The sequence below is a fragment of the Meriones unguiculatus genome, chromosome 9 (genome assembly GCF_030254825.1).
Source record: "Meriones unguiculatus strain TT.TT164.6M chromosome 9, Bangor_MerUng_6.1, whole genome shotgun sequence".
Lineage (NCBI taxonomy): Eukaryota > Metazoa > Chordata > Mammalia > Rodentia > Muridae > Meriones > Meriones unguiculatus.
Genome location: NC_083357.1, coordinates 53,287,636 through 53,359,724, shown reverse-complemented (window position 1 = coordinate 53,359,724; position 72,089 = coordinate 53,287,636). Strand labels below are relative to the sequence as shown.

At 39.9% G+C, this 72,089-nt stretch overlaps 1 pseudogene and 6 gene segments (V, D, J or C); all 7 read left to right on the top strand.

The window, feature by feature from the left end:
* Positions 1-23,627: 23,627 nt before the first annotated feature.
* On the top strand, positions 23,628-24,161 carry LOC110541965 (T-cell receptor alpha chain V region CTL-F3-like). The segment is given in 2 exon segments: positions 23,628-23,679; positions 23,794-24,161. Coding segments are annotated over 2 exon segments (420 nt in total).
* Positions 24,162-29,624: 5,463 nt separating this feature from the next.
* On the top strand, positions 29,625-30,219 carry LOC110541964 (T cell receptor alpha variable 23/delta variable 6-like). The segment is given in 2 exon segments: positions 29,625-29,676; positions 29,831-30,219. Coding segments are annotated over 2 exon segments (441 nt in total).
* Positions 30,220-36,115: 5,896 nt separating this feature from the next.
* On the top strand, positions 36,116-36,702 carry LOC110541963 (T cell receptor delta variable 1-like). The segment is given in 2 exon segments: positions 36,116-36,164; positions 36,368-36,702. Coding segments are annotated over 2 exon segments (384 nt in total).
* Positions 36,703-39,680: 2,978 nt separating this feature from the next.
* Positions 39,681-46,330, top strand: LOC110541960 (T cell receptor alpha variable 9-2-like; annotated as a pseudogene).
* Positions 46,331-49,057: 2,727 nt separating this feature from the next.
* On the top strand, positions 49,058-49,730 carry LOC132656226 (T-cell receptor alpha chain V region 2B4-like). The segment is given in 2 exon segments: positions 49,058-49,106; positions 49,297-49,730. Coding segments are annotated over 2 exon segments (483 nt in total).
* Positions 49,731-61,631: 11,901 nt separating this feature from the next.
* On the top strand, positions 61,632-62,243 carry LOC110541961 (T cell receptor alpha variable 8-3-like). The segment is given in 2 exon segments: positions 61,632-61,759; positions 61,882-62,243. Coding segments are annotated over 2 exon segments (408 nt in total).
* Positions 62,244-66,242: 3,999 nt separating this feature from the next.
* On the top strand, positions 66,243-66,752 carry LOC110541962 (T cell receptor alpha variable 9-1-like). The segment is given in 2 exon segments: positions 66,243-66,288; positions 66,418-66,752. Coding segments are annotated over 2 exon segments (381 nt in total).
* Positions 66,753-72,089: the final 5,337 nt, after the last annotated feature.

Genomic DNA, 72,089 nt, shown 5'->3' with positions numbered 1-72,089 from the left:
TCAGCATCTGCTTCGATCCCCTGCTGGGTGGAGTCTTTTAGAGGACATCTATGGTAGGCTTCTCTCCTGTATGTTATCATTCATATTCATCACAAGCAAAAGATTATTGCTAAAAACTAAGTTAGTATCACCCACCTTGCTTAAGTTAAATTAGAGATCAAATACAGTTATTGTTCTCTTTATCTTTTTTGAGTTGTTTGACCATAGCTATAGTCATTCTTTTGGGTCCATTGCCCAGAGGTTATTTCATGTCATTTTTATTAAATGTTATTACTATGGAATATGTTGGTTTGGGAGGAGATATGTTATATTGGGTTCACTCATTCTTTTCATTTCTGCACTTTATTCCTGTTACTTAAGCATCTGCAGTTAATTTGTTGGTTGGAATTTTCTTTTCTTTTTACTCACTTCATCTTTGTTGTTTCAGCAGAGTTCTTTACAGTGTTCAGGAGAAGCTAATTCATAGTGGGATTGAGTTGTTTGATTTCTTCAGTTTGGTTTTTGAGGGTGTAAGACCTGGGGTCTCACAGCTCAGGAGTTTAAGATCACACCCTTCCCAGAAACTCCCCAGACCAAGACTCGTTGCAAAAGCAAGAGGTTTATTAACCATTGCACAATGGGGTCACCCCTGCTGGTCAGCAAAGAGTGGCACCCGGAGACAAAGGCCTTTAGGTTTTTAAAAGAAAAATTGCGGGAGATTTGAAGTTCTAGTTTTGGCAATTTAGGATTGGATGAGGAAGCTATAAAGTAATATAATTGGTTAGTCTTAGGTGCTCAAGCTTGGCCAATCCTGCCAAGTGTGGATGCAGATGCAATTTAAGGTGGGGGTGGTTAGCTCATCATTGAAGATTAGGGGCTGCAGACTTTTGGCTGCAGGTCAAAAGCTACTCAGAAGAAGTCTGTGTTCGTTGCTAAGAAATGCTATCTCAAAGACAAGGGTCTGGTCCTTTTTTTGCTGAGTGAAGGTCATTGCTTGCTTGCCTTTTTTTATATCTGTCCTCACAGATATGGTCACATTCCTCCATTCTCTGGAAAGGTACTAAGAGGCTTTAGCTTAACCTGAACTGAAAATTCAAAGCTATAGGCTTTAGAAGACATACAGTTTACAAAGTTAATCTAACCCTTTCAAGGGCTACAGACATCTTTTAATTGTCAGCTACATTCTCCTAAGAGTTTGGGGCAAGTTCCTTCTGGCAGGATGAACTCCTCCTGTGTCTCAAAGCTTTATAAGGCAACTAGAAGATCTCAGTATGGCAGGTGACAGGGATTAGGGCCTCTGGGTCATGGGTTTTGGCTTGAGTCCCTAGAGACTGGGCTGGAATTTGACAAGTCTCAAAGGGAAAAGGAGGGGTTGGAAAGAGGTGGAAAAGCAGCCAAAGAACCTGAACTCATTGATCAGACTAGACTGGCAAACCAGTGAGTCTCCAAGCCTTCAGTATCTGCTCCTGAGTGCTTGGATTACAGATGCACCTCACAATGCTTAAGCCCAAATATAAGACCTCATGTTGTACAGCAAACAATTTACACACTGAAACAAAATCTCTACTGCTCCTAACAGCCAACATTTATTCCTCTTATAATTTCACAAGACATAAATCAATGAACAACTGCCAAAATTCTGATGGGTGGACTTTAATCCTGAGGTTTAGAAGCAGCTTTGTTAGTTGCAGAATTTAAATAAGTCCTAATTACCCTGTAAGGAAGAAAAAGGTGTTAACATTGTTTTCAATAACAGCATTTTCACAGAAAACACAAAACTGTGAGGTTTTATAACATCAAATTATATTAGATTCTGAATGGAGAAAATTAAATACATGTTAACACTTAGTAAGTATTTCTGCTCAACATCACTGCTCAGCAGGGACAGATATTCTCAAGCTTCCTTTTAAGTGCTGTCTCTTCTAATTACCAGAAAAGACAAGCCAGCAAGTAAAAGTCTGTGGTGAGCTGCATTTTTTTTTCTCTTTGTACTTAGAACTTGTGATCATACAAAACCCCGTTTCCTGGTTGGGGTGCAGTGTAAGAACACAGGCGAGAACACACATACAATTGCCAGGCACTCAGACATTGGATGCTGAGCAGAACAGAGCAGCCAGACACACTGATGCAGAGGGACCTGTGTCACATGCCTCTCCGAATCCTTGTCTCCTGTTGGTGGCCTTGGCCTTCTCTGGTATAGATGTTTACATATAGCTAAGGATCCTAAGCAGGATGCTCTAGGCATATGTTTTTTTTTTTTTTTTTTTTAAGGCCAACTGCATAGGGATTGGGGAAAACAAGCAGAAGTTATCTCTTGGTCTTAGGTTAATCGAATTCCTATAAGTTTTTATTCTCAAATTTACAGGCTCATCTCTGTTCTCTAATTGTTCCCACAGACTTCTCTATAGCCCAAAAAGTGACTCAAGTACAACCAGCTATAAACAAGCAGGAAGGGGAACAGGTCATCATGGACTGTTCCTATGAGACAAGTATGAGATTTTACCAACTTTATTGGTACAAACAACGTCCTAGTGGAGACATGATTTTCCTTATTCATCAAGTTTCATCTTATCATCACAATGAAAGCAGTGGCCGCTATTCTGTCATCTTCCAGAAGTCAGCCAAGTCCATCAGCCTCATCATTTCAGCCTCACGGGTGGGAGATTCAATGAAATATTTCTGTGCCCACGTGGAACCAGTTCAGTGTCTGAAGTAACAGCACAAGCTGAACAAAAACTGGAGCTCCTTAAGCACAGCGCATCGCAGGAGCCCAATTGAGAAGAACACCTGCACATGATGAACAGGAAGGTTCCAACCTGCAGTATGCATAAGAAGTGTCTAACTAAAACACACTCCTATGAAATTTGGAAACAGTCATTGTTTTCTCCTAATATTTCTTAAAACTTTTAAGCAAAAAAATGGTCATAAAATCTATGAAAAATATTTCTATAATCAAAAATCTTACACTGGAATGACTTTAACTGTTGTTTTCTCTTAAAGATACATGATAACAACATACACCTAGGTCTGTGTATCTGGGCTAAAAAGAAAAGAACATAATTTCTTCATGAAAGTTAAACTCAGAGAGGCAGAGCCATCACAAATGAAGCAGTCAAAGACACTTGAAGTTGCAAATCTTTGTCTTTGTGTCTGGTGCTGAGTCTGAATCACCACAGTCAGCTAGACCAGCAGTGGGGAAGGATGGCTATATGAGGGTAGCACATGGATGCACCATGACTTGTGAAGATACAGTGAGTCCATAAGACTACTTGGAACCTAGGAGAACAAGCCTGTCTGTTTTACAGCAGTTTCTTTGAAATGTAAACCTTCAAAAATGGAGGTAGTCTTAATTAGGATAATAGACTATTTTAAGGCAGGGTGTTGGAGGGGAGGTGAAACAACTGGATGTCTTGAACAGAAGTGAAACATCCTATCCCAAAAGACACGTTTTGTGCTCAGAAAAGCGAGCAACTCAGAAGTTTGAGGAAGTCCCCAAAACTGACTATACTCAGTAGGCTTCTCCCTCCATAGGCTTGTATAAGTAAAGCAGTAACAAGTGTAAGGAGACACTCTTAGATACGCTGAGCTGTCTAGACAAAGGAGACATCACCTGAGTGGTTTGGAAAGAGGTTTAGACCAATGGAACTAAGTGGAAATGGCACTCTCTCACCTGATGAATTGGCTGCAGGTTCTATAGTGCACTTCAGGCTTCCAGCTTTTATGAGCTGCCACCCTTACTTAAATAGGTTTTTACGATGCAGCTGCCATTGAGACATTTCTGCTCCTGCAAGTAAGCACTCTGATATTCTTGTAGGTTAGCCCCCAAAACACTCTCTGTCTCATCAAGTTGGCCTTCGGTGGTATCCATTATGTACACTGTTGTTAGTTCCCTATCTGGAGTGAATATACATTTGTCTACATCTCACCAGAAATAATGTCACACAATATTCCCTCCTAAATCTCACTTCTTAGAAGAACTTCAGAAGAAACAGTGTCATTTGCTAACATACTACACTGATACTTAACACAAGACCAAAATAAAAATTTAAAAAAAGGAAATAAGAAAGAAGGAATCAGCAAGAAGTGTAGCTGGCAGATCATGAACAGATATGAGCCATCCCAATGTCTAGGGCATGAATGTGTACAACACTATCAAAAGTAAATATCACATCAGTTCTCCAATCCATACAGTTTCTTTTTCAATGACAGACTTTGAAACAGAGTAAGACTGGGAAGGAAATTCTGTTTCCTTTTCCCAGATCAAGCTACTACAGGAATTATAGATAAAATATAATATTAAAAACTGTGTTTATGTGATCAGATGAAAACTCAGGAATGAGCTAATGAAAATGGAAGTTAGCTAAGTTGTGAATTAAAAATGGCTAATCAGAGCATTTTTGGGGGAGCCAAAATGGCAGCGACGGGAGAGCACCGCTTTTGAGAAGCAGGACAGTACTCTCTGTGCAGAGACCAGGAGACTGAACTCTGGGCCCTGAAACTACATCTATTGTGTTTCCCAGGTGAGGGGAGGCTCAACACGGTGTGGGAATCGGTCGGGTCCACTCACAGATACACAGCCAGAACCCAGAAGAAATCCCGGGTAACGCGGGCTTTGTGTCTCCAGGCTGGAGCCGCAAGCATGCGTGTCCCAATCACTTTCCCAGGCTGATCCCTGGGCACAAGGGTACCTGAGACTGGGAGTCCCAGTCGCAAGAAAACCCCACGGGGAAGCAAAGTTGCCAGTCTGATCACGGGTCACCCAGACTTTCCCCAGAAGGTCTCTAGGATGGTGCGTACCCACCACCAACACAACTGAGCTCATGCCGCGCTCAGCTCAGCAGTACAGACAAGCTGCGTGCCCCAGTACAACAGGGACTGGGAACCCCTGTCCAGAGAGGACCCCACAGGGAAGGAAGAAACTGTGCTGCTGGGGTCACCTAGGGAAAGTCTAGCAGCCTGCAGACCGCAAACAGGTGAGTACGCGCAGCCATCACAGATCTGGGCCCAAACAGGGAGCACAGAGTGATTGGAAACTCAGCTCCCACAGACTGGCAGGTGGGCGCACACTCCACCAGCCCAGAGGCCTGCTTTGTACCAACTACACCTTAAAGGCAGAACTGTGCGCCCCAAGACACCACAGCAGTACTCACCTGCCACAGACTACCTCTTGGGTTCTGGGGCACAGAGCCCCAACCTCAGACCTACAAAAGACCGAGAACCCTGAGATCAACCCCCAGATACTGCTCTAAGGGGCAACTAGTTATCCCTAACAAAACCGACCAAACCACGAGACACACAGGTTACAGAAGTTGATAACTAAATTGACAGCAAGAAACCCAGAAGGAGGGCAGCTGTCTCCATGACTTCTCCCAGTGAGAAGAGAGCCCTCTTGACTAATCAGGACCACAGTTACTACCCAGGTCTCTATGCCTGAGGTGAGCGGTAGCAACTCCTGAAAAACACCGGACATCCAGTGACTATACCCAAAAAGCTGGGAAGGCTTCCTTCAAGAAAAACCATCTTCCTGCCCAAGGGATTCTCTCCACTACAAGAGTCCAGGAACAACCAGAAACTAAATTCAAACAACTAAGATAGCCCAATGGGTAGAGGACAGCGTAAAAGTTCATCCAACAAAAGCCAGAGCAATATGGCACTTTCAGAACCCAGTTATCCAGGGGCAAATAGCCCTAGAAACCCCAGCATAAATGAAATTCAAGGAGATGACCTAACATCTATGCTCATGAAGAAGATAACAGAGGAAACAAATAAAATACGAAAAGAATTAGAGGAAGATAAAAACAAACAGATTATGGCTATCCATAAAAAAATTGGAGGAAATTAAAGACAAGTAGATTATGACCATTCGTGAAGAAATACGGGAAGCTGCAGCCAAACAGTGTGTGGCCTTTAGAGAGGAAATGCTTAAATCACTGAATGAAATAAAAGAAACAGTGGATTGTTCAAACAAACAGCTGAAGGAATTGATGGAAAAACATGAAAAATACAGTCAGAGAGGGGAAGGAAACAAACAAAATAACTCAAGACCTGAAGATAGAATTGGAAAAATTAAAAAAAACACAAATGGAAGAAATTGTGGAGAGAAAGAACTTAGGGAAGAAAGCATGAACTACAGAGGTTAGCATAACCAATAGACTACAAGAAATGGAAGAAAGAATCTCAGGTGTGGAAGATACAATGGAAGAAATAGATGTATCTGTCAAAGAAAATGTTAAATCTAAAAAATTCCTGACACAGACCATCCAAAAAATTCAAGACAACATAAAAAGACAAAACCTAAGAATAATAGGAATAGAGAAAAAAGAAGATTCCCTGCACCAAGGCCCAGAAAATATTTTCAACAAAATCATTGAAGAAAATTTCCCCAACTTAAAGGAGAGGCCAATAAGAATACAAGAGGCCTATAGAACATCCAATAAATTAGACCAGAAAAGAAAATCCTCCGCCACATAATAATCAAAACTGTAAGTATACAGAACAAAGAAAAAATACTAAAAGCTGCAAGAGAAAAAGGCCAAGTAACATATAATGGCAAACCCACTAGAATCACACCTGACTTTTCAACAGAAACTATGAAAACCAGAAGGGCCTGGACTGATATCAAGCAGACCCTAAGAGAACACAGATGTCAGCCCAGGCTACTATACCCTGCAAAACTCTCAGTCCTCATAGACGGAGAAAACAAGATATTCAATGACAAAAACAAATTTCAACAATACCTACACACAAATCCAGCATTACAGAAGACACTGGAAGGGAAAATACAACCCAAGAAATCTAGCTACATTCAAGAAAACACAGGAAAAAAATAACCCCACTAAAGTAAAACAAAAAGCAACCAAGCACATAACTGTATGACCACAGCCAACATCAAATTCAAAGGATCTAACAGCCACTGGTCATTAATCTCTCAATATCAATGGACTTAATTCTCCAATAAAAAGACACAGACTAACAGAATGGATGCATAAACAAAACCCAGCAATCTGTTGTATACAAGAAACACACCTAAGTCACAAAGATAGACATTACCTGAGGGTAAAGGGATGGAAGACGACTTTTTAAGCAAATGGATGCAAGAAGCAAGCAGGAGTAGCCATTCTAATATCTGATAAAATAAACTTTCAACCAAAATTAATCAAAAGAGATGGGGAAGGACACTTCATACTCATCAAGGGAAAATTCCACCAAGAAGACATCGCAATCCTGAACATCTATGCCCCAAATACAAGGGCACACACATTTGTGAAAGAAACATTGATAAAACTTAAACCACACATAGATTCCCACACACTAATAGTGGGAGACTTCAACATGCCACTCTCAACAAAGGACAGGTCAACAAAACAGAAATTAAACAAAGAAACAATATCTCTAACAGAGGTCATGAATCAAATGGACCTCACAGACATTTACAGAACCTTACACCAAACACAAAAGAATTTACCTTCTTCTCAGCACCTCATGGAACCTTCTCCAAAATAGACCACATAGTTGGTCACAAAGCAAGCCTCAACAGATACAAGAAGATGGAAATAATCCCTTGTATCCTGTCTGATCACCATGGAATAAAGCTGGACCTCAGTAACAACAGAAATAGCAAAAAGCCTACACATACATGGAAACTGAACAACTTGCTACTAAAAGACAGCTGGGTGAGGGAAAAAATAAGGAAAGAAATTAAAATCTTCCTAGAACTCAATGAAAATGAAGACACAACATACCCAAACTTGTGGGACACAAAGAAAGCAGTGCTAAGAGGAAAGTTCATACCACTAAGTGCCTTCAAGAAGAAATTTGAGACAGCGAATTCAAGCAAATTAATGGCTCACTTAAAAACCTTAGAAAAAGAAGAAGCAGACACACCAAGAAGGAGCAGACAGCTGGAAATAATCAAATTCAGGGCTTAAATCAATCAACTAGAAACAAATAAAACAATTCAAAGAATCAATGAAACCAAGAGCTGGTTCTTTGAGAAAATCAACAAGATAGACAAACCCTTAGCCAAGCTAACTAAAAGGCAGCAAGACACCATCCAAATCAACAAAATCAGAAATGAAAAGGGAGACATAACTACAGACACTGAGGAAATCCAAGCAATCATTAGGACTTACTTCAAAAGTCTATATGCAACAAAATTTGAAATTTTAAATGAAATGGACAATTTTCTTGATCGATTCCACTTAAAAAAGCTAAATCAGGACCAGGTAAATCAATTAAATAGTCCTATATCCCCCAAGGAAATAGAAGCAGTCATCGAAAGTCTCCCATTCAAAAAAAGCCCAGGACCTGAAGGTTTCAGCGCAGAATTCTACCAAACATTCAAAAAAGAGGTAACTCCAGTTCTCTTCAAACTATTCCACAAAATCGAAACAGAAGCAACATTACCAAACTCATTCTATGAAGCCACAGTCACCTTGGTACCTAAACCTCACAAAGAGGCAAAAAAAAAGAGAACTTCAGGCCAATCTCCCTTATGAACATGGATGCAAAAATATTCAACAAAATACTCACAAACCGAATACAAGAACACATCAAAGATATCATCCACCATGACCAAGTAGGCTTCATCCCAGGTATGCAGGAGTGGTTCAATATACGGAAATCCATCAATGTGATCCACCATATTAACAAACTGAAAGAAAAAAAAAAAAACACATGATAATCTCCCTAGATGCTGAAAAAGCATTTGAGAAAATCCAACATCCATTCATGTTTAAAGTATTGGAGAGATCAGGGATACAAGGCACATATCTAAACATAGTAAAGGCAATATACAGCAAACCTATACCCAACATCAAACTGAACGGAGAGAAACTTAAAGCAATCCCACTGAAATCAGGGACAAGACAAGGCTGCCCACTCTCTCCATATCTCTTCAACATAGTTCTGGAAGTCTGTGCTAGAGCAATAAGACAGTTGAAGGAGATCAAGGGGATACAAATTGGTAAGGAAGAAGTCAAATTATCACTATTTGCAGATGATATGATAGTATACGTGAGTGACCCCAAAAACTCTACCAGGGAACTCCTACAGCTGATAAACACCTTCAGCAAAGTGACCGGATACAAAATTAGCTCAAAAAAATCAGTAGGCCTCCTGTATACAATAGACAAAAGGGCTGAGAAAGAAATTAGGGAAACAACACCCTTCACAATAGACACAAATGACATAAGGTACCTCGGAGTAACCCTTACCAAGGAAGTCAAAGACTTGTATGAAAAAAATTTCAGGTCTCTGAAGAAAGAATTAGAAGAAGATATGAGAAGATGGAAAGATCTCCCATGTTCATGGCTTGGCAGGATTAACGTAGTAAAAATGGCCATTTTACCAAAAGCAATCTACAGATTCAATGCAATGCCCATCAAATTACCAACACAATTCTTTACAGACCTGGAAAGAAAAATTCTCAACTTCATATGGAATAACAAGAAACCCAGAATTGGTAAAACAATCCTCTGCAATAAAAGATCTTCTGGAGGTATCTCCATCCCTGATCTTAAGTTGTACTATAGAGCAACAGTTTTAAAAACTGCATGGTACTGGCATAGAAACAGAATAGTGGATCAATGGAACCAAAAAGAGGACCCAGAAATAAACCTACACACTTATGGACACCTGTTCTTTGTCAAAAACTCCAAAACCATACAATGGAAAAAAAGATAGCATCTTCAACAAATGGTGCTGGTCCAACTAGATGTCTACATGTAGAAAAATGAAAATAGATCCATACTTATCACCCTGCACAAAACTGAAGTCCAAGTGGATCAAAGACCTCAACATAAAACCTGACACATTAAATCGGCTAGAAAAAAAAGTGGGGAATACATTAGAACTCATTGGTACAGGAGAAAACTTCCTGAAGAGAACACCAACAGAACAGGCTCTAAGAGCAACAATCAATAAATGGGACCTCATGAAACTGAAAAGCTTCTGCAAAGCAAAGGAGACCATCACCAAACGTAAGCTACTGCCTACAGATTGGGAAAGAATCTTCACCCACCCTTTATCTGACAGAGGACTCATATCCAGTATATATAAAGAACTAAAGAAGCTGATATCATATATCAGCAAACCAAGTAATCCATTTAAAAAATGAGGAACAGAGCTAAACAGAGAATTCTCTGTAGAGGAATATCGAATGGCAGAGAAGCACTTAAAGAAATGCTCAAACTCACTAGCCATTAGGGAAATGCAAATCAAAACAACCCTGAGATTTTACCTTACACCCATGAGAATGGCCAAGATCAAAAACTCAAGTGACAACACATGCTGGAGAGGTTGTGGAGAAAGGGGAACCCTTCTCCACTGCTGGTGGGAGTGTAAACTTGTACAACCACTCTGGAAATCAATCTGGCGCTTTCTCAGACAACTAGGAATAGTGCTTCCTCAAGATCCAGCCATACCACTCCTGGGCATATATCCAAAAGAGGCTCAAGTACACAAAAAGGACATTTGCTCAACCATGTTTGTAGCAGCTTTATTTGTAATAGCCAGAAGCTGGAAACAACCCAGATGCCCCTCAACTGAAGAATGGATGCAGAAATTGTGGTACATCTACACAATGAAATATTACTCAGCAATGAAAAATAAGGAAATCATGAAATTTGCAGGTAAATGGTGGGATCTGGAAAGGATCATCCTGAGTGAGTTGTCCCAGAAACAAAAAGACACACAAGGTATATACTCACTCATATAGTCATACAACATAGGACAAACCCACTAAAACCTGTGCATCTAAAGAAACTAAGCAAGAGAGAGGACTCTAACTAAAATGTCCAGTCCCCATCCGGAAAGGCAAAGAGGATGGACATCAGAAGAAGAAGAAAACAGGAAACAACCTAGGAACCTACCACAGAGGGCCTCTGAAAGCCTTTGCCCTACAGACTATCAAAGCAGATGCTGAGCCTGATGGGCAACTGTTGGGCAGAGTGAATGGAATTTTATGTAAGAACTGGGAAATAGCAAGAGCTGGAGAGGACAGGGTCTCCACAAGGAGAGCAACAGAACAAGAAAATTGGAACACAGGGAACTTCCCAGAGACTCATTCTCCAACCAAGGACTATTCATGGAGATAACCCAGAACCCCTGCACAGATGTAGCCCAGGGCAGTTCAGAGTCCAATTGGGTTACATAGTAATGTGAAGAGGGACTGCCTTTGACATAATCTGATTGGCCTGCTCTTTGATCACCTCCCCCTGGGGGCGAGCAGCCTTACCAGGCCATAGTAGAGGACAATGCATCCACTTTTGATGTGAACTGATGGACTAAGATTAGAAAGGAGAGGAGAACCTCCCCTATCAGTGGACTTTGGGAGTGGCATGCATGCAGAGGGAGGAGGGAGGGTGGAATTGAGAGGGGAGGATGCAGGGGCTTATGGTGGGATGCAGAATGAGTAAAGTGTAATTGATGAAAAATTTAAAAAAAGGGGGAAAAATAATTTAAGAACCTTAAATGACTTTCAAAAGTGGAGGAAAACATGGAGTTAGTCAATTTACATGGAGCACATCTCGCCCCTGGGGGCAATGGTCTCCTGAACCTACTCAGACCTCAGACACCACCACTGCTAGTTCTAGAACTGATGAAAGATGTTCCAACGAGGGGGTTAAGGCTTCTCATAATATTTCCTATAAGCCCACACCTGTTTATATCCCCCATTTCTATTCATTATTAGCCAGATAGAGCCAAGTAATTGTGGTAATGATACTTGCTTTTTTGCCCAATGCTGGAATGCTAGTAAATTTACTAGCTGGTTACTCGCATGCCTCGCTGGGTGCCTGTGCCCATTGATGCCCCTCATGCTATGACTCTCTTCAGACAGAAAAGGGATCTTGACACTACAGCCGCCATTGTTACTGCCATCTCATTGGCGGCTGTTGGAGCTACCACCGTGGCATTAGCCATGAGTCATACTGTGCAGACTGCTCAGACCCTGAATAATCTTTTAGCCAATGCAACTCATGCCTTAGATGTACAAAAAGGAATTAATGCTCAACTAAATGAGGCTTGATGGCGTTCAATCAGAGGATTGACCTCGTGCAGGAGCAAATTGATACCCTATGGCAAATCACTCCACTTGGCTGTCAATGAAAGTATGCTGGAATTTGTGTCACTAGCATACAACATGGGAATTTTTCCTGTGTTGCAAATCTGTCTAAACAATTGTCTAGCTATATTTTAGGTAATTGGACTGGAGAATTCGATACTATGATGGAGCAGCTGAGAGTGGCCATTGTCACAGTAAATTCTACCAGAGTGGACGCAGGACTAGCCACAGGATTATCACCATGGATTGCTGCAGCCATGAATCTTCTGAAGGAATGGGCAGGCATGGGAGTGTTAGCAGGCCTTCTGGTGTTGGTCTCCTTGGTTTGCCTGTGGTGTATATGCAAGAGTAGAGTCTCACAACAGCGTAATGCAGCCATGACCATTCAGGCCTTTACAGCCATTGATGCAGGACAGTCTCCCCAAGCATGGTTGGCTACCATAAAAAGCTAAAATGTTATGCTCAGGATGCGAGGCTAAGCACTGCACTCAGGGTCAGCCACTTTCGACCCAGAGAAGAGCAAGTCTTATTGCATGCGGGTTGATGCCCCAGGTCCCACCTCTGACAAAAAGGTATTGGACAGGTCTGATGCTCTTTGGGTGGATGACACCTAAATAAACATTGGTACAAAGTCCCAATTTATTTCTAATATCAGAAATCAGACCTCTACTCTTGCCTGATGCATCTAAAACAAAAAGGGGGAACTGTAGAGAGCTGCGTAATGCCACCCCTTAAAGATGGAGCTGGTTTCTGCCTTCCACCTTCCTGATGGTGAGTGCTCTCTGTCACAAACAACACCACATTTGGCTAAGGCTGAGGATCTGGCTTGCTTCCATGTATGTGGACCTATCTGTATTGCCCACGTGGCACGCTGGGGTTGGCTACCCAGAGGCTATTTAAGCTGTGGGCTGGCTTTCCCCAGGGTCAGATGATTGTTCAAGGTTCCTGAATAAACTGCATTGAAATAAAAATGGCTAATCAGCCCAGCAAAAACATACTGCTTTTGCCACCATCACCAGCTCTAGCTACTAGCAAAGTTTCCCCAGGTGAGGACTCTGAAATTCAGGATATGGTCATGCAGCCACAGGCTGTGTTGGCATGCAGGCAGAGTCAGCAGTAGCTGTGCAGGTGATGGACAGGGGAGCATGACTGTGGCACAGAAGACTGAAGCTGTGGTTGATGGATGTTTGCAAGTGTATCTGTTACTTTGCTGTTGCTATAATGAAATATCATATCTAAGAAAGTTATAGAAGAAAGAATTTACTTTAGCTTGTGGTTCCAGAGGATAAGAGTTCACAATGGCATGAAGATACGGTAGCAAGCAGCAGGGATGGTAGTTGGAACAGGACTCTTAAGAGCACACACCTTCAAACTGCAAGCAAGAAGCAGAGAGAGAGCTGGATGTGGTGAGAAACTATAAACACTCAAGCCTGCCCTCAGTGACATACTCCTTACAGCGAGTCCGACTAGGAACTACATGCTTAAATATCTGGGCCCTGGAGAACATCATCATCCAAATCCCTACGTTCGTACATATATAGGTACATAGAACATCCCATGATCATACCACAACACAGGAATGTTCTGTGGAAACTGTCACAACATCCTTATAGCCATCAAAAACTGGAAAGTTGTTACTGACAGGTAAATGGGTTGGATGGAGAAAACATGGAGTAATTGGAAGAAGGAAAGGGAAGAAAGGAATATATTTTATTTTAATTAAATTATTTTAAAAATATTACCCCAAAAGGCTATAAGGGAAAAATTACCTCACATTCAAAGGCACAAACATAAGAATAAAATGAGATTAATTGTAAGCAACCTTAAAAGTTAGGAATCTATTGAATAATATGCTTTAAGCTCTGGAAGTAAATAGCTATCAACCAACATTGTTATAATTGGCAAAGTTATCTCTTCGAATTGATAAAGAAATTACATTATTACAGGACAAGCACAAGTTAAGGCAATTTACAAAACCCAAGTCACTCTATTAGTTACTTTTCTGTTACTGTGGTAAAACACCATGACCGAGGCAATTTATATAAGAAATCATTTAATTGAGCTTATGGATCCAGAGGGTTATGGTCCATGATGGAAAAGTGAAGGAATGGCAGTAAGTATGGATGAGAGCTGATATTTCAACCCGCAAAAAAGGAGGAGAGATAGACCAGCTTAAAAGACCACAAGTCTTTTGAGAGCTCAAAGTCTAGCCCCCCTTCATGACACACTTCCTTCCACATGACCGCATCTCCTGTGCTAGCTAGTTATGTTATCTTGAAACAAGATAGAGTCATCAGAGAGGAGGGAGCCTCAATTGAGAAAATGTCTCCATAAGATAGGCTGTAGGCAAGGCTGTTGGGCATTTTCTTAGTTAGTGATTGATGTGGGTAGGCCCAGCCCACGGTGGAGGTCTAAGTTCTATTTAAAAAAACAAAAAAAGCAGTCAGAGAAAGCCATGTGGAGCAACTCAGTAAGCAGCATCCTCCATGGCTTCTGCTTAGGCTCTTGAAGCCAGGTTCCCACTGTGCTTGAGTTTCTGTACTGACTTTCTTTGGTGATAGAGTATGGATGTGGAATCATAAGCCAAATAAACCCTTTCCTCTCCAACTTGCTTGTGGTCATGGTGTTTCCCCATGGCAGTAGTAATCCCAGGAAACCTCATAATCTTTCCCAAACAGCTCCAACTACTGAGGACCACCATAGCTATTCTCATTCAGACCACCACAGACATGGATGGGGTGGAATCTGGTAATAATTGGGAGGGGAAACTGAAATTAGTGAAATTCTCAAAGAGTTAAAATAAAAACCCTTCAATATCCAAATACTGTTTCCAAGAAACACACTTCACTTCACATGCACAAACATCAACAAATTAACAGTCGGAAGATGAAAATCAGCATGCCAAGTTTCATACATGCTGATTTTAAACATGGCATAACAAGTTTGATATCTGAGAAAGTAGACTTCAAACCAAAGGTAGCTAGAAAGATAAAGAGAAGTAACTGTGTAGTAGTAGAGGCAATAGTGCATTAAGAAGATATTACACATCTTCCCAATTTACAGATGCAATGTGCTCCCAATCACAATCTCCACAATATTATTCACAGAAATTAAAAAGTCATTTTAAAGTATCATCTTAAATTTCACAGTCACAAAAGACCAAACCAATCTTAAAGAAGAATATTGGAAAAGAAAGAGGAGAAGGAAGAGGAGGAGGAGGAGGAGAAGGAGGAGGAGGAGGAGGAGGAGGAGGAGGAGGAGGAGAAGGAGGAGGAGGAGGAGGAGGAGGATGCTGGAAAGATTATAATTGCAGATATCAAATACATTACAGAGATCTAGCAATAAAAAAGCAGCATGATATCAGCACAAAAACTGACATATAGATCAATGGAACAAAACGGAAGATTCAAACATGAGTAACTGTATACAGCCACCTGATACTTGATGGAGTCGAAACTACATACTGGAGGGGGGAAACATCTTGAACAAATGGTAAAATAGGGTATCCCAAAACAGAAGAATTAAATTAAACCTAGATTTATCACCCCTCACAAAAATTAACCCCAAATGTATCAAAGACTACAATGTGAAAATTGAAACACTGAAATTGCTAGAATAATACATATCTAGCATCCTACAGGACACATATTGAAAAAGACTTCCTGTTGTATCAAAGCAGATATTAAGATTCATAACCAAACCCCACCATGATGATAATGGACTAAACCTTTGAAACGGGGTTAAATGTTTTTTAACCCCCAATTAAATGTTTTTCTTATAAGAGTTGCCTTGGTCATGGTGATCCTTTGCAGCAATAAAGCAGTGGCTGAGACAAATATAGCAGAGGGCTGATATCATATATGTGTATACACACACACACATTCAAAAAAACAGATAGGAAAACAAATAACCCCATTTAAAAAGTGACTGTCTGAATAGAGCTTAAAAAATGAAATAAAAATGACTAAGAAAAAGCTCAAAAAGTGTTCAACATCCTTAATAATTAGACACATGCAAATGAAATCAGAATGCTTAAAATGTAGAAAACAACTGACAAAAATTCTAGAGAGGCTTTGGAGAAGCAGGAATCCTCATTCACTGATGGTGGATTTATAAATTGGAAATAAGGGTAAAGAATTCTCAAAATAAATAGATAAATAAGTCTCCCATATGACCCAGCTCTACCTGCTTTGCATACATCCAAACCTAGATACCCTATTCTATAGCTACTTGCTCAGCCATGTTCATTGTTTCTCTATGTAACACAATAGCAATTAAATGGAAATTACCTAAATATCCTGCAATTGATGAATGGATCATGAAAAGGTGGTACATATGCAGTATGGAAAAAATATTATTCAGCTGTGAAAAAAATAAAATCAGGAACTTTGCATTGCAGGTAAATAAATGGAACTGGAAATATTATAGTAAGTGAGGAAACACAGATTCAGGGAAAAATCAATACTATATGCCCTCTCTTTTGTGGCTTCTAGTTCTGATTTTTCAGATGGTAGTATGCAACTTGGAATAACCTTAGAAACCAGAAAAGTGTGAACAAGGCAGGGGAGGAGGAGCACTAAAGAAGAGAATTGCTACAAAGGAGGAAATTAAAATGGCAGAGGTCTCAAATTGGGGCTGAGTGATATTGAGTGAGAGAAAGAAAAAAACAATGGAAGAAAAATAAGTAACACCAAGATGTTCAGAAAAGCCAGAGGAACCATATTATTCTATACTTAATTAAAATTACTTATTATATATACACACAGAGGGCGAGAGAGAGTTTTAAATGATGTTATTCCACTTGGATTGGTAATGCCATGGGGTAACAAAAGCCCCAGCACCAGGCAAAAAAAAAAAAAAAAAGAAAGAAGGAAAGAAAGACAAAAAAAAAAACCTCCAAGAGACTAAAAATAATATAATTTAATAATGTTGTCTCTGGTGGCAGACCAGAAAATGAAGATAAGATCCTACTGCTAAAAACACCTTGGGCACAGGACCTATCAGAATCAAGCTACAGCTGACCAGCTCTCATGGTATTCAAAGGTGTCATGCAACCTGGCAGAAGAGAAAAGCAACCAATAACCTTGCACAGTTCTAAAGCCAGCAAACCAAAACATGACAAAAAACACCCCCAAAACACCCAAGTGCAACAGTGGTACTTACATCTTGGGAGTAATCAACAGCTGTCCAATTGAATTTAAGGCACATTCAGTAGAATGGGATTTATGCCTAACACTGTAAACCTGGCTAATGCTTTGTTGAAGTCATTGACCCTAGAGAACCTACCACAGCCACTTTCCTGAACCAACACCATCCCTATCTACATCCTAAACTTTTGTTCTTACACCACAGAAAGGTGTAGCTCTCACCCCTTGTCATAAAACTTGTTTGTTTTATTCTGCAAGCAAATGGAGAACGAGTTGGCTAATCTTGTGTCAATTTGACACAGCTGGAATTATCTCAGAGGAAGAAACATTACTCCAGAAATTTGCTTCATAAGATCATGCTCCGTGTTGGTAAGACTCCTGTAGGCTCCTGCAGGGCTTTTTCTTAATCAATGATTGACATGGGAATGTCCAGCTCAATGTGGGCAGGGCTAATTCTGGAATGGTGGTTCTGGGATCCTAAAAGAAAGCAGGCTGAGCAAGCCATGGGGAGCAAGCCAGTAGGCAGCACTCCTTCCTGGCTTCTGTATTAGCTCCTGCCTTCAGATTCCCATCTAATTTAAATTGGTACAACTTTGAAAATCTGAAACAATAAAGATACAGACAAACAAACCTACTGACTATTAATCAGAGCACAGAAAATAGTAGCTATCACCGAGTAACTTTGGCAGTTACTTTAACAACCTGTCCGTAACTTTCCTATAACTGAAGAAAAACTTAGTAGTTTCAACAGTTTTGAAACTAACAACTTAATTTGAATTTTTATTGATTTTATCTCTTTTTTTTTTTTTTTTTTAGAAAAAGATTGAGAAATGGGGATGCCAGTGTGTTTCTATGACATGGTAAGGGCAAGAGCTGATATGTGTCCATGTATGGTGGGAGATGTGGGCATGGACTCCCTCTAAAGTATTGAATAAGCTCTTGCATCTTGAGGTCAGGAGGTTGAGTTCTCATCAGTTCTTAAAGAAAGAATGAGGTAGTCCAGGAAAGACAAGGGGCAGGTGTGGAAGTGTCTAATCGAGGGGTACATGCTTAGTGTATGGTACAGGGACCATACATTAAGGGGAGCTCGCAAAGCATGCTTTGTCATGCTCACAGCAAACTGCAAGACACAAATTTTCACAAGAGAGGGAGGATAGACATTACATTCAGGCCTGGGGAAACATAGAGAGCCCTTTTGCCCCAACTTGTCAAAGTGATGAGAAGGATAACAGCCACTTTTGCACCTGAGATACCCTTTAAACTCTACAGAAAGCTTTTTCTGTATCCTTGCATTCCCATTCAGATGACAGTGTTACCCTGTCTACAGCCTAAGATACAGAACAAATTACCAGGACAAAAACAAAAAACAAAAAAAAAGAAAGAAAAAAAAAACACAAAACAAAAACAAAAACAAAAAATATGCTGCAATACAGACAGGAACCACAAGAGGAAGGTTCCCCTTTATGCTATTGATAAATACAAACTCACCCAATGCTTCTAAACATACCTTCCAGCCTCCTATCTCAGCACAGTGCCATGATCTTGGAGGTAAGTGTTTGTCTTGCTTAATATGTGAGACAGATTTTGTTTTCTTTTAAAAATCTTATATTACATGTCTATATGAGTGAGTATATACCGTGTGTGTCTTTCTGCTTCTAGGATAGCTCACTCAGGATGATCCTTTCCAGGTTCTACCATTTACCTGCAAATTTCATGATTGCCTTATTTTTCATTGTAGAGTAATACTCCATTGTGTAGATGTACCACAATTTCTGCATCCATTCTTCAGTTGAGGGGCATCTGGGCTGTTTCCAGCTCCTGGCTATTACAAATAAAGCTGCTACAAACATGGTTGAGCAAATGTCCTTATTGTGTACTTGAGCCTCCTTTGGATATATGCCTAGGAGTGGTATGGTTGGATCTTGATGAAAGGTAATATGTACATATATGATATATATACATATACATATATGTATATATATATATATATACATATATATATATATATATATATATATATATATATATATGTCTGCTGATCTGACAATGCTCTTCATAAGAACCATAGACTAAAAAAAACCCAATATTGTGTCTCTGAAAACTAAACAAGCTATTGCTGCTGCTCTTAGTTACTTCTCAGCTGGAAGGGAAATCCCTCTTGCTGAAGAGAGTATATTTGGACACAGGACTCAAAAGACTCAAATGGATCTAACCTGAAAGTCTCCTCCCTGCATTCTACCATTCATGGTACAAAAGCCTGTTCTGTAAGCTACCAAGAGAGGGCAGCAAATAACAGTTTCATCCAGGGGTGACACCTATGAATCACAATAATAAACAGCATAACAAGATATCCCTACCTTGAAATAGTGGTATTAAAAGCTTCGTGGATACCAACAGCAGTTTAATGGGCCTTAAGACCTGCTCAATGAGAAGAAAATTTTGCCTGGTACTAGAAACTTAGTCAACTACCAAGGGCTAGTGAGGTCAAAGATTGTAGAGGAGAATATGTTACTTCCACTTTATCAGAGTGAAACAGTTTTTAATATACTGTTCTATAGAAAGGGGCACCAGAATAGGGAAAGTGAAAACAACAGCTGATGTGCTGATTGTATAAGAGATGCAGTTTTTATGAGTCTTTGATTAAGAGAAACCCATGCCAACTTGCCATTGAATAAAATTTTGTGAATTTACTTTTGTTCATTCTTGTGAGAAGGAAACACACAATGTAGATAAACACTGTGTGTGTGTGTGCACACACGCATGCTTTCTTTCTTTCCATTATTTGGCATGACACACATATGACAGACTATAGACATGCTGCTTCCCCCCATGGCCCTGACAACAGATTCTGTTATTCAGGGGACGTGATGTGAATGTTTTCAATAAGAATAAAATATTTTTCATATAAATTTGCCAAAATCCTTTCACTAGAAATGTAGGCAGAAAAACTGATGCAAAGTTTTGCATTCTTATTAAAATTTCAATCTTTTGTTTTCTTCTAGGAAAAAAGACTGTATTGATAAAACTAAAAAGGACATGGAAAGTCATCCATGTATTACTAAGTTTCATAATAAATTGCATGTCCTGTGTTGTCCATTTAAAAAAGAAGATCTGAAATTTAGCCCATGTTATTACTGATGGTTTCCAGTCCGTTATAATGAGATCAACAGGTCCTCAAGGCAGACTAGCATTCTCCCATGCCCATGCAGGAAGGTAAGACAGGGCACAATTAAACTTGCCCCATAACTTTCAATGCATTTCCTGTTGAGGCGGTTGTACCACACAGAGCAGCAACCTTGCCTGTTCCTCTTAAGCACGCCGTATAGATTAAGATCTGGGTTGAGAAAGAACATAGAATATTTCACTGCAGACAAGAGCTAACAACATGCTGATGCTGAGCCTGCTGGGAGCAATCCTCAGCTTCTTTTGTTTTGGTAAGGATGTTCCCTAGCACAGGATCAGGCTCTTATCCCTGAAGCTCACTGGGGGAAGAGGCCATTGTTTTCTGCTGAGGCCCAGAAGGGAGGGATTATCAGGATTCTGGCTCATAAACTATTTCTTCCTTTAGAAGCTGATGTCTCTGTGCTCTTTCCATCAGCAACCAGCATGGCCCAGAAGGTAACTCAAGCTCAGACTTCAGTTTCTGTGATGGAGGAGAAGACTGTGACGTTGGACTGTGTGTATGAAACCAGGGAAAGCACTTACTCCTTATTCTGGTACAAGCAAACAACAAGTGGGGAAATGGTCTTCCTTATTCGTCAGGACTCTTACCAAAAGGAAAACGCAACAGAAGGTCACTATTCTCTGAACTTCCAGAAGTCAGAAAGCTCCATTGGACTCATCATCTCAGCCACACAGATTGAGGACTCAGCAGTGTATTTCTGTGCTATGAGAGAGGGCACAGTAGCAGGGACGTTTACAAGGGCCCCACAAAAACCTCAACCAGAGATAGAGGTTCTGAGGAAAGACTTCACAGGCAGGAAGAGGCAGGGCTGTGGCCACACACATACAAGACAGGCTCTGGCAATAGACCTCAGTTCAGTTCATGTGAATGTCTGTCTATCTTTATAACTTACCTGAAGTGTGCATGTTCAGGGCCTGTGTGGGTCTGCACCAGGTCCTCTGCATATAATGAGAGACAGAAAAGATAAATGAAAGGGGAAGTGGAGAGAAGCTGACAGACAGATGCAGTAGTATGTGTGTGTAGATACCATTATATATGTGTATACACATACATATCATATCATAACATATCATCTACCATGACTTCCAGTTAAGTGTTTTTGTGGGATTCCTGAGTGTGCGAGCAAGGAAGTCTGTGAATCTTGTGCCTTCTTTTGGCCTTTTGGCCTTCTGTTGGTTTGTCTTGTCCACCTTTGAGGTGATAGGTTTTATTTTTATTTTAATGTTCTGTTGGTATCTCTGAGAAGTCTATTCTTTTCTGATGAGAGACAGTAAAGGAGTAGATCCAGTCGTAAGGGGAAGTAAAAATTAACTAGACCCCAAGTCTATAAACTTAGAATTGGCTAATGCCAACTTTACTTTTCCAGGTATTGATTAAAGTGACCATACACATATTTTGGGTTTCGCTGAAGTGAATAATTCAGTTAGAGTAGATTGCTCATTCAACATTTTTTTCATTGTACACGTAGGTGTTGCCACCAAGATTTTACAGCCGTTAGCTGCAGTCATTTTACATTGTGACTGCATCCAATATTCTTTTCTAATCTCACAGCTCACTGCTACCACACTGCACTCTGATCTGTCTAAAGAGATTCTGTCTTTTGTGTTCCTTCTGGTGGCACAAAATTGCCTCACTGAATGGTACCTGTTAAGGCTTACAGTAATTATCTTTGATTCATTGATAGGTTTATTTGCAAAATTTAATTCTTACAATACCTTGCTACAACTAGAATTGTGGTAGGAGCATTGGAAGGTGATGCTTGTGATTCCTGGTGTGCAAGACCAGCATAATCTCTTGTTGCAATCACCTACAATATGACAGGTGTCACTCCTAGGATTAGGTTACATTTCATAAGAAAGTCAAGGAGTAAAAAAGTCCTTAATCACTTTGACACATGCTGAATTTGACTTTGAATTAGCACAACCAACTGGAATTTGTAAGTTTCAGGCCTGTTATAATAGTTTTATTTACTCAATTTACTTTTGTAATTATTTTCTGGCTCAATAATTTTTAATTGCGTCTTCTTATGGCATCACATTTATAGTGTTTCCCATGAAGAGAGAAAAGAAAGAAAGAATGCTGTGTTTATTCCTAGCAACATCATCGAAATTTCTACTCATGATGTACTTTGATGATATTTAGAGCTTTAACAATAAAACATTATATAGTTTTCTGAACAGTGATATTTCAGGTAGGTTCCTTTAAAATATGTTAAGATACTGTATTTTTTTGCCCTCTAATTTTTTGTCTATAATATTTTAAATTCTAACATTTCAGGTTTCTAAAGTTTAGAAAACCTAACTTTTCTTTGATATATGACTGTTCTAGCTACTTTTCCTTTTGCTGTAACAAACTATGAACCAGAAGGAAGTCTGGGATGAAAGGGTTTATTTTAGCTTACAATCTTGGGCAGGAACTCCAGGCAGGAGGGAGTGAGGCTTTCTGGCCTGCTCAACTTGCTCTCTCATACAAGACAGGACCAGATATCTGCTCAGGAGCAGAAATGTCCAGAGTGATCTGGGAACTTCCAGATCAATCACCAATCATGAGACTGATCATCTACAAAGATGCCCAGAGGCTAAGCTGAAGGAAGAAAATACTTTTTTTGGGTTCCCTCATACAAGCTGACTGTAGTTTGTGTGAAGCTGACAAAACATTAACCCATAGAATTTTCCCTGGTTCATAGACCATCCTCTACTGAAGGAACAAAGCTAAGGGTATATGGGAAGAACAGCCTGAAACGCAAAAATTTATGCGCCTTATTTTAAAAAGAGAGGCCACACAATGTCGTTGGTAGGGAAGTTGGATGTATTTGTCAGAACTGGAGGGAACAGATGAGTATAATAATAGTTCACTGCACAACATTCTCTAAGAACTAATAAAAAGAGAAAAATGGATGAATTTTATAAGAGGTATGGGTGTGTGTACACTTTTATGTACACTCACCACATTAAATACCATAGGATACATGTGCTTCAGTAACACAGGTGTCAACTAGAGACCTGTCTGCTTAGGGTGAGGTTTCAAGTTTCTTCACAATGACTTGTGCAGCCACCTGTGGTGCAGGTTGAAGGGAAATCAGCAGAGGGCGCTGCTTCCTTAGATGTGGGTTACATCTCCTTCAGGTGGCTTAACATGACAGACTCATTGTGCAGACAAAGGTCCTTGTCCATGAGTGAGGGGTTGGATGAGGTCCTGCTGAAGACTTGCCCTGTGAGGTTGATGCACTCAAGGACCAAGTGTCATTTCTTCTATGAACATGCTTCCTGTCACCTGCTCAGCTCTTGTGCTCCTCTTCATGCTCAGTAAGTTACATTTTACCCTAAGTGTTAATGATGTCTTTGTCTTACAACTATGACAGCCTTTAACCTTCCTCCTCAAGTAGAATAGTAATTCCTCCTTGTTTGTTTGCTTTTTAGGAAGGAGCAATGGAGACTCAGTGACCCAGACAGAAGGCTTGGTCACTGTCACAGAGGGGATGCCTGTAATGCTGAACTGCACCTATCAGACTATTTACTCAAATCCTTCCCTCTTCTGGTATGTGCAATATCTCAACGAAGCCCCTCAGCTACTCCTGAGGAGCTCCACAGACAACAAGAGGACAGAGCACCGAGGGTTCCACGCCACTCTCCACAAGAGCAGCAGCTCCTTCCACCTGCAGGCGTCCTCAGCGCAGCTGTCAGATATCGCCCTGTACTACTGTGCTATGGGTGACACAGTGAGGGAGAATGCAGGGGAAGCTGCACACAAACTACAGTGCAGGAGGCCTAGGGGAGCGGCCCTGTGAGGGAGGCTGTGTGCTTTCTCCAAGTGCTGCTCACCAGCTTCCTGAAAAACAGCAACAAGTTTCAGGTCAAATACCTAGAAACCTAGGATCTGTGGATATTCTGACAGGACAGGATGGAAGTCATTGATAGAGACGACCCAGGCTGTGATTCCCTTGAAATAACATTCTCTCCCTAACTGGGAGTCTTTTTTATTATTTTTTATTAATTACACTTTATTCACTTTGTATCCTCCCTGTGGTTCCCTCCCTCCATAACAAACATCTCCCAGTAAAACCCTGACATAGGCTTTATCTCTACCAAAATGTCTTACAAAACCTAGGGACTTAAGTTCTCCAGCAATCTTCTGTTATTACCCCACAAATTTATGATTTAAATAAAAAAATAGACTCTAGTCATTAAAATTGTGCTTCAATCTCATTCTATAAATTATTAAGATTCTTCCTCTCTTTGGTCCGTGTTACAGAGTGTTCCCCAACCACTACTCTTAGTTACTTGCTATTGCTTTGAAGAGACACCATGAATGATCAAGACAACTTATGGAAGAAGGCATTTCATTGGAAGCTTGACCACAGTTTCAGAGGGAATTCATCATGGTAGGGAGAGCAGGAGCAGGCAGGCAGGCAGGCTAGCTGGCATGATCCTGGAGTAGTAGCTGAGAGCTTACATCTGATCACAAGCAAGAGACAGAGAGAGGGAGAAACTGGGCCTGGCTTTGGCTTTGAGATTCCAAAGTCCAGAACCAGTTGCACATCTCCTCTGACAAAGCCATACATCCTGATCATTCCTAAATAGAACACAAACTGAAAGCCAAACATTCCCATATAGTATAGTAACATTCCCATAGTAGCCTATGGAGGTCATTCTCATTCAAAAAACCATGCTCCCTGACAGCCTTCACTTAGTGAAGCTGCTCAAGATATACAGCTATTTTAGGTCTGAAGATGATGCCCAGAGTGGCATTTCCATTTTTTTCAAAAGTCCTTCCACCATTTCTTACACACATTGTATGAAACGGCCAGGTCATGAATGTCTCTATCCAAAAATCCCTTCCCCTTAAAGTCTATTCTTGTCTGCCATCGCACTTTGCTACAATCCCGATGATGTGGTGGACACACTCACCTGGGATTAGAGTTGGGTTCTCTCATGATTTTTCTGAAACATGAGAAAGGAGGCCAAGGTTCTCGAATCATCTCAATTCTGTAAACAAAATGCTGGTTTAAAAGAAAATGCTCTAGGACATATACTTATCTCTCTGTAATAAATAAAGAGCTGAAATAATAAGAGAAAACCCAAGATGTATTTCAAGAAAGACTCATGTTTGTACACACAAAGTTCAGCAAGAAATTACATTCTATTACTGGTTAAGGAGAACTATCAGATGTTAAATTGCTTTTCAAAACCCCCAAAAGTACTTCTAATGTCATAACATAGAATAGAATCTCTTAGATGAGAGCTTGTGAAATCTAATAAAAGCCTGATTGTAGGCTTAGATTTTAACAATCCTACTTTATTTAGGGTTCTTAAACACCTTTACCTCCCATCCAACCCCCAACTTTAGTTAGGAGATTAATAGGGAAAAGGGCTGTAGACCACTTTTATCTAATTCCTGCTGGTTAATGTCCATGGGTCTTTAGGGGATTACCAAGCCCAGCCTTCAAGGAACTAACAGTCCAGTCCAAAGGCCAAAACCATGGAGCACCATGAAGTCAGTGAAAGCCACAAGACTCTGTTTGCCCCAACAAGTTCTCTGGAATGGTTCTCTTTGCAAAGAATGAAGATCAGCTCAGTGATGTCGATCCAAAAAGGGATGCATCCCTGGGGTCTTTTATTTATCTTCTCTACTCAGAGGCCACCCATGGATGCTCTCAGCTGGCCAAAGTCATTCTACTTGCATGAGAGAGCTCACAACAAAACATCATGTGTCCTCTCCCAAGCCCACCTCCAGCAAAACTTCAAGTGTGCAGCTTACAGCAAATCATCACATGATAAAACTGAGTATTCAGGGAAAACAAAAACTTCCACTTCACATGAGTTCCAGGCATGGGAAACCTTCTTTCAAGTTGTTAGTTTGCTTCAAGAGACTCCTCTAAATAATTGCCATTACCCTTTGTTACCGCCACATAATTTGAAGATAAGACCCTAGTTCTAAGAATACCACATACTTTAGACAAGGACTTGTGAAGATTTAACTAAAACTGACCTGAAGAGTCCTCCCTGATGACAGGTTCTCACAGCATCCAAAGGTATCATCAAATCCAAGGGAGAAAAGCAATAGATAATCCTACCAAGGTATAGAAAAACAATGAACCAAAACAATGACCACAATGGAAGAACACCCACAGAAGTACAGTGCTAGCACTTTCATGTTGGGAGAATTACTATATGCTTTATTGAACATAAGGCCTGCTCAATAGGAAGAATTTCAGGCACAATACTGTGAACCTAGTTAACGCCCATGGCTGGAGATGTCATAGACACTAGAGGAGAACCAGTTATGGCTATTTTCCTAAATCAACATAGCTTCTTTAAAATACATATATTTTAAATATGTATAATTACACCAAGATAAGGTTAGTTCTCACTTCTCATCAGAGAAGCTTCCTTTTGAAGCGAATATAGGATAGTACAGTAATGGGCAAATGATCAACATGCAAAGAGTACCTAGCATCAAGTTCTCTAGTGCGAGTTAATACATCCAGAATGCAAGTCCTACATACAAGGCTCGGGGATTAGCACGAAGAGGAGCAGGGAGGAGTTGTTAAAACTGGAGGGAGAATACTTCTTCATTGCTGAGGTGAATACAAATGGGGACAAGCAATAAGGAAATCAGTATAAAATTCCTCCAAATGCTGAACATAGATCTACCACAAGATCTAGATATTCCACTCTTGAGGATTTAACCAACAGATGATACAGAGATACTTGCTCTTCCATGTTCATTGCTGTGCACTTTGATCTGTATAAAGAGGGTTCTGTCCTTTGTGCTCTGTATTTGGACTAAAAACTGCCTTACTGAACGGTACCTGTTAAGATTCTCAGTGACTTAATTTCAATTTTCATACACACACACACACACACACACACACACACACACACACACACCAGAAGGGGAGAAACTCACTTATGAGTAGTAGTTAACCCTTAAGTACCTTGCTAAAATGAAAACTGTGGTAGTGGATTTGCAAGGTGATGATCCTAACCCCTGACCCCTGGTGTTCACACATGGCATAGTCTCATCCTCTGTTCAGAACCTAGACTATGGCAGGTTTTGTTTAATTTTATGAAAAAGACCAACAGATTGCACAGGCAATTCAGTTTCTCCTTAGTTCACCATACATTGAATTTGAGTTGGAGTTCATCAAATGAGGATTGTCCATGGCACGCATGTTTTCCTAAAATGCAATTTTACAATGTTTATTTTAATGTATACTTCCCAGCAACATCAGTGACATCATTTTCCCAGGCGTTTTCATGGCGTTGTGTAGAACTCTAGCAACTGTTCAGTGTTCTGAATGCTAAGTTCTTCGCACTTGTTTTGAAATGTGTACAGATTCAGTAATTTTATCGCTAAATTATTTTCAACCATTTCAGCTCATAACTTTATATTCTTAAAAAAAAACTCATAAGTTTTACAGTTACAAAGCATACACCTTCCTCTGTGCATGGTCAGAAAGCCTTGGAATTCACCCTGGAAAGGCAGCAAGGACAGTGGGAAGTCCATTGCAATTGTGAATGTTTCATTTCTCAGTTGGGACTCTAGAGGACAGTCCATTCTAAAGAGTTAATGGCTTCTCCAAGAGCAGTCTGTAAATGGACTTATGTAATAGAACACATGAAAATAATTAGAATAAAATTCAATTTTTTCTTAAGTAAATGGAGCCTATATACTTCTTGGTTCATTTACTCATAACCTTAGTTGGTAATGGGATAGTATAATTCATTGCATGTTTTCAATACATTTTATTAATATTTGCAATAAACCCCAAATGATCTGGACCTGAAAAGACAGCTCAGTGATTAAGCACACTTAATGTATCAATGCTAATCTTGCTGTCCATGCTAGGATTTTGTCTTTCTTAAGCTTGCACAGGCCTTGTGCAGACTGTCTCAAAACTGCTCCTTCATAAGTTCAGCTGCCCCGATGTGCCCAGAAGACACTGTTTCCTGTAGTCATCCACCATCTCTGGTCCCAACACTGACTTTTCTTCTGCAATGATCCCTGAACCTTTCGAGGAGAGCATGTGGTAGAAATATGCCATGAAGGCTGACCATTCCACACTCTCCTCTCTGCACGTTGGCTGACAGTGGGCACAGGGCTAATCATTGACCAGTGCAGTGAGTTTCTAATGAGGACTGAGAGCTCCATCAATCTATGTGTACATGATGTGAAGACATTAGGAGATGGATTCGTACTATAACCATTCAGAAGACTACTGTAGTCAGTTCTCCCATAGGGCATATGACATTACCAAAATTATCAACACACATTAATTGTACAAATTAGTGGGTTTGTTGTGAAATTTTAATGTATGCCTATGTGACTATTTCCTCATATTCATCTTGTCTTTACTCTCTTTCATCCTCTTTCTTCCCTTTGTCCCCGTTCCCCTTCTCTTACTCATTTGTCTAACTTCTACTTTCAAATCATACTTACTTTCTTTTTCTTTACTCCTTTTTTGCTTTTGTTTTTGATCATTTGTTTTTACAGATGAGAACACATACATATTGGGTATGTCTACAGGTCTGCTTTCTTTTGCTTAACATCGTGTCCTTAAATACTATCCACTTTCCTACAGATGGCAGGAGCTTATATTTTTCTAGTGGCTGAACATTACTCTGTAGTTTCAGGGACAATATTCTGTCCATTCATTGGTTGACAGGTGGTACCTAGGCTGTGTCTACATCTTACCAGTCATGAATGGTGCTGTAACACACATGCATATGCAAGTGTCTCTCTCATGAAATGACCTCTTTCTCCTGGATAAATGCCCGTAAGTGGTATTAGTTGGATCACTGGTCTTTCTTCCTTCCTTGCTTCCTTACTTTCTTTCTGCTTTTTGTCTTTTCTTCCTCCTTGCCTTCTTCCTACTCTCTCTTCTTCCTTCCTTCCTTCCTTCCTTCCGTCTTTCTTTCTTTCTTTCTTTCTTTCTTTCTTTCTTTCTTTCTATCTTTCTTTCAGAAAAACCATATTATTCTGGCTGTCTATATCAAGACACATTTCTAGCAACAGTGCATGATGGTAGAATTATAATGAGGGGAATTCTGATTCTTATGGCTCTATTTTCAGCAATACCAAATTTGAGAACAATGGAGAAGTGGTTCCTTTGTCAGAAATAGCTTTAGGGAGTGTTTGTGAAGGGTGGAGCCATCTGAAAGAACTGAGATGCCTGTGAAGTTGGAGTCAGTGTTCTGTGGGAGATAAAAGGCCACCTGAGTTCTCCCCAATCTTCAGTCTAGTAGGAATGGACAAGGTCCTGAAAGCATTGTTTTTAGTCCTAGGCCTTCACCTCGCTGGTAAGTCATGGAGGAGAAACTACATATCCCAGGATATGTTATTTATGTGGAGGCAGGAGGGAATTGGGGCACCAGACAAAGTCATCAGTCTTGAAACCATCAGCAGATGGTACATCCTTAGGAACCTAACACCATTTGCTGTTTCCCTACACAGGAGTGAGTGGCCAGCAGAAGGAAAGACACGACCAGCAGCAGGTGAGACAAAGTCCCCAATCTCTGACAGTCTGGGAAGGAGGGACCATAGTTCTGAACTGCACTTATGAGAAGAGCGCATTTGACTACTTCCCATGGTACCGGCAATTCCCTGATGAAGGCCCTGCTCTCCTGATAGCCATACGTTCAGTGTCCAATAAAAAGGAAGAAGGACGATTCACAGTCTTCTTCAGTAAGAGCAACAAACAGCTCTCCTTGCACATCGCAGACTCTCAGCCTGGAGACTCTGCCACCTACTTCTGTGCAGCAAGTGCACAGTGCTTCGCAGACACCTGCAGCCTAGACCCAAACCTGCAGCTGAGGCTCCAGCAAAGCCTGCAGCAGGGCTGAGCATGGAGGGTGTGCAGGACCAGGTGACAGGGGGCACTGTGAGTGTAAGGGTTAGACTCCCTCAGCCCAGAGACAGACCAAGATGAAGTCTCAGCATGCTTTTCTACATTCTCTCTTTGCTCTTCAAGAACAGCTGGAGTTTTAGATCTATTTCCTTAACTAGTCTGGAGGATTTTTTTCCTCCTTTGTTTTAGAAATAGTTACCTGTGTGTTTGTTTTTTTTAGAAACTATGAATTATGAAGGCCCTGTTCCCTACACTCTTGTCTGAATGCTGTTCATGTATGGTTGTTACAGCCCAGTGTCAGGAGACCTTGACTTTGGCCTCTGGGATAGAAATCACATAGTCTTTTCTTCTACATTAATTTCCAATCAATAAAAAATTAAATTCGTTTTTATGCCACATTGTTAATGGCTTTGGAAGCCCTAACTTCTTTGGGATCCTAAACTGGAGGAATTTCTGAGGCTAGATTTGGTAGGCTAGCCTGAGCAACATAGTAAAACTCTGTCTCAGAAAACCAAAACCAACAAAAACAACATGGAAGACATTATACATAAACATCTAAAGCCTACAAGTTCTTTTTCTCATCTACAGTGAATAGTTTTTCAGTATGAAAACAGAACAGTCACATGGGAAAATAAAGTCAGTTGGCTCTTAGCAGTAGGAGGTAGATCTCACAATACTAATAGGTGAACTCCTCTTTGTTTTCAAGGTCTTCTACCCCTTAAACTTGAGTCAAAAAAAAAACAAAAAAACCAACAGCATATCTATCTGATTGAAATAGGCTTCATTGAATACAACAACCTCGCTTGGAAGTCAGCAGAAGAGTGAAGGCATATTTAAGGATGTGCAACAAAAAACTTGGAAACTCTGTGTACCCCAAGACACACCCTGAGCATCTTAGGGAATAAAAGGCTGGAAATAACTTCAAGAGTACTGAGGGAAGGTGAAGGCAAGTTGACTTAGAATAACCCAATCATCACCACGTGGGTGTCTTCATACAGTTATCAAGCAAATTCTGCTTTTAGAGATTGAGGTTTGACATAAATTTCTTCATCAGACGCATTTTGAGCATACAGTCAAGGACAGTCTTCATTCCTTCAGAGTCAGAAGACAAAAACATTTATATTGGGCATTGCTCACATATCCACAGATTTGTGAATGAAAGATCATTTAGAAAGGAGTTTTGTTTTCATGAAAACTATAACAACTGTGGAGTAGCATCAAACATGGGCATGCTTCAGTGTCAGTGAATGACATTGCTAAACATCTGGTCACAGAGGCTCCTCACTCTCATTCTTCTCCTTCCCAGACTTCTGAGAAGAGTGCCATAGAGTTGTGTCATCACAATAATCCTTTCTTTGGGTCAATGGCTCTCCAGGACCCAAACAGAGACTTCAGACTCACAAGTCTGTTTTGATTTCATTTTTCTGAGCTGATGCTTTGTGGATGTTGAAGTCCTAGTGGTCTGGTGTGAGGATTCATGGTTTATCTTTGAAAAGAGGCCAGGACTGATGTGATCATATTTCATCGTCAATCAAACCAGGGTCAGAACAGTTGGAAGTTGAGTGAATACAAGCAATACATTAAGAATTCTTGCTGTCTTCCCTTTCCTTCATCCTGTCCACCAATTTCATGTTCTTTCTCTTCATCTCACTTTCAAAAAACAAAACCAAAACATCCCATACAACAAAAACTAAACACCCACAAAACAAAACCAATAGTTCAATTAAATTAAAAATTCCAAAACCAAATCAAACTCATCTAGCAGGAGTTAGAGAAGAGGAAAATTCTGATTAAAAAAATATTGTATTAAAAAAAGTATTAATTTAACATGTAGCAATTGCTACCTCTTTAGAAAGGGGAATTTCTTTTCTTCAATATAGAGACACCAAGTTTACCAACCATGACCTGACTAAGGTAATGCCATCCTGTCCTGAATCCATTTTGTTTCTGCTTAGACATTTCTTAGTCACATCTGTCTTGGCAACACATTTGGTATTTCCTTCATCCTGACCTTGGTCCAGACATATTGACCAAAGTAAGCAATATTTATACAAACTAAACATGAATTAATATAGTTTAAGAAGGCAAATGCTAAAGTTAAATGTCATATTGTGCCTGAAATACCTACTATGTACTGTCAAAACAAATGTTCAAAAGTTCCTATGACAATGAAAAAACTAAAGACTAAATACTGGCTTGTCCTGAGAAGCCACGCAGGCCTTATCACAGATTATTTATTGACTTTGATATTTTTAATTTATTGCTTTATTTTGGTTAAAATAGAATTACATCGTTTTTTTACATATAACATTAAATCCCTGAAACCCCTTCTGTGTCCTTTATCTCCAGCCTCTCCCAAGCTCTCCAATACTAACTGCAAATCCATGGCCTCTTTTTCTATGATTATTGTTGTTTTACACAGACACACACACAAACACACACGCAATTATGTAAATACAACCTACTGAATCTGTTTAGAGTTGGTTCTGTGTACATGATTTCAGTTCTGACCACTTGCTATTGTATCCCTGGGGATGACCATTTATGGCTCAAAGCATTACTTAGTTGTCTGTAGTTCCTTGTATTGCTACAGAAGGCCCCATGTCATTTCTGTAGTAAAAAAATTTCCTTAAAACACACAAAAACATTATAGGAATATGTTATTGTTTTAGTCAGGTGTGTAGAGACACGACTGAATCATAGCAGGTGACTATGATTTCCCTCATGCTCTAACAGCTGTGTGTTTCTGCTAGCTGCAGATAGTTTCTGTGATTGTCTCAAGTTTGGAATTCTGGGAACTTTTCAGAGGATCCTTAAATGCTAGAGACCCAAGTACCAGAGTTGTTGTTGTTGGGTGGTTGGTGGTTGGATGCTGTTTGTCAAGTAGTTGTATACAAAGAATCAAGAAGAAGAAGTTAGGTATCCAGATGGAGTAGATCAAATTTACCCAAGGAAACTTGACACCTCTGATAAGAAAGAAGTAGCCTAATGATAACATTGCCCACTTCCACCTTTATTGGTTTTTCTCTATAAGAAATGAAGAACATGGGATGGTGAAGAGTAAAGAAGAGAAAAAGAAACCCAAAATGTAGAAACGTCCAGCTACAACTTTTCATGGCTAGTGGCATCATCATTGTTCAGTACTTGTTGTGCAGACATACTTTTGTGGTGTCAAGGCTATTGCTCCCCTATCATTTCTAGCAGAATTTCTTGCAGCACACTTCCTGGTCTTCTTGTTCTTATACTTTCTTGTGCCTTGTTTTCTTCAATGTTTTTTGAGCCTTCATTGTAGGAATCTTGTTGTAGATGTACTTGTCTGGGTTGGGGGACCTCCCATAATCAGTTGTTCTCTCTTTTTTAAAATCAGTTGTGATTTTCTGTGATGGTCTTCACCTGTGGACAAGAAGAGCTTTCTTGAGAGGCATGAGAGGTAGTCTTCCAACTCTCGGTCCAAAGTATATGGCATCCTCAGTTGAGACTTGCTCTTGATCTCTGAGAGGCAACCTAGCACAACAGCAATAATCAGCATTCTTCCAAGAGCCTCTTGGATACCTTGATCAACATAGTGAAAAAAGGTTTCCCATGCCTGGTATTTGGTTTCCTGTTTGATGATCCTTATTTTGAGGGGGGTATTGCCAGACAAAGTGGAATAACTTCATTAAAAATATATATGACATATAAAAGTAAACATGAAACAATAAATATCCTTAAGGGTATTTCAAACATCCTCAGTGGTATTTATCTTCTCTCTTTCTTCTTTTGTATTGACCTCTCTGCCATCTTCCAAATGAAGCCCACCATTATCCTCATTTTCCTCAACAACAGATCTCTTCTTGTAGTTCTTTAAATACTAAGTTTCATTCTTTTTAAATGTTTTATTTATTTATTTATTTATTTATTTGTGTGAGTGTGATCTGGGTGGAAGCACACAGGTCTGTGTGAGTATACACAACCTTGTATACATACATGGTAGACACATCTGTGTGCAAGCAAAGGTCAAAAGTTAGTGTCCATGCACTCAAAGGTGGAGTTTCAGGTTTTTCAGAAAACATAACTTATTAGATGTGTCCTGGGACATGAACTTCAGTATTTATCATTAGCAACAAGATCTTTTAACTATTGAACTATCTGTCCACCAACCTTAAGGTTTATCTTCACTGGGAAGCATTGTTTATCAATTAAATCACAGGAAAGCCAAAGCAGTATTTAGAATTTGACCAACTGTCCACTTCAGCACTTAAACCCAGTATATTCCAAAGCCACGTCTCAGAGGCTGTGTCTATACAGCTTGCAGAGCATCCACCCACACTCACAGCCCTGCCACCCTGTGCTGCCTAGGCTGCTGTGGCTCCCATGGTCTCCTAATAGCCACAGAGAGAAGTCCAGGGCATGGGCTCTCAGCACTAAGCAGTGAAATGGGCAGAGGAATGTGACTCTGATCCCAGAAACTAGTTCCTGAAGTACATGTTGATCTGCTATTTTTCCTCATAAAACTGGAGCTCTTTCAGAGCAAATACAAACAAATACCTTGTTTGTATTTTCTCTTCTGAGTACCTGTAGGGTAATTTCCTCCATTGGGATAATGAGAGCAGATCAAGGATTAAGAGCTATATTCTAAATGATGATATAGCAGGACACACAAAAACATTCAACCACAAACCCATGTGGTAACATGACTCTAATACTTGCAGGTTGTATGTATCTTGGACATATAATATGCTTAAATCACAGAGAGACTTAGGAAGCTTATCATGAGACTGGTTTCTAAATTAAAATACACAGACTTTAACAAGTGAGATGGAATATGACAGTAAAATATTACAGAAACTTGTAGGACATGTAACAAGGAGAGTTCTCTGTGTGGAGAGAACAGAACACATCCTGTGAGTACAACGTGATGGTAAACTTTTAAAAGCAAGTCAGTTTTTTAGCAGTGGATTTTAAAACCATTGTAAATCCCCACCCAACGTTGTATGAATGTGTGTGTGTGTGTGTGTGTGTGTGTGTGTGTGTGTGTTGAACCAGTGGTCATCACTGGTTATCTCTCTATATTTGTCACATTTGTTTATTTATTTCTTTTGTAGGAACTCTTACTTAAACTGAAGCTCATCAGTGACTGACTAGTGAGACCCCAAGATCCTCCTGTTTCTGCTTCCCAGAGCTTAGACTGCAGGGGCACCCATAGCTTATGAATTCTTATGTGGATCCTGGAAATCCACACATAGGGATTCATGATGTACAGCAGTCAAATAACATACTGAACATCTTCTTAGCCCATGAAAACTATTATTTCATTCCTGTTACAATTTGCCAGGGCATAAGCAAATGAGGATTTTCTGGAATGTGATGGGATGCCCTTTACTACATGTTGTAAAACTAGCTTTGTAATTGCAGAATTTAGATAGACTCTTGCACTGAGCAAAGAAGGAAGACTCAGATACCATTGTTTCACAGGGAAATTGATGGATCTGAGAAAACTTTATTTTTTTATTACCTTAAATAGACAATTAAGCAATAGATGGAGAGAAGTAAACATAATACAATGGTCTGCAAGTGAATTACATATCAAACATGGATGATGATGAATTTTACTTTGGTTCCCAAAATTATCTCTCTGAATAACACTCATGTTTACAAAGCAACTTCCCTCTCAGCAGGGTTGGATTTTCTCAAGTTCCCTTTTCAGACAAGGAAGCAAGTAGACGCCTGTTGTGACCTGCCCTTTTCTCTCTGTACATGGAGGTTGTAGCCTGTGATCACACAAAACCACGTTTCCTGCTTGAGGCAATGTCAGAAACACAGGAGGTACATGTGCTCACTGCCTGGCCCTCAGACACTGAACACTGAGCTGAGGCAGAGCTGACACATTCATACAGAGCGACCTGGGACACATGCCTCCTTGCAGCCTGCTCTGTGTGTTGCTGGCCTTGGCCTTCTCTGGTATGGATATTTCACATATAGCTGAGAATATTATGCAGGAAGTGATTTACATGGACATGACAGGGAAGAGGGATTGGAGAAAAGTTAGCAAAAATATCTTCAGTTAAGTTTGCCTTTGGGTCTTACTAGGCCCACTTCCAACACTGCTTGGTGTACACTATCACAAGATAATCTTTTTATTCTTTCCTCTGGTTGTTCTGCAGGATGCAATGTGGCCCAGAAAGTCACTCAGGTCCAATCAACTGCAAGCAGTCAGTATGGAGAAGAAGTCACCCTGGACTGTTCATATGAGACAAGTCAGTACTTATATTATCTCTTTTGGTATAAGCAGCTTGTTACTGGAGAGATGATTTTCCTTATTCGCCAGATTTCTTCTTCTATTCAGAATGAGAGGAATGGCCACTATTCTGTCACCTTGCAGAAATCAGCCAAGTCCTTCAGCCTTGTCATTTCAGCCTCACAAATAGAAGATTCGGGGACATATTTCTGTGCGCTCCAAGAATTGACCCACAGTGTTGGAAGTGACAACACAAGCTGAACAAAAACAGGGGCTCCTTAAGCATAGCCCATCACAGGAGCCCAGCTGAGAAGCACACCTGCACATGCTGAACAGGAAGTCTCACTGTGCATGCTTCCTCTGTGGTCTGCATCAGTAGTGTGTTTCTAAGTAAAACCTCATCCTAGGCAATTCAGAGACAGTTATGATGAGTGGTTTTCTTTTAATACTTTGTCATGAAAGTATTTAGTTAAAAATAGATCACAGAGAAGATGTGTAGCGTTTTCTACAGTTGGGAATATTGCATCACAACAATTTAAAGTGTTAGTTTCTCTTCATATTGGCAACAGCACACACATCAGAGGAGTTATCTGGAAGAGCAAAGAACATAATTTTCTTGTGAAGTTACACTCAGAGAAGCAGAGCCACCATGAGTAAAGTGGTCAGAGATAAGGACTTCATACGTGAAATAGTGGAGGTTCCTGGGTCATCCCAACAAATCTTTGTCTCTGTATCTGTTATTGAGCCTGACATATTGAAGGTCAGTTAGACTGCAGTTGGGAAGGACAGTTGCATGAGGGCAGCACATGGGTGTAATGAGACTTGTGAAAATACATTGAGACCCAGGAGATAATTGAAGTCTACAAGGTTGACATGCCAACAAATCCTCAATCTCTCCAGTTTGGCGAACTTCAGAAGAAGCCATCCCTTTGCCAACATGATACACACAGACTTGACCCAAGACAAAGAGAAGCTATAAAAGTGAGGAGTAGAGGGCTAATGGTAAATGGAGCTGGCACCTCAGTGACATCATATGTGCTTGGAGCCTGAATCTGCAGAGCTATATTATAAATTATATAATATATTATATAAATAATCACTGATGTTTTAACTATTGTACTGTTGCTTTTTCCATATTCACCCCAAAAAGAGAATGACATAGGAAAGAAATTCTGAGAAATGTGTTTCTGAATGTGTATTTAAAGATTTTTTTATAACATGAGTGTAAACTATTTTGCCAGCATGTACAAGTGTGTACTGTGTGTATTTCTGGTTTTCATGGAGGCTAGAAGGGACATTAGATTCCCTGACATTGGAGTTACTGAAGGGAATGAGTTACCATGGAATACCAGGAACTGAATCTGATTCCTCTGCAAAAGCAGCAAGTGATTCTAAGTACTGTTTCTATGTCCAAGCCCTCATTTCAATGAAATCTCTTTGACTCACCAATTAGAAGTCACAGGATAACTGTCTGGGTTAACAAACAATGATAACTGTTTGTGTCTCCAGGAAGCATCTTTCATAAAGAAGAACATCTAAAACTGGTAGTCAAAGGGTAGAGATCAACATGCCAAGTAAATGAAAGCTGTAAAAATGGCACAGTTAGTCTCATATCTGAATGAGGAGATTTCTGACCACAGCTAGACAGAAAGGTGAAGAGAACAACTACATAGCAATAGAGAGTAGACCCTGGAAATGCATGGCACCATGATGCTTCCAGTGCAACAAAATAGACACTAAATGACATGAAATGTCCCATGGACTCCTAATCACTAGGATCTGAGACTGCATTGCCTCACTGTGATTTTAACAAACCCTCTACATAAAAAACCCAGAAAACAAATCTTCAAAGTTACTAAGGACTTCTGCAAGTTCACCTCTCTGCTTTTGGAAGGAGAATTCCAGGCAGGCAAGGCAAGGCTTGGGAAGTACTTAGAGAACTCACTAAATCCCAAAAAACAAAATCTGTTAACAACTGTAAAATTCAAATTCTCTACTCTGAGAAACAAAAGCCTCATGCTTCATTAGAAAGAAGAAAAGTCATCAAGGGAAACAAATTTTGAGGAAAATAAATACATATCACTAACATCCTATGAACTTTTTTTTGCAATTGTCCTTGTTAAAGTTTCCTCAGTTGGATTCAAAGGCATCTGTCTGCTGTCTTAAGTGGTCTATGCATGTGAGACAGAGGATTGCCAGTTTGAATCCACTCAACATAACAGCTACATTCTGCCTAACACAAAATAACAACAACTTTCTACACTAGGAAGTTCAATGGCACACTAGAAAATATTTTTCCAATGAAGAAAAAGGCCAAATGAACTCCATATAGAAGAAAAGAAAGGTTTTCCTGAGAAAAAGATGGTTGACTTACTTTTCATTACTGTTAACCTATATGAAAGACTACATATTTCACAATCCAACTCAGACATGATAACCTTCTATGACGGCTCTTGCTTTTCTCATTTTTGGTGTTCAGGATAGAGATGCAGCTTTTTCTAACTCAATAACATCTCTCTTTAACATCAGCCAGAATGTAGCACAAGAGCAGTCCCTAATGTGTAGGGGTTTCTCTTCTGCTTTGTTTTTTGTTTCTTTGTTTCTGATGAGGAGCAGTAGCTTGGAGCAGGGTGGCTGGATGCTTCAGTAATGGTGAGATTACTGGTTGCATCCCACCTAAGGGAATGAGAAAAGGATGCCAAGCCTAAATACACATTGCCCAAGGAGCAACAGATTAAAAAGAAATCATTAACTCAGCTGTTAACAGTGCTGAGTTTCTCAGCAAAGCTCTCTTCTGTCCCGTGCTGTGATGTATAAGGATCCAGAGGGAAAGATTTTCCCAGAAGCACACAGGGCACATTGCCCCTTCAGAGCCTGTGTCCCTGTCCTTTGCCCTGTCTGCCCACAGTGCTGTCCCATCACATCCCAGCCAGGTGATGCCCTGCACTTCCTGGGAGTCTTTGCTCAAAGGCAACCACTGGGGAAGACGTGGTCTAAATCTTTCCATTTTCCTTCCTTGAAGATCAGGCTCTAGCACACACATTTCCAAGTGAGGAAAAGGAAAGTAGTTTATTACAAAATTATTATGTCTTAAATGCTTTTATTGGTTTAAAAACAGAATCCAAATGAACTTCTGAAAGAGAGGAGGGATGGGGTGAATGGGAAAGCATAAGCAAACCTGGAGGTGGAGGCTTCTAGGACCTAGAAGACACTTGCAGAGAAGTGGCTGGAAGGTAAGGATGTGGGTGTCTAAACAGATGGACACAGGAAAGGGGACCAAGAGGGCCACAAAAGACTCAGCTCAGAACCAGTTTGCTGAAATCTCAGCCTTCAGGCATCTCCCATTCCCAAGGGGTAAAGCTTTACTCTCTCCTCCTCTGAGGCCTTCTGTCTGTCCCTGACATCCAGTCCTATGTTTGTCCAGGGAATGTGCTCTGCAAACCCTAGATGACCATCAGCATTACTGCTATACCCCCATCCCTGTGTCCTTCCTCCTGGCTCCCTGACTCCCCTTTTGAGCCCCTTCTGGTTTTGTGTCACTTGTGTTTTATTACTCTTTGTGCTTTCTGCTTCTTTCCCTTTTTTATTTTCATTTTCCTGCCCTTCCTTAAGATTTTTTTTCCCTCACTAATTGTCTTTTTATATTTCCATGGAGAATGACATTCCTCCTTAGCTATGTATCTATAAGCATTAAAATCTGGGACCTCGTGTGAGAGAAAACGTGAAATATTTGCATTTTTGAGACTGAAAAATATAAAAAGGAAAAGAAAATAGAATGAAAACCGAAGTTTTTGACTGAATCTCTTGCTAATCTCTACTTCAGTCTCTTATTGAAGTACTTTGCTATCGAGCTGAGCTCTTTGCTGCCCTCTAGTGCTCATGAGTTAAATGTCTAGAAGGCCTGGTGGTAGTAGCAGCCATCCTTGATGATCTGAAATCAGAACTTTGTGATAATAATGGCAGGGAGCATTCAGGAAGATCGCTGTGGTGTTTGATCTACAGATGTCAGATGTGACAGTGGTTCGTGCAGGAGTGTCAAATATGATACAGGGGTGTTCTGGGCTGGAGAACAGAAGACTGCCTAAGGTAAGAGGCTCAGCATTGTTGCCAAGACGGAACATTTTTTTTTTCCTGCAAGTGAAATTTGGTTCTATATTCTGCCCTTTCCAAACTGCAGAAACACCCTGAGATGTGAGGACGAGTCACTGCTGGGAAGAAGCTGCTGTAGGGAACATGGCACAGTGAGCTCTGGCTGTCCTCCCTCTGCCTTCCACCCTCCCATCATAACACACAGTGTTCCCATTGGCAGTAAGACATGTGACAGACCACAGATGCCTGTGAGAAGCCATGAGAGCCGTCATTAGGATGCTCTGTCAGTAGACCTCAGAAGACTCCATGAGCTTTGTCGTGTGGGAGACACTGCAACCTCAGAGTGTGCAGCTGGTCTTTATGGAGTACAGGAGAAGCAGACCCACTGTGTGAGGGAAGGTGCTGGGTGAATTCCATGTGTTTTCTTGTTTAGCACTTAGCAGACATGTCACAGTTCTTGAATCTTCCCTCCTGAAGACTAGGACTTGGTTTGAAGTTCCAGATCTACCTTCTTATTAGCTGTGGGGAATTTGGCAGACTGCTGTGTAATATTTGTGCTTCATTTATCTCATTTCTGCCATTGATTATTGGAAATATCTACTATAAAGTTCACTAGGAGGGATAGACAAAATGGTGGTGGCCAGTGCTTAGTAAACCACACTCAAAGTGTACAATGTCATTTGCAGAAAGAGAAATTGTGTGTGTGTGTGTGTGTGTGTGTGTGTAAATGAATACCTTGCCCAGTGCCACAACAAGCCTCTCACAGCAGGTTTTCTGTGCTGCTATTTAGAGCCTGCCATCCTGTGCTTGCCTGTGTCCCTTTAAATGATCTGTTCAGTAGAATCCTCACAGGGGAAGAGATTGAAGTTATTAAGAAAATCTTATCTTTTTTTTTTTTATTCAATGTGCACAATAATGTCTTTCTTTATGACATTTCATCCAATGTATCATTGTTTTTCTTATCAAACTCATTACCACACCATGTTCTAATTCCACTTCTGCCTGTCTTCTCTTTCTCTAAGGATTCCTACTCTACATTCTTTTTCAACCCCCCCCCCAACACACACATATTTCCAGCCATGCAACCTACTGATTCCATTTAATTTTGTCCATGGATATATGGACATGTGTTCAGGACTGAGAAGGTGTTATTGGAAAATCTGTGTGGGAGCTGTCCCTGGAGGAACCTGATCTACCCTCTGTCTGCAGCTTTTACAACCTGAAAGTCTTCATGTAGGAGCTGAAGCATGTGGACTCTCCCTTACCCATGTTGACATGACAACTGATGTTATCATGATGTTAGTTTTGCTCAAACCACCATATTTTTGAGATGCCTGATTCTTTTTCCTTGTCATTTCTGGGGGAATGTATCTAGCAGCAGGGACTCTAGTCCTCTTGCTCTCCCAGTCTTTCTATCACCTCCTCTATGACTTCCTTGAGTCTTAGGTGGAGGGATTGAATTGCAGATATTTTGGTTGGATTTTGCACCATAGAGACACTTATTCTTGGTATTTTGAGCACTTGTGGATTTCTGGCCTGTGGGGATGCCCATAGATTGGTCTTTGGGGGTTGTCACTACAGCAAAACAAAAAGTAGTCAAACACACAAACACACTACCATGGCCAACATTAATATCAAAGGATCTAACAGCCACTGGTCATTAATCTCCCTCAACATCAATGGACTCAATTCTCCAATAAAAAGACACAGACTAACAGAATGGATGCGTAAACAAGACCCAACAATCTGTTGCATACAAGAAACACACCTAAATCACAAAGATAGACATTACCTGAGAGTAAAGGGCTGGAAGATGGTTTTCCAAGCAAATGAACCCAAGAAGCAAGCAGGAGTAACCATTCTAATATCTAATAAAGTAGATTTTCAACCAAAATTAATCAAAAGAGATAGAGAAGGAAACTTCATACTCATCAAGGGAAAAATCCACCAGGAAGATATCACAATCCTGAACATCTATGCCCCAAATGCAAAGGCACCCACATTTGTAAAAGAAACTTTAATAAAACTTAAACCACACATAGACCTCCACAAATTAATAGTGGGAGACTTTGACACCCCACTGTCACTATAATACATGAAACTTTTAGACATCAGTGTTTATCCTATCATTGTATATTTTTGTAACTTGACATACCCAAGAGGAAGTCACTAGTTTAGCAGCATGAACTAATTTTTCTTCTCTTCAAGGGTTATATTTTATAATGAAGTAAAGAGTATTCGCTGTCATTATCTGGATCAATGTCCAGCATGCCACAATAATCCTCTGGGAGCAGTAGTGGCTCACACACCCTAATTGAACTTATGATCTCTTCAAGAGGAAGGATACCATGCCTGGTATGGTACCTAGCCACGTACTCAGAGCCATGTGTGATATCTCCATATGACTTATTTTCCAGGAAGATCCCACAGGTCTTCACACAACATTTGATACTTTTCTTGGTCTTAGTTATGTAACATATCTAATTGATACAGTTTGAATGGTGATGTAACATAAAGAAAAATCAAATCAGAATTGACCTAGAGTGTTCTCTTCTAGTTAGGGGAGATACATCATCATTGGAGTTACTCTCTGTGGATCCTGTGTGCTAAATGACCAACTTAATTATAAAGATATGTTCACTGGTGATATGATTGTTTTTTAGAGGGGCAAATAACTACTTTCTCATTGGATTTGAGACTTGCTCTGTGAAAGTGATACATTCCCATTATGTCAACCTATATAAAAGGCTATAGCTATGAAATTGTAAAGATAAAAAGGAAACAGGAAAGAAAATGCTGTTTTAATAGGTGATTCCCATCTCATATAGAAGTGCAGCATGAGGAGCACATTCTGAAGCAACTGCAGACGTTGCTAATGAGGAAAACCCAGAACGTCTCGATATCCAGTATTTTGAACTGTAAGAGACAAAGGTTCTGAGCCACAGGCTGTCACTTAAGGATTGCATTTGTAACTTCAAAACAACAAGAATTAAGAAAAAGATGTGAGTTGAGTCCATTGATATTGATAGATAATAGTGACCAATGCATGTTAGTTCCTTTTGTAATGGAGTCGATGATCTAACCCTGATTCATTGCTTGTTTTCTTTTCATTTTTGTTGGGACATTATCTGTATGCCCTGTTTTCTTGGGTGAATTTGTTTTCATTGGATTGGAGTTTTCCTTCTAGTATCTTCTGTAGGGATGGTTTGCTGTGTAGATATTGTATAAATTTAGTTTTGTCATGGAATATTTTGTTTTCTCCATCTATGTTGATTGAAAGCTTTGCAGGGTATAGTAGTCTGGGTTGACATTTGTGATCTCTTAGAGTCTCCATGATACTTGCCCAGGCCCTTCTGGCTTTCATAGTTTCTGATGAGAAGTCCGGCGTGATTCTGATAGGTCTACCTTCATATGTTACTTGGCCTTTTTCTCATGACCAAACCTTTGGCAGAGTACAGGGAATCATAAGAAAGAAGGGGAGTTAGTCTGATGGGGAAAGGATAGGAGCTCCACAAGGACCAAATATATCTGGGCACAGGGTCTTTTCTGAGACTGACATTCAACCAAGGACCATGTATGGATATAACCTAGAACCTCCACTCAGATGTAGCCTGTGGTAGCTCAGTAACCAATTGGTTTCCCAAAGTGAGGGGAACAGGGACTATTTCTAACAGGAACTCGATGACTGGCTCTTTGGTCTCCCCACCCCCGAAGGGAGGAGCAGTCCTGTTAGGCCACAGAGGAGGGCTTTGCAGCCAGTCCTGAAGATACCTGATAAAACAGGATCAGATGAATGGGGAGGAGGTCCCCCCCATCAGTGGACTTGGAAAGGGGCACGGTGGAGATGAGGGAGGGAGGGAGGGAGGGACTGGGAGGGAATGAGGGATCGGGACACGGCTGGGATACAGAGTTAATAAAATGTAACTGATAAAAAAAAAAGTTAAATAAAAAATTAAAAAAAAATTTAAATAATAAAGTTGGAAAATTACACATAAAAAAAAATTAAATTGTGACTCATGACTTGTTAATGAATTAATATTTGGACAGCGTTTTCATGTGTCAGGTATTGTTCACTCTTAAAAAAAAAAAAAAGAAAAAAAAGAAAAAGATGTGCACAAAGGTGAGAAAGAACAGTTTTGTCAATTCTGTCAATGGGGAAAAATTACTAAGACGAAATTAAATGATAGAAGGAGCTTCCATAGACACACGGCAGCCATGAAAGCCAGACTCACGAGTGGAAGCTTTGAACTTGAAGGAAGAAGCTGTTCTGAAGACACATTTGTGATCTGGCTGCTTGGGATGCTGTCTGCAGGTCCTTAAGAAAGAGCCGCAAATGATAGTCATCTTCATGTTTCCTAACAACGGCCACCACTGGTTACAAAGACATTTAGAGAAAAGAGCTAAGAAAAAGGTCATAGCCTATATTTGATGCATAGTGTGGTATAACACGTGTACCCTGCATGACAGTCACAATTGCTTCATTTCTTGTGGCTGTCCTGTGTAGTTAATCCTCAAACATTGTTTCATTGAACTCCTAAGTAAATGGGCAGCACAAACCGATTATTTAAAAATTTCTGAAGATAAAAAGAGCAAATAGTAGTGATTACACATTCTCTGGGCCAATTTAAAGTAACTTAACTTCATATTATCTTTAAAAATTAAAAAATGTATTCATCGTATCTGATGTGCATAAGTACTTTTCTTGTGTTTGTGTTTTTATACCATGAGTGCCTGGTGCCTCAGTGGCCACCAGTAGTCGTGAGATTGAGTCAGTTCCCTGGAGCAGGAGTTAGAGATGATTCTGAACCACTGTGTGTGTTCTGGGCTCCCTGTAAGAGCAAAAATGCTCTCCAGTGCTGAGCCATCATCTACACTCGCATAGCATCTCTACAAATTTGGACCGATAAAACTAAACTGTTAAAACATCCTTCTTGCTATTCAATTTATCATATGGTAAAGATCAAAATTGAAAATTCATCAGTTGTTCTTCTATAATACTTTCAGTTCAGGTATACTCCTAAGAATGATGACAGTCAATATGTTAATGGCCACTGTTTATGTTCTTTACATTGTTAAGAGCCTCTGGAAATCTCACATGTGCCCTACAATGGATGTAGATGGTGAGAACACTTTTCTGACTCTGGGAGGGTTGCAGACCCTGCTTTAATCTCTGTCCACAAAGGGTGGAGTTTCCTAACAGTATATCACTATGCCTGTGAATTATAAGATTTGCAGGTTCATCATTTGATGTCATTTCATCATTTCTTCATGTGAAAAGTCAAGAACAGTAGCTGAGTGACCCTAAAGAAAAACACTTCTCCAGTTTTAGTGACAGTGATGCTGCTCCTGCTTGGTAAGTTAAGTGACTTCAAATTTGTACTCTTTCTTCAATGACATCAGAAAAAATATTTAATCATTCATGAGCTTTGTTGTTAATGTTACGCAGATATCCTGTTCTTCCTCCAGGAAGGATCCATGGAGAGTCAGTGACCCAGAAACAAGGTCAAGTGACCCTCTCAGAAGACAGCGTTCTATTTATAAACTGCACATATTCAGCCACAAGGTACCCAACTCTTGTCTGGTATGTCCAATATCCTGAAGAAGGTCCACAGCTCCTCCTGAAAGTCATCACAGCTGGAGAGAAGGGAAGCAGCAGAGGGTTTGGAGCCCGTATGATAGAGGAACCACCTCCTTCCACTTGCAGAAAGCCTCGGTGCAGGAGTCAGACTCGGCTGTGTACTACTGTGCTCTGGGTGACACAGTGGCAGACACTGCAGGGGGAGCTGAGCACAAACCCTGAGAAGCAAAAGAAGCCTGATGTCTGATCATCTGCCTTTTAGGTCACCCTTTTCGACACAGTCTGTGTTTTGTGTACCAAAATTTCTCTGGTTGATGAAAGTCGTACAAATGGTCACAGCAGAAGATGAAGATGTTTTCACAGCTGGATTTTCATCAGAGACATCAGTGGTTCCTCGTGAAGGGTCACATTGATTTCACAGAAAAGCTATGGATACAGTGAAGTGGTCAGTGGTCATCATCTCCATATAGAGGTCATTCTCTTCGTATTCTTGCATGTCACCTCCAGGCCAAGTTATTCACACAGGGCAACAAATGCCGGGAAAGGTGTCATCTACATAATTTCTATCTAATACTTTGGAAGGACAGGTTATCAGAGGTCTACAGCCTTTCCATACCTTAAGATTTATAATAAAGATACTTAGGAGATAATTTGTAATAAAGATACACAGGAGAAAGGAAGCCAGAGCAGGCAGGTGATGTTCTGATTTTCCATGTCGTTCCTCTCCTCTAAATCCAACCCCCAGTCTCATTTTCAGCCCTGTAGTAGACTCTCTGCTGTGGTCCTCATCCCTCCTTATCCTCATTCCCAGAGCACTAGACTGATCCTGGTGGCACTCCCTGATTTCTTCCCTACCAGGATCTCCTCACCTTCACCTCTTTTAGCCCGCTCCTATGCCTAAGTGTCAGCACCCAATTGGAAAGAAGCACATTCTTTCTCAACTCCAATGTTCATATGTGGCAGGATCTCAGAAGCATTCCTAGCAGAAACCCCACAGCCATGACCCTGTTCTCAGAACCAAGGAGAAGAATAGAAAACAAGGAAGAGAGCATACCTCTGACAAATGCAAGAACACACACCAGCACAGAGAATTACAATGATCTCAAACCCAGATGCCTAGATTCCAGCATGAAAACAATAACATTGAGAATGATATGTTTTCATTAAAGCCTAAAAACACTACTCCAGTAGGCCCCAAGAAACACAAGATAGCTGATGCACGTGACAAGAATTTCAAATTACCCTTTATGAATATGTTAGAGCTCTCAAAAGAAAAAGTGAATGCATTCATTAAAGAAATCAATGAGCAAAAAAATCAGCCCAGGAGGGCCTGCAGAGACTGATGAATCAACCAAGGGCCATGCATGGAGAGGACCTAAACCCCTGCTCAGATGTAGTTCATGGGCAGCTCAGTCTCCACAGGGGTTCACTAGTAAGGGGAGCAGGGGTAGTCACTAGCATGAACTCAGTTGCCTGCTCTTTGGTCACCTCTCCCTGGAGAGGTGGTCTTACTAGGCCACAGAGAAAAAGGATCTAGACTGTCCTGATGAGACCTGGTTAGGCTAGAGTCAGATAGTAGGGGAGGAGGACCTCCCCTATCATTGGATTGGGGGAGGAGCATAGGAGAAGAAGAGGGAGGGAGGGTGATATTGGGAGGGGATGAAGGAGGGGTCTAGAGCTGGGATACAGAGTGAACAAACTGTAACTATAAAAAAATGAAAAACTAAAGAAAGAAAATGCTTTCTTTATTCCATTTTAAGGTTTTGGTTCCTTTGTCAAAAATCAACTGTCCTGAAAATACACTACTCAATATCAGAGGACCGAAGCATAAACCAGCTCCTTGGCTGTGTTGATCCTACTGCCTTCTTGCCTCCACAGATCTTTACTCTGCTGGCTGTGGAGCTCTCACAGACTCCTGAAGGACAGTTGTTTCCTGCCTTGTTCTATGTGGACCCAGTTCAGCTCTGGCACAGATATTCCCCTGGTACAGATGGCTTCATGTCTATGTTAGGAAAGGAGAGTGGGAGAAAGTAGAAGTGTTAGGAAAGAAGAGAGATAAGGAAGAAAGGGGAGCATGGAGAGGTGAAGCAGAGTCAGAAAAAGGAAAGGGGAGAGAAACCATATCTACAACTTTCATGATCAATCCCTACTCAAAGGAGTAGGGATTCAAGAAGAGAGAATAAAAAAATTAGAGAAAATAACAAGTTCCCCAAGTTTTATTTATTGTTGAGTTGCTAGACGCAGTTCTATCTTTTTTGCACCAAGCACACAAATATGCTCCTGGCTCTAAATAAAATGAATAATTCCAGGCCTTTCTAGACTATAACCTAGATAAACCATCTGTTCAGGCCATCTGTAAAGCTTGTAGATGTATTTGAATGGGAGTGACAAGCGTTAGATTTATGCTGTGTGAAAAGCCTCATTCAGATTTCTGTGGCTGTCATGTCTAGGTGGTTTTCCAGTGCAGGTGAACGCCTGTGTGTGACACTGATTATTACTGAGAAAGAAGACGACATCTGCAGAGTGTACACACACACACACACACACACACACACACACACACACACACTCAATCTCACTCCCCACCCACACTCGGGTGGCAAATGTTTCTTTAAAATGCCAATTGTTCTCTCAAGAACTTTACTTTTAATAATTACATTAGAAGAGTTTGCAGTTTGATTATTTCTTTGGTCACTATCATAAGTCCACAAGATGGCAGTGTCTTCTTAGGGATCCTAAGTAGAGTTCTCAAGTGGGAGAAAGGGGAGGGCAGGAAGTAAGGGCTGGAGGAAAGGCTTGGTGCTGCAGAGGTGGTGAAGAGAGTCCCTTTTCTCATAGCTAGCAAAGCGGCTTTTCATGTTTCCTGAAGCAGGAGAGGTGGAAACTTTTGAATGTGACCATATGAGGTTAGAGTTGAGAATCTGAATCCTAACTGAAGAGGGAGGAGAGATGAAATCCTTGAGTGTTTCACTAGTGGTCCTGTGGCTTCAATTAAGCTGTAAGTTTGGGAATTTGTTTGGTATCCAGGTGTGGTATATAAAGTTGTTGCCTGCTCCAGGCTAATGGTAGAAAACACATTTGTTTTTAATCTCTAGTTAGGGGTGGGCGGGATATTGAAAAAGCATTCTGCTGTGTTAGCATCCATTTGCCTCCAGGTCTGTTTGTCTGACCTTTGTCTTTCTGCACAGGGGTGAGCAGCCAGCTGAAGGTGGAGCAGATCCCAGAATCCCTCAGTGTCCCAGAGGGAGCCATGGCTTCTCTTAACTGCACTTTCAGTGATAGTACTTCTCAGTACTTCTGGTGGTACAGACAGCTTTCTGGGCAAGGCCCCAAGGCGCTGATGTCCATCTTCTCCAATGGTGACAAGGAGGAAAACAGATTCACAGCTCACCTCAATAAAGCCAGCCTGCATGTTTCCCTGCACATCAGAGACTCCCAGCCCAGTGACTCTGCTGTCTACCTCTGTGCAGTGAGCACACAGTGCTCCCCAGGCACCTGCAGCCTGCACACAAACATACTGGGTCACAAAATGCCTTATAGAGAGCTCAGACCACACAGTGGAGAAATTCTGTTTCTATTCTATATGCAGTGGGAATTAATAGCAAGAGGAGCAAAGGCTTGATTGATTGGGAAGGTATTTTAATATTTTGAAAAGAAGTAGTCCTGAAGAGAAAGGCAAACTATTGGTTCATTTGAAACATTTTCCACTTTTCTCTTCTCACAGGCTGATGGTTATGTAACAATGTTAGAAACAAATATATGACCATGACACTCACCACATGCCATGCTATAAAGACCACCATCACCAATACAACACTTTGGCTTCCTTGACTTTAAGAGCTTTAAATAAAACCGTCTTGTTTTTTTTAATTTTTTCAAAAGAGCTTACAAAGTCTCAGGTTTCTCTATGTCAGGTTCATATATATTTACTTCTGGTTGTCTCTTCTCCCATCTTATCCTCTCTGTCATCTCCCAGTTCCCCATTCTCACTCAGTCCTTCTTGCTCCCAGTATCCCTGCTTCCACTTGCACATCATGGGTTCTATTACCTCCCACTCATCTATCTTAATGCTTCAATTTCCCCTCTCATTGGCTGCTTTCTAGTTGTGTGGTGTCTACACACACTCATATTCATGTGAATACACAAAAATAAAAATTAGAAGCTAAGATTTACATGTATTTGTATCTCCAAATCTGAATAACTCACTGTAGTATTTTTCAGTAGTGTCCATTTTCATACCAATTCCATAGTTTTATATTTTTGAGCAATACTCATTTGTCTATGTGTCTGTCTATCTATTTTTGTCTGTATCTATCTATTATTTATCTCTATGTATCTATTTACCAACTATCTATATATCTATAGATGTATCTCTGTATCTATCCATCTCTGTATCTATCTATCTCTGTATCTATCTATCTCTGTATCTATCTATCTCTGTATCTATCTATCAGATAGATATACGTCTACACCAAGTTCTTATTCATTGTTTTGTTGATAACACCTAGAATGCCTTCATTCCCAAAGAATTTTGAACAAAGCAGCAATAAACAGGATTGAATGAGTATTTCTGTAGTAAGATATAGAGTACATCAAATATATAACAAGAAATTACAGAGTTAGGGCACATAACACTTCCTCTTTTAGGTTTATGAGGCCATTTTATGCTTATTATCACAGGTGTCACATCAGTCTATGCTTCCAGCAACAGTGAATAAACTCCTGTTTTTCAAAATCCACATCAGCATTTGTTATCATTTGATTTCTTGAGGATATCTGTTCTGAATGGGATGTGATGAAGTCTCAAATCAGTTTAACTTAATTTCACTGATGACTAAGGATGTTCAATGCTTTCATTATTGGCTATTCACAGTTTTTCTTTTGATAATTCTTTGTACCCAGACCCATATTTTGATTGACTGTTTTTATTGTTTAGGTTTTTTTGTATGTTTGGTTTTATCTTCTGTCAGATGAGTAGCTGGCAAGATTTTCTCTCATTTGTAGTTTGTCTCTTAGATTTGTTAACTGTCTCATCCTCTGCCTTCCTATATTTATTTTCATTAATTCATTTAGCTTTGGATAAGATTTTGTTGTGGAGCCTAAGCCAGCCTAAAACTCTTGATCCTTCTGTTTCACCCCAAGATATGGGATTACAGGCTTGTGTCACCATAAGCACCTCCATTTATTACTATTTAAAATGCTGAAAATGTCCCCTCACTTGGTATATTCATGTTGGTGCTCACTGAATATATACTAAGTTAGTTCAGTAGCTCTGGATTTTATCATTCATGGATACATGAAAATGTTATATAATAACAGATCTCCCTGAGAGTTAGTAATGTACTTCCTTTAACTTAGTCTCTCAAGACACGGTTTATATAGTCTATGGGTCCAGGAAAACCTGTATAGCAGGGACTGGATATTTGGTTAGGTGTGTTCACAGATACACTTACTAAAAGGATGCAACAGAATCAGGATTTTCTATACATTTTCAGTGTTTAGAAGTGGAGACTGAACAAATATTTCCAGATCATGAAAGAATAATGTGAAACACTTCAAAGCATGTATTTACAAGATATTATATTTTACCATGGTAGGTAGATATAAACAGAGAGATAGTAAATTTTTTTCATCATTTTTTTTTTACTTTATGTGCCTTGGCCCTTTTCCTGCAAGGATATCTGTGTGAGGATGTCAGGTCCCTGGAACTAAGGTTACAAACAGATGTGAGCTCCATGTAGGTGCTGGAAATTGAACATAGGTCATTTGGAAGAGCAGCCAGTGCACTTAACCCCTGAATCATGTATCTCTCCAGCATTATGGGATAATTATTCTTAATTAAAATATGGCCACTGGTGAGATTCACATGCTCCACTGTATTCCCCATAATGGACATATGAGTAACACACTAACTGGACATAGTAGATTAGAGGGAAAAAAGGACATGAATCTGGAGAGGAGCTTGTTACAGAGAATATATATATATGATTGTGTTATATATTTATAGTTTGTCTCTTTGCTCAGTTACCTGTCTCATTTACTGCTTTTCTGTGTTTATTTTCATTAATATATAAATATATATATAGTATTTATATATATATATATATAATATATAGTATTTATGTATGATTATATAACATACACAAGATATATTATATGTAATATATATTATAAATATATATGTATATTTAAGTGGAGAACTGGGGGTAGATATGATATTTCATTGTGTATCTGTGTGGCATTTTCAAAAATATTGAAAAGGCATTGAGGAACAGTGAAAGACTGATATAGAGTAAAAATATTTAAAACTGTACTCAGCTTTTTATTGTGTAACTTCTGGGTTTATGGCATTTTGGCAAGAATCCAGGGTAGCGTTCCAATCTGAGTATGGCCTGTGTTACTAAGAGGTCCATGGTGGTTTAATAAGAATGGTCCTCATGTTCTCATACACTGAAGACCTGGTGCCCAGGTGGTAGCCCTGTCTGTGGGAACACACTGAGATGAGGCCTTGCTGGTACAGCTAGTCCCTGGGGCTGGGCCTTGAGAGTTACAGCCTCACCCCACTTCCAACTAACACTCTCTCTGCTTCCAGCTCTTGGTTGAAGATATGATCTCTCAGCTCCTGCTCCAGCTGCCATGCCTGCTCCTCACTGTTCTGTCTGTCTCCCACCAAGATGGACTCTTTTCATTCTGGAACTTTAGCCAATATAACATCTTCCATAACTTTCTTTTTACCTCAGTATTTTATCACAGTAAGAGAAAAATAACTGATTTAGCATGATTTGCTATGGGGTCTAGTATGATAACTATTTCAACAGTTGTTTTAGAATTAAAAGAAATAACACAGTGCCATAGATTGAAATTCTGGGAAGGAAAATCTGAACTTGGAATTCTTTTGCCCATGAATAGCTGAGGAAAGCAGGATGAGATGGAGGAGGCTGGGCTTGGAAGAGGTACAGCTACTGTCTTGATTCAGCCTGATCTTCCAGACCATGAACTGCACCCTAGAGATTTTAAAAGAATATTGCACACAGGTGATGAAATATTGTTGTTGAAGAATCCTGAGACTTCTGGAAAGAACAGACAAATTACTCAAAAATAAAGACATTATCTCAGTAAACCAGTTAGCTTTTAAGATAATCAAAGGATGAAGAACAAAAGGAATGGAAATAACCAGAAAGAATAAAATGGCATACCTTCACAACAATCCCAAGTGTAAACGGTCTTAGCTCATCAATTAAAAGACAGCTACCCACCCTAAAAGCACATACCCAGGAGTATGCTGTCTTCAAGAAACTCACCTCACTGTCAAAGGTATACACATACAGAAAGTGAAAGGGTGAAATATATCATTCTAAGAACTTGGCACTCAAGAGCAAGCAGAAGTACCTGTGTTCATTATCTTAAAAGCAGATTTCAAGCCACAACCATTCAGAAGGCACAAATGTACCTGTACATAGGGAACTGTTGAGCAAAAACAGAGAATATTTGTAAATATATATGTGCCAGAGATAGTTTGTAAAGGAAACTATACTAGACAGAAACAGACTCACCCAGATGTAATAAGGCGTGTAACAGGGGGTGTCGTCACTCTTATTCTGGCCAATAGGTACATAATCCACACATAAATTTAGCCATGAAGCCTTAGAGATAAACTTCACATCGACCAAATGGCTTAAGGGACATCTGTAGAATATTTCATTGAATGGCCACAAAGTACATATTATTCTTGGCACAAAGTACGTCATGTAACTTTTTTCCAAAAGTGACAACATTTAAGCCAAAAGAAAACATTAAAATAGCTTCTTAAATCTTATTGCACATTAACAAAGTTAGCAGCAAAGCAAACCTCCACCCTCACAATTCAAGTGTCAAGTATTACACTCATTCTCGTAAGGTTTTTCAAAGCTGAGGAGTGTTTCTGCTAACCAAGAGACAATTAACACTCAAAAATATTTCAGAATTTTAACAAGCATATATAAATTAAATATGTATTTTATAACTATATGTCAATACAGAAAATTATAAAATTATGATTCCAAATTATTATTTGTGAGTGGATTACATGATATGATCCTGTTGTTTAAAATATTATGGACGGTTTCACATGCAGAATTGAAGCTTTTAAAAATGAGGTATTTCATAATCAGTTTGGAAAAAATTAAGAAACAAATATTTCATTCTAAATATATTTACAATTGCCTAAATCTCTTATGTAAAGTGAGATAATGTGGATTTCTTGCATTCTTGTCACTATGTCTAGAGCTATAAAAATGTGCCTTAAAATAGTATTGGAATGTCTCAGTTACTTGTGAAGTAGATAAAGACACTTCAGCCAAGAAGTATGAGACCATTCTGGGAAATACAGTAGCTGTCACTCAAAAAACCAACTATTTCATGAATGGAATAAAAAGTGGGCAATACATTTATGTCATGAATAATATTCATCTGTGGCCTGTTCTTCTAGGTTACACCAAAGTTTCTTGTTCTCACTCTGGTTTCATGGCTACTGGCACGATTCTTGATATATCATGATTCATTTAACTCTGGTGTCCTTTTGAGAACTTTGTGCATTTTTTTATAACTTTTTTGTTCTTTAAGTTACTTAGGTTTATGTTTTTCAGAGATAAGACTTTCCTAATTGCAGTAAAGACTTTTAACGTTATATGCACAGTTTTAACAAATTCTGTAGGTCCATATAGTTAACTATAGGCCCAATGCTGGACTCAGACATCTAGACTCAGTCATGTAACTGAAACTTTGTACAACTTGACCAGATTTCCCCACTTCCCCTCCCTTCCATTCCTGCATAACAACATACCACAGAGTGGATTATACTACAAATTCTTATTTTCCCACAGTCAGGGGAGCTGTACAGAAAAGTTCAAGCTGTCAGCAGCTCCCCTTTCTCCTTGAGACCCTTTTCTGCCTCCATACGGGAGTAGTAGCAAGTGATGCTGACCACATGGGCACATGACCTGGTGGTTATGTATACAGATGGATTTCTTTTAGACTTTTTTTATTTTAGAACAGTTTATTCTATGTTGCTCAGGCAAACCAAAAACTACTGGATTCATAGTTTTGCTTCTATATTTTTCTCAAGTAGCTGGAATTCTAAAGATGTGCCCTTGTATCCATCTCTGTGACATATATTTATGAAAAGGCTAAAATTCAGAATTTATAAAATGGAGTCATAAGAAAAACAATCAATAAAATATGAAAATGAGGTCATTTCTAAGTTTACTTGTTAGGAAAAAAATAGTTAAATTTTGCGTGTTTCATGTGCATTTTAAAGTATCCTCTGTGTTATTGTAGTTAAACAGGGTGGATAAACATGTGACTACCAACAGAGAAAGTGACAGTTAAGTTTTCTGGAAGCTTCCATCAGAAAACACATATAGATGGAAGGATAAAGAAATGGGTCTCATAGTGGGGAAAGAAAGGTCTCACTAAGACAGAAGATATTTTTATGTTCTCATGTGTGAGGCAATGAGTTATCTAGTCACTATCCAATTTAAGTACCCTGCCAACCCCTCCCATATTTATCACGTGGTCCCAACTCCCAAATTTCTCTCCTGAGACCCATACTCCAACCATGTACCATGCATGGAGATAACCTAGAACCCCTGCACAGATGTACCACAGGGCAGTTCAGTGTCCAAGTGGGTTCCATATTAATGGGAACAGGGACTGCTTCTGACATGAACTGAATGACCTGCTCTTTGATCACCTCCCCCTGAGGGGGGAGCAGCCTAACCAGACCACAGAGGATGACAATGCAACCACTCCTGATTCGACCTAACAGACTAGGATCAAAGGAAGAAAAAGAAACCCTCCCCTACCAGTGGACTTGGGGAGGGAAGTGTGTGGAGAAGGGGGAGGAAGGGAGGGGTTGGGAGGGGAGGAGGGAGGGAACTAGAGGGGGGATACAATGTAAATAAAGTATACTTTAAAAAAAAGAAACCTTCTAAGTCCAATTATTGTTGCCCATTTATAAGTGGACATGGCACCACCTGTTGGAGCAGGAGAAACCCACCAGGTGCTACTCCCATAAAAAAAAAAAAAAAGAAAAGACTCATAGCCAGCCACGGTGATGCATGCCTTTAATTTTAGCACTCAGTGAGTCAGAGGCAGGCCAGTCACTGTGAGTTCAAGGCCAGCCTGCTCTGTAAAGCAAGTCCAAGACAGCCAAAGCTACCTAGACAAATCCTGGCTCAAATAAACAAACAAATAAAACCACAAAAAGAAAGAAAGTAAGGAAGGAAGGAAGGAAAGAAGGAAGGAAGGAAGAGAAAGAAAGGAAGGAAGGAAGGGAAAGAAAGAAAGAAAGAAAGAAAGAAAGAAAGAAAGAAAGAAAGAAAGAAAGAAAGAAAGAAAGAACACTGTTCTCCTTTTTCTAATAGTTATCAACTGTCAACAATTCCATAGCTAGTGATGGGAATCCTCCATCTCTCCCATGCTGGAATACTGGCTTCATATTATGCAGGTCTTGTGCTGACAAGGGCAGATGTTGTGCATTCATGAGTGCATCAGTTCTGTCATGTCCAGAAGCCACGATTGTCACAGTTATTCCAACCTCTCTTCCAAGAAGGACCTTGAGCTGTGTGTGTGTGTGTGTGCATGCATGTGCATGTGATAGTGTGTGTGTGTGTGTGTGTGTGTGTGTGTGTGTGTGTATTTGTGTGTGTGTGATAGATGTACCATTTTTGGCTGAGCAATCCAAAGACAGTTTTTCTCTGTACTTTGTCCAGTTTTGAGTTTCTTCATGAATGGTTCTCCACTGATAAAGAAGCTTCTCTGATGAGGTCTGTACATTTGTTTGCATGTTTACACATGTATACCTGGCTATGATCGTCATATGACACAGAACATGTTTTTTAGCATCTGAGCTGTGTCACCTCACTTAAAAGAATACATTATAAGTCCACAATTTTCCTGTTTAAAATGCAATTTGATACTATGTTTGTTTAGCAAAAACAATGGGCTTATTCATAGAGGGTATGATCTCCCAGCCATAGAGTTTTGGTGAGATTTACAGTACCATCCTGTATACATTCAGACAAGGGTCATCACAGTGTGAAAATGTCTGAATCTATTTTTCTTTATTGAGAATCGGTCTCTTGCATGCTCCCCATGGAGCACTGAAGCAGTGCCATCTGGTGACCAGCTAAAATAGTTGTGCTGGTTATACCGCCCCCATTGCTGCCCTACACTGTTCACCTGTTAAATTATGAGGAAGCCTAGTGTAATATTTGCTGAACTGAAGTCAAATTCTGGTTGTAGCGCTCATGCCAGAAAAAATTCAGACAGGCTATCTGTTTCTCTCCCATGTGTGCTTGAGCTTGATTTGAAATAGATGCACAGGAATGGGGAGTTAGTGCTGTTTGGAAACCAAGCATAGCATTGCTATGCAGGTAGGAGGGCTTTAACTCTTCCTTCTCTTCCTGGTGAGCGGAACTGTATCTGCAGCTGTGTCCCTCACTGCAATGTATAAATATTATGAGGAATGGAAACGAGTGTAGATGGATAAAAATGTGTCACTTAAGGACAATTACACAGCAGAAGTTTTCCTTTATTTATTTACAGTACCTCCCAATGTCCAAGTGTAATATTATGTTATAGTAATTTCCCAAGTAAGATATCTTTTTAGGCAAGGAATCTCTATGGTTCTCCATGAAATATGCTATGTAAATGAAAAAGTATACCACAGAAGAATATTATGAACTTTGTTTTATGAATCAGTTTCACTTCAATTTCTTATATATCTCTCAATCCTATACTTTATATGTCAAGAAATCAGACTGAATGCCCAAGATGAGGAGTTATTATTCTAAAGTAGTTTTTCTAGTTATTATTATTCTTTTATTCTCATTGGAGTTCCTTTAGGTTTTAGCAGCTCCTCCCAGGGACACACTGTGATACAAAGCTTGACACTGTAGAACTGGGGTGGATTTCAATCCTTAGGGGCCTCTAAGTTCTTCTTGACCAAGGACTTACAGAGAGGTGTATCATATATGGCATTGAGGTTTTTGTATAATAACAAAGTTGCTGATACTAAAATTGTCTGAATTATAATTTCACACAACCCTCAAAACTCAGAAATACAGAAATATTGGAATAAAGTGTAAAAAGGGAAAAGCATAATAATAATAAAATCCCTAAAAAGCAATACAAGCATCAATGTTTCTTTTGTTTTAATCTACAGCCTAAAATGATTACATTAAATATAAGCAACAAAAATTTTCAATCAAAAGAGAAGAACCGTGAAGTTAGTCTAAAACCACCAGGCAATACAGAATTCTTTAAAAACAAAGCAAAGCAACAAAACAAACAAACAAAAAAAAAAACCCTTTCAACTGACAAGACAGACTGAAAAATGAGAGTATGGGAAAAGTTATATGCCATGCTAGTACCCAGCATAAGAAAATGATAAACCTGCGTTAATATCAGAAAATTTTCTGTTATATGTAAATTATTCCACATACTTAATTCAATAATTAAAAAATAGGGGAATCTCTTTTTTCAGGGATGTGGGCCTTAGTAAGTTTTCCAGCACATGGTCCCACACCACAAATATACAGGCAGCACTAGGTGGACTCACTGGATATTTATTTGGAACAAACAAAGAAATAAACACAAAGAATGCATGAAGTTCAAAAGATGGGTGAGTAGGAGAGGCATCTGAATGAAGGAATGGTAGTGGATTGGATCCAAACACATTATATGCATCAATGTGTATGAAATAAAATATTTAAGTAGCAATGAACTGGAAAATGGTCAAGAATGATGGAGCATGAGTCTCATGGTAGATGTTCACTGATGACTTTAACTCCTTCTTATCTTCTGAAATGTTATACATTTCCCTCTGTATGTGTTAGCTATATCCAACACATTTCCATAGGCTGTGATTTACCACTGTTTAGTTCAAAATAGATTCTAACTTAACTTCTTATCTGATCCCTTATCAGTGAGTTACTTTAAAACTGTTATTTAACTTCCAGATACTTGTTGCTATTTTGCCTTTTTTCATATTAGTGATTTCTACATTATTTTGTAGCCAGCAAACACATATCTATTCCTTCTGGTTCACTGATGTATTTTGAACTGTCTGGAGGTATGATCTGCCTGGGAGAACAAGGTTTTTACACTGGCCAAAATTTCACTGCATTGACAAGTGTAATGGTCAGTACAGGTGTCAATTTGGTCTAATTGGTTGCTCTAATTTAGTGCCAGTTTTTGTGTCTAATTAGCTACTTGGTATTGGGTGTTGGAATCTATAACTCTAATTGCAGATTTAGCTCATTTTAGCTCTCTCAACTTCAACTTCTCTCATTTTATGACTCTCTTACAAGTACATAGATGGAGATAATATCTCTTCTTTACCAGGGACCCTTTATATATAGTACTACGTATACTACCTATTTGACTTCTTGCGGTTTTTTTTTTTTTTTTTTTAGCTCCAGATGTCTTTTTTTTTTTAGCTCCAGATGTCTTAAAGCTGAAGTGGGAAGGAAAAATCTTCTGTTTCAGAAGAATGGCATGACTATTGACCCCAATCAACATTGCCTCCATTAGACTACCCAACTTCTACCCACTGAAAATTGCTGGATACTTAGGTGTCTAAATCAAGCTGCTCCCACGATTTCTGTTTCTCTGGTCTCTGCTTCATTGGTGCTTGCCTAAGGAGTCCATGGCTCTTGCAAATTTTCTTTTACTAATTTCTTAAATCTTAAACCTCTCAGGTGTGTGTGTGTGTGTGTGTGTGTGTGTGTGTGTGTTATAAGTACCTTCATGAGTCTCTTGTTTCTTTGATGATGAATCATCCCCAAACTAGCCAGACCAATTGATACTGGCATTTTGCTGTCTCTTCTCAGTATTGTGTTATCATTATTGCTTATCTAAAGCCACTGGGTCTTCACAAGTCTGATTAAAATAGATACGTTTGTTTAATTCTGAGGCAAGGGTTCACATGTTAGACTACTATATTATATGCATGTCCCACAGGCCCTTGCATCAATGTAACTATCTTTATATCTACCAGAACTTTCCTTGATCGGATGCTCACTGCCCCCAAAGGCTTATAAAGGCCAGCCTGAGAAGATTAACTTGAATGTTTCTGCATAAGTAATGGCTATGATAGGGGCATAGTGAGAGAGCACTGCATCTGAATTGTAAGAACATTTGTGGCCTTCATTCTGTGAGAAGGAATCTGCAGGCAAACACCATTAATGAATTGTTTGTTGTGAGCCAAACAAGGGTTGGGTGTGTGGAGGTGAGGAAACTTGGGAGAGATGGTGGGAGAGAGAGCATTAGAGTTGAGAAGGTTTACAAGACTCTTTTGTCCTATTGGCCCTGTGTCTATAAATCCTCCCTAATAAACTGAGAGTGGGAGAGATGCCCAGACACACACACACACACAGAGACAGACAGAGAGAGAGAGAGAGACAGAGACAGAGACAGAGAGATAGAGAGATACACACACAGAGACACACAGAGAGATAGACCTATACACACACAAAGAGGCAGCGGAGAGGGAAAGAGAGAAAATCTTAGATCTAAGAGCCATCTGGCCACTAATGGGATGTCAAACTGATTTTCTTTGTTCTGGATCTCTACAAAAATGTTAATGAGAAAATGGTGGGGAAGTCAGAATTTTCTCTGGCTGCTTACACTGAAAAAAAGCACAGTTTAAAGCTTCAGTCTCTGAGTTTTGCCTATGTGACAGGCTCTTGCAGCTTACTGCTTTTATACCCAATGAGCCCCAAATTTAATGGCTTCATCATATGATCATTATTTTTCTAAATAAAATTATCCTTCTATTGTACACAGCTTGTTTTTCTTCAGGTTAAGATTTGACACAATATAGATTAGTTTAGAAACATGAATTGCACTCTAGACAGAAATAATGCACTATTTTGTTTCAAAAAAATCTTCATCTGTGGGGCCCCTAACAATGGGAGCAGGGGCTGTCTCTGACTCTGTTGCCTGCCACTGGATCCATTTGCCCTAATTTGGCTGCCTTTTTAGGCCCCAGCAAGAGAGAATGCATTTAGTCCCTCTGTGACTTGAGGCTCCTGGGTGGGTTGATAACCCTTGGGGGCCCTCCCCTTCTTTGAGAAAAACAAGAGGGGAGAGTGGGGGCAGGGATTGGGGGCAGGGAGCGTGAAGGCAGGACTGGGAGGAAAGGGAGCTGGGATCAGTCTGTAAAGAGATTAAATTAATAAATAAATGGAAAAAAAGAAAAAAAATAGGGGAAAAGTTTTCATCCTGCAGTAGCCGACAGAGGGCGACATTGCACAAATTAGAGATCTCCATTTCTGATCCTCACCTTCAACTTAGTCCTTCCTGCCCTGCAGGTTGCAGAGTATCTGCCAGTTGAGGAGAATCAAGACGCCAGAAAGTCAGGACCAGGACCACTTCTTTAGGTTTTTCTTTTCTTTCTTTCTTTCTTTTTTTTTTTTTTTTTTTTTTTTGAGAATTTCACCTAAGGAAGCTGTTTTGTCAACTTTGTGCCACCTGTCTCCAAGAACTGGGAACCGCAGCCACTATCCTGCTTGAACCAAGCTTTTCCATACAGGCATCAGCGGTGTTTCCTGTAATAAGCCATGCTCTGGGTCCTGACCTCCTTCCTGGGGATACAATTTTTCCTGGGTGAGTACAACTATTGTTTGTAGATGCACACAATTCGCTGTTTTTCTTACTTAACTTTCAGTAAGATCATTTTTTCATCATGAAGTCCTCATTGCATTTACCGACTTATTTTGATTTCTCAGGAGCTGTCCAAACACAGTCAGTTACCCAGTCTGATGCCCAAGTCACTGTCTTCGAAGGAGAGTCGGTGGAGCTGAAATGCAACTACTCCTATGGTGGAGCCCTTTACCTCTTCTGGTACATCCAGCACCGTGGCCGCGGCCCCCAGCTTCTCCTCAGGTACTACTCAGGAGACCCAGTGGTTCACGGCATAAACGGCTTTGAGGCTGAGTTTAACAAGAAGGACTCTTCCTTCAACCTGAGGAAAGCCCCTGTGCACTGGAGCGACTCGGCTGTGTACTTCTGTGCTCTCAGCGCACAGTGTCTGGGGCTGCAGGGGGAGCTGAACACAAACCTAAGAATCTGGGGAAGATACCACAGCTGAGTAAGGAATTCAAATAACCTCGTGGCTTTCCAAGTTGGGCTTCTCTGGAATTGTTACTTTACTCTGCCATTGGGACCTATCTGGGCTATATCTGCATTTGGTCATGGCTCCAAGGAAAAGTGACATAGCAGGATAAAAAGCACTAAATGATTCCTGAGACATGTTTGCTTCCTTAATGGCTGTTTTTTAGACTGGGTTTTCTACTGACTGAGACTCCATGAGACTTGAAAGTACAAGTTAGTTCCACATAACTAAAGACTGTAAAGGGGTTTACATAGTGTGGACCAGAGGGAGAGGTGTTGGCTTCCTCAGCGTTAGACTGAAGGCTAGTGTCAGGAAGGGTAACTGCTTGCACTCGATGCCTCAAGAGCCTCAGAGACACTCTCCACCTGTGATGGTTGATTTAGTCCCCTTGACTCAGGGTAAAATCACATCACAGAGCATCTCAGCAAGGACTTATGTGGATCAGGTTGGCATGTAAACATGTCTGTGTCAGATTACAATGACCACTGTGGGAAGACACAGCCTGAACATGGGCAGCACCATTCCGAGATTGGGCCCTAAGCCCTGAACAAAATGGAGAGAGTGAGCAGAGCATGCCAAGCAAACATCCTATGCTCTTTGTTGTTGATTATGGAGGGGATGTGACAAGTTCTGTGGCTGGGAATTCCATTCTAAGCTGGACTGTAACCTAGAATTGTTAGGTCACATAAATGCTCTTCCCTCTAAGTGATCTTTGTCAGATTCTTTTTGTTATAGCAACTGGATAGGGAACTAGGATGCCATCCTTACTCCAACAGACTTAAGAACACAGAGTAAAGAGACAAGAGGCAAGAAAGAGACCACAGTCTGACCTCAACGGGTGAGACGATTTCAAACAGTGAAGGGCACCCTTTTGTGGAAAATGGGGGTCTGCAAGGAAAGAGGGGAATACTTGGAGTTTGTAGAGGGGGTTGTGATAAAGACTTGTGTGCAGTTGCAAGGGGCCATGTACAGGTCTGCAGCCTCTCATCCCTGGTGTTGTCTGCTCATTTGAGACAGACTGTCTTGGGAAGCAGGCTGTCTCACCAAAATGTTTCATTTCTGGGGTTCACTGGGACTGGAGTAAGTACAGCCATAACCTCATAACCTCCAGCTGAGACATACTATCATATGTGATCAATGCAATATTATTTATTCTTCTGTAAGTGTGACACATGTTTCTTAAATCCACAAATGAAGTAGAAATCAAACCTCAAAGCTTTAGACAGTAATAAATGCTATTTGAACAAATTATAACACCATTTAAGTTTATTTGTCTAGATAAATACAGTTTTACTCAAATATAAAGTTTCAATTAAAATTTAAAACATTTGCCAATAAAATTGTAATTGACCTTGTTTTTCTTCTCAGTGTTACTCTTTCATTATCTGACGACAAAGTTTGCAATCTTTGATTCCCTAGTTTGTGTTTTGCATTTGTAATATGTGTATGTGTGTGTGTGTGTGTGTGTTAACGATGTGTAGCATATCCTGGCATGGTGGCACACAGCTTTAATCCCAGCACTCAGGGAGGCAGAGGCAGGCAGATCTCTCTATGAGTTCAAGGCCAGCCTGATCTACAAAATGAGTTCAGGATAGCCAAGGGTCCATGCGAAACCCGTCTCAAAAAAATCAAACGAATCCAAACCAAACCACCACTACTGCCACCACCACCACCACCAACAGCAAAAACAAAACAGTGTGCAGCTCTGTGTTTTTAAAATATACACCAATAATAAAACATTGTAAACATGATTACAAAGCTTCATGTTTTCACTAAAATAATTTGGAGGCATGAAAAATTTGTAGTAATCTATTTCAATGTTTTGAACTGCTATGAATCAATTCAGGAAGAAACAATATGTCACTTTCAACGGGCCTTTGGGCAGGGCAGTGCCAGAAGAAGTAATGGCAGTCTCAGTCAGAAGTCAGGTTCACAAAGACCAATAGGTCACAAGCAGTCATCATCAGCCCTCTGCAGTTCAGTCTGCCTGTATCAGCCCTTGTCACCTCTCCTCCCAAGTTCAAGTGGGCATATATGAAGGACCAAGACTAAGCAGACCACCTAGACTCAGAAGATGCATGCCACAACCAGGCACCAATACTCACTGTTACAATTCAGAAGTCACTAGGACATATTTTTAAGTATTTACAATTTCCTTATTTCTCTTATAATGTGAGGTATATGGGATATTCTTAGTTCAATTTATATTTCTGTGAAGAGACACCTTGTCCTAGACAACTTATAGAAAAAAAGAGTTTATTTGGTCCTTACAGTTTCAGACAGTTGAGTCCATGACCTTCATGGTAGGGAGCATAGCAGCAGGCAGGGGTGCATGGTCCTGGAGCAGTCCCTGACAGCATACATCTTGAGACACACCACAAGGTAGAGAAAGTGACATTGGAAATTTCCTGAACCTTTTCAAACCCCAGAACAGGATCTTGCCTTTTAACTCTACCCAATTTTACCAGCTGGGAACCAAACACTCATGAGCCTATAGAGACCCATATCAGGGAAAAGACCATAGTTTCTATTTTATTATTATTCATTTTATTAAAAAAATTAGCATTTGTTACAGTTCATTCAATTTGTATCCCAGCGGTGGTCCCCTCCCTCGTCTCCTCCCAATCTCATCCTCCATCCCTTTTCTCTCCCTATTGCCCTCCTAGTCCACTGATAGGGGAGGTCCTCCTCCCCTTATATTTGACCAAAGCTTATCAGGACTGATTGCACTGTCTTCCTCTGTGGCCTGAAAAGGCTGCACCTCCAAGGTGGAGGTGATAAGAGAGATTGTTACTAAGATCAAGTCAGAGAAATTCCCTTTTCCACTTACTAGGGACCCACTTGAATACTGAGTCTCCATTTGGAGATCCTGTTCCTTTCAGGTCTTTCTATCTTCCCATTATTTCATAAAACTCCATGCTCTCCGCCCAAAATTTGGCTGAGTCTTAGCCTCTTCTTTGATACTTTGATCAGTAGAGTCTTTCAGAGGCCCTCTATGGTAGGCTCCTGTGGTGTTCTCTGTCTTCTCCTGTTTCCAATGTCTATCATGTCTGTCATGTTTGTCCTTCTGAATGAGGATTGACTGTCTTCCCTAGGGTCTTGTTGTTTGTAACCCATAAGCAGAAAGACATACATGGTATATACCCACTCATAAGTGGATATTAGCTATATAATATAGGATAAACATATTAAAATCTATACTCCTATTATTATTTTTGAAGTGATGGAGATAGACCCAAAGTCCTCATGAATTATAGGCTAAGTGCTGTATCACTGAATAATACCTATACTATTTTAAAAATTATTTATATATATATGTAATAGAATATTGTCATTTTTCTTTGCAAAACTTTTATTAGGTTTAGTTTCTTGTGCTAAAAGTTTATAATATGAAACAAATTGCTATTTTAAGTAGTGACATTCCTTAAACAACATTCATTAACTTACTAATTAAAGAAATATTTACTAGCTTTTTAAAGGATTATTCCACTTGTCCAAGTATGAAGACATCACAATTGAAAAACTTTGTTTCTTTCTTCAAAAGTAATTTGGTAGTGATTAAATATGTGTTGACATTTCTTGCTTGTATATTTTTCCAGTGGATTACCACATGTTCCAAACTGGCTACATGAGACACTTAGAAATGGCATGCAAATGCATTCCCAGGGAAGACAACACACAAGGTGCAATTAAACCTGTCACAACTACTATTCAGAATTACAGAAATACCATCCAGTAACTACAAGTGTGTTAAGCAAAATAAAAGAGCCAAGAGCAGCAAGCTGTCATTGACTTCTGAGAATATAGGTCAACAATCCTCTGAGGTGTTTAAATTACCCACATGTGTTGGGGGGGTGTCTACCCAACACATAGCCATTTCCTGTTTAATTCTGAGCTCACAACCATCCTTTCACTATAACTGTATTCTTTCCTAATGTAAGAAGTTAGGGTCCACATCCTCCCGTGGCTCAGAAAATGAACTCTTCCCTTGGCCTTATGATTATACTCTTCTTAGTGCTTGGTAAGTGGAATGACACATTGAGCTTCTGTCTTGTCCCATGATATTGATGTAAACTTTTATAGCTCATTTTCCTATGATGCAGAACCCAGGTCATAGCTGCACTGAATTGTCATTAATTTCTCTTTTTAGGAGAAAGCAATGGAGACTCGGTTACTCAGACGGAAGTTCACGTGACGCTCTCTGAAGGAAGTTCTATGACTGTGAATTGTTCCTATGAAACCAAACAGTACCCTTCCCTGTTCTGGTATGTGCAGTTTCCTGGAGAAGGTCCACAGCTCCTCTTTAGAGTCTCAAAGGCCAATGATAAGGGAAGCAGCAGAGGGTTTGAAGCCACATATGATAAGGAAACCACCTTCTTCCACTTGCAGAAAGCCTCACTGCAAGAGTCAGACTCGGCTGTGTACTACTGTGCTCTGAGTGACACAGTGACAGAAACCGCAGCAGGAGCTGAGCATAAACTCTGAAGAGGAAGGGCCTGGCTTCTGAGTGTTCTGAGATCACTCTTTTAGGGACCACAGCAGGTCTTCTATTGTTGATACTCACCACACACCCAGGTACTGCTAGAGTATAAAAGCATCCAAACTAACGTTAAGAACAAATTAGGAAGGAAGCATGCCTTACTTTAGACTTTATCAGGATGAGTGAAAGCAGTCACACACAACAGTGATTTCCCTTTTTAGCTTTTGTTTTGTGAGATGGGATTTCAGGTAGCGCAGGCTGGCCTTGAACAACTTGTGAAGCTGAGGTTGGCCTTGAACTTTTCTCACCTGCACCTCCAAAGGGCTAGAGTTACAGGCATGAAACATCATAGAAGGCAGAATGTGCAATTTCTTAAATACAAAATCTCTTGTTGAATAAAATTTTCTGTATGTTCATCATCCCCTATAATTCTAATCCACAGAACTTTACTCATGTCATTAATGGAATTATCATGTGTAGAGACAAGCCAAGACTTATGAGGCTGCATGTTCCTCCACATCTACCTGGTAAACTGCAGAGAGAAGGGGTTATTTTATTTCCTCTCAAAGTCTGATAAGGTATTTGTTACTTGTAAAGATTCTTATGTTTGCCTGAATTTAAAAGTAGAAGCCCAAGTGGACACTGAACTGCCATGGGCTACATCTATGCAGGGGTTTTAGGTTCCATAGTAATGGGAACAGGGACTGTCGCTGACATGAACTGTTTGGCCTGCTCTTTGATCACCTCCCCCTAGGGGGAGAGCAGCCTTACAAGACCACAAAGGAAGACAATGCAACTACTCCTAATGAGACCTAATAGACTAGGATCAGAGGAAGGAGAGCAGGACCTCCCCTATCAGTGGACTTGGGGAGGGACATAGGTGGAAAAGGGGGAGGGAAGGTGGGATTGGGAGGGGAGGAGGGAGGGAGCTACAGGGGGATACAAAGAGAATAAACTGTAGTTAATAAAATAATAAAATGTAAAAAAATAATAAATAAAAAATAATAAAATAAATAAAAGTAGAAGTAAATAAAATGAAGAAAAGTAGAAGTTTATGTCTTGTGACAATACATTCCTGCCATTTTTATTTGACATTCTTTGTTCTTTTGGCCAAAATCTAGCACATTCTGTAGCCTCTTCCTTATGTTTCTAGTGTGTTCTTTTTCAGTGTAATCTGTCAGCAGTCGTGATATGCATGGACTAAAAAGATGCTGAATCTTGGGTGCTTTGGTCCTGGGGGAAAAGTAGAGTAAGATGAAGAGATGAGAGGACTCAGTTCTGTTTACAGGTCAAAGAGAGGAAACTGAATCAAGCACCAGGTGATTCAGAGCTGGCATTGTTAGGAGCAATAAACGTATGGTGGTGCACTTAGGAGATAACAGAGGCAAGATTAGAGAGAGTGTGTAGACAACTATCCCGAAGAGATTCACAGACCTCCAGGAAATCAAGGGACAGTAGATGGACATTCACAAGCCAATGGAAGGAATATTCCTTCTTTCTGTAGGATATTCCAAAAGACAAAATGGATCCCAGACCCAAAATGTAACAACCAAGTTATGATTCATTTTCCAAAATTTATTCAGTTTGGATGGTGTCTCTGTGTGTGCTTGAGTGTCTGTGTCTGTGAGAGGGAGAGGAGGTAAGAGAAGGGGAGGGAGAGGGAGAGAGAGAGGGAGAGAGAGGGAGAGAGAGAGAGGAAGGACACATCAAGTGTCCTAGAGCTGAAGTTACAGGCAGTTCACACCTGGGAACCAAACTTCAAGAACAGTTAGTGCTCTGAGCCACTGAGCCATCTCTCAAGCCCCAGCATAACATGTTTATTTAACAGAGATAAACTTCCATGACATGATTTGGCAAATGTGACAACAAAAGGGCAAGAAAATAGTGAATATAAAATATAAACTGAAGATAAAATACTTGGTCCTCACTGATGTGAGAAACATTTAATTTTTTAATTAATTAACCTTAAATTCTGGTTGAAACTTCCCCTCTGTCTTCTCCTCCCAGCCCCTCCATCTGCTTTCCCCTCCCCTCCACCTATGCCTACTTCCCTTCTTCTCAGAGAAGGGGAGACCTCCTGGAGGTATCAACCACCTTGGCAGATCAAGTAGGACAGGGCACATCTTCTTCAATTGAGGCTAGACAAGGCAGTTCAGTTAGGAGAAAGATCCAAAGACAGGCAACAGAGTCAGAGATAGCACCTGCTCCTGCTTTTAGAGGTTCAGCATGAGGGATCAAGCTGTACATCTGAAGAAACATTTAATTTTTTCGATGCTAGGGTTGAACATAGGCCCTATGAATTCTAGGCAAGTACTCTTCTGAGATATAGGCTTAGTTTTTAAATGCTTATGCTTTGAAGCTTACCATTAATAAAGTGAAAAGAGAATCCAAAAGTTGAAGGAAATGTTTGCGAATCATGAATCTCCCGAGGCAGTGTCAAACAGAATGTATAAAGATACCATTTTAAAAAACTCTATGGTAGCATGAGAAATGCAAAGTGGATGAGTGATTCAATGCATGCTCCTCTAATAAGCATTAATGGTGGCACATGTTTGCAATTGCAGCAGTCAGATTGAAGTCACAGAAAGATTATGAATTTGAAGCCAGCCTAGGCTACACATGACTATTTTAAACATAAAAGATAAACATAAAACATAATTTAAAAGATAGAATACAAAGTCAGTCTTTAGGATACTCTAATTTTACTCAACATAATAGATAATGTCAAATGAATGTGAAATGGTGATTGTTGGCATTGATGTAGAGTCTTTATACATTTTAGGTACCAATGTAAAATGCTGTGGTTAATAGTAACTTTACTTCTGTTTTTATTCTGAAGAGAATTAATATCATGTCCGCACAAAAAGCTGCACCAAAATGTTCAGGGCAGAATTAGTCATGATAGCCCCAAAGGAGAGTAATCTAATGCCTATCACTAGATGAATGGGAAGACATCCTATATGTTCCAAAGGATATTTTGCAGCAATAAAATTGATAGCATACTGATACATAATAAAATATAATGTCCCCTAAAAAAATGAAGATGCTGTGATGGTTCTTCTTGGTTATCAGCTTGGCTGGATCTGGAATCAACTAAAAAGTTAAGCTACTGGGCACAGTGTTTCTCCTCTTCTGGAGAGCTCTGACTGATTCAAATGCCATGCATTGTTTTCCCATGCCCTGTTCAGTATAGACAAGTCTACAAACACATCATTCTTTTCTATCTATCTAGAGTTAGTGAGCTCAGATGTCAGGGAAATTGGTGTGATGGCGAGTGATGATGGTCATACAATTGTATGAACAAAGTAACAATTACTGAAATGTATAGAAAATGCATATTTTAAATGACTGAATTTATACAGCATATAAAGAATGCCTCATAAGATCTGTTAATTATATAAATCACTAGAAAGATGAAAAATCATATTTTATAAAAGTAGCTTAAAAAAACAGACCAAGCAAACAAAAGAAATCCAGTGACTCAACTTTCTAATTTAATACAGAGACTACCTCCTCTCAAACCTTCTGATCCTACTGTCTCATTGGAGCCCAAGTATCTGGCAGGTTCTAGAGGCTTCAAGTCCTGCTTATTGGGTTTCCTGCATCTCTACCTGATAGAGGACAGTTTCTGTTTCAAAAAGAAACCAGATCTGTTCTTTAAAAACTAAGCAATCTTAACTATCAAAACAAATCAGAAAAATACCCCAACCTTCTCCCAAACGAATCATTTCCTAGTTCACTCATGATAAACCCCAAAGTTTTATTTTCTTAAATATTTTGTCACTGCAAGCTCTAAGGATCTATTTATAGCTGCTTTAAAAAGCATCCCTTTGAATATACTCGAGATAATTTCCAGTTTCTGCTCAAATCTACTTTAGTGATGTCTTCTCTAAACATCACATATAGAAGGCCAATCCTTCGTACGTCATTTAGGCTTAGTCTTTTCTGAATGGACAAATGTTATCCATCCATCTATCTATCTATCTATCTATCTATCTATCTATCTATCTATCTATCTATCTATCTATCTATCTATCTATCTTCATCATCTAGCACAGTTCTACAAGCAGGAATTCCAAGATAAGGATGTTGACAGAAGTTTCTTCTGAGGGCTTCCTCTTGACTTGTAGATGACCTCTTCTCCCTAAGTCTTCACCATTTTTTCTCTGTTGATGTTCATATAAGAATGAACATCAATTCATTTAATTAGAGCTGGCCTCAGTTTGCTTTGATCCTTTATTTTAAAGGGTCCGTCTTTGAATAAGTCACATTTTGAGGTAGTTAGGGTCTTAGCTTGAACATAAACATTTTGGGGAGGCCGGGCACAATTCAGGGTTCAGAAGACTGATATTAAATATATTCTAAAAGTATGTGGAATGTAGATTCCTCCCTACTGTAGATTGACCCAGTACCCGTGGATTTCTGTTGACTCAGAAATCATATATACCCTGGATAATGGGGATTTTCCACCTTCTCCTAAATGGATTTCTAGAAGAATGAGAAACATTCAGCCACTAACAACTCATTAAATATCATGATTCAAACTATAAAGAATGGAGCTAAATGGACCAGTGATAAAAACGATAGGCTCCTCATATCCCTGATCTCTCCTATAACTTTAAACATGAATGGATGTTGGACTTTGTCAAATGCTTTTCAGCATCTAAAGAGATTATCATGTGGCTTTTTTCTTTCAGTTTGTTAATATGGTGGATCACATTGATGGATTTCCATATATTGAACCACACCTGCATACCTGGGATGAAGCCTACTTGGTTATAATGGATGATATCTTTGATGTGTTCTTGTACTTGGTTTGCAAGTATTTTGTTGAGTATTTTTGCATCAATGTTCATAAGGGAGATTGGCCTGAAATTCTCTTTCTTTGTTGGGTCTTTGTGTGGTTTAGGTATCAAGGTGACTGTGACTTCATAGAATGAGTTTGGTAATGTTCCTTCTGTTTCTATTTTGTGGAGTAGTTTGAAGAGATTTGGAGTTAGCTCTTCTTTGAAGTCCTGGTAGAATTCTGCACTGAAACCATCTGATCCTGGGCTTTTTTTGGATGGAAGAATTTCGATGACTGCTTCTCTTTCCTTGGGGGATATAGGACTATTTAATTGTATTACCTGGTCCTGATTTAGCTTTGGTAAGTTGAGTCGGTGAAGAAAATTGTCCATTTCAGTTAGATTTTCAAATTTCGTGACATATAGACTTTTGAAGTAAGTCCTAATTATTGTTTGGATTTCTTCAGTGTCTGTAGTTATGTCCCGCTTTTCATTTTAATTTTGCTGATTTGGATGGTGTCTCTCTGCCTTTTCGTTAGCTTGGCTAAGGGTGTGCCT